At 44.2% G+C, this 55,747-nt stretch overlaps 2 protein-coding genes across 2 annotated transcripts; both read right to left on the bottom strand.

Annotated features, from left to right (window-relative positions):
• Positions 1-6,682: 6,682 nt before the first annotated feature.
• Positions 6,683-15,129, bottom strand: LOC103055029 (retinol dehydrogenase 12-like). The gene is made up of 7 exons (XM_088145616.1): positions 14,971-15,129; positions 14,403-14,521; positions 13,070-13,225; positions 12,526-12,630; positions 10,617-10,826; positions 9,194-9,383; positions 6,683-7,731 (listed from the first exon to the last, which is right to left on the bottom strand). Exons 1-7 carry the CDS (start codon positions 15,048-15,050, stop codon positions 7,629-7,631), a joined length of 963 nt encoding a protein of 320 aa, XP_088001742.1. The 5' UTR covers positions 15,051-15,129; the 3' UTR covers positions 6,683-7,628.
• A 15,116-nt stretch (positions 15,130-30,245) lies between these two features.
• Positions 30,246-54,724, bottom strand: LOC103052660 (retinol dehydrogenase 12-like). Its single transcript, XM_088145618.1, has 6 exons — positions 54,402-54,724; positions 45,905-46,060; positions 45,372-45,476; positions 33,718-33,927; positions 32,328-32,517; positions 30,246-30,863 (listed from the first exon to the last, which is right to left on the bottom strand). The coding sequence occupies exons 2-6, from the start codon at positions 46,029-46,031 to the stop codon at positions 30,761-30,763; spliced, it is 735 nt and encodes a 244-aa protein (XP_088001744.1). The 5' UTR covers positions 46,032-46,060; positions 54,402-54,724; the 3' UTR covers positions 30,246-30,760.
• Between the last annotated feature and the right edge of the window lie 1,023 nt (positions 54,725-55,747).

The raw sequence follows: 55,747 nt of genomic DNA, 5'->3' as shown, positions 1-55,747 counted from the left end.
GTATCTGAGCTTAAGCTTCATTATCAATCCTTCCAATGAGCAATCAGGGTTGATTTCCTTTAAGATTGATTGGTTTGACCTCCTAGCAGTCCAGGGGACTCTTAAGAATCTTCTCCAGCACCACAGTTCAAAGGCATCAGTTCTTCGGCGCTCAGCCTTCTTTATGGTCCAGCTCTCACAGCCATATATTACTACTGGAAAAAACATAGCTTTGACTATGCGGATCTTTGTCGGCAAGGTGACGTCTCTGCTTTTTAATATGCTATCTAGGTTTGTCATAGCTTTCCTCCCAAGGAGCAAGCGTCTCTTAATTTCATGGCTGCAGTCTCCGTCTGCGGTGATCTTGGAGCCCAAATAAATGAAGTCTGTTACTGCTTCCATTTCTACCCCTTCTATTTGCCAGGAATTGATGGGTCCAGATGCCATGATCTTAGTTTTTTTAATGTTGAGTTTCAAGCCAGCTTTCGCACTCTCCTCTTTCACCCTCATCAAGAGGCTCTTTAGTTCTTCTTCACTTTCTGCCATTAGGGTGGTATCATCTGCATATCTGAGGTTATTGATGTTTCTCCCTGCAATCTTAATTCCAGTTTCTGATTCTTCCAGCCTGGCATTTCTCATGATGTACTCTGCATATAGGTTAAATAAGCAGGGTGACAGTATACAGCCTTGTCGTACTCCTTTCCCTATTTTGAACCAATCGGTTGTTCCGTGACCAGTTCTAACGGTTGCTTCTTGGCCCACATACAGATTACTCAGGAGACAGGTAAGATGGTCTGGTACCCCCAACTCTTTAAGAATTTGCCAGTTTGTTGTGATCCACACAATCAAAGGCTTTTGCATAGTCAATAAAGCAGAAGTAGATGTTTTTCTGGAACTCTCATGCTTTCTCCATGATCCAGCGAATGTTGGCAATTTGATCTCTAGTTCCTCTCCCTCTTCGAAACCCAGCTTGTACATCCGGTAGTTCTCGGTTCACATACTTCTGAAGCCTAGCTTGTAGGATTTTGAGCATAATCTTGCTAGCATGTGAAATGAGTGCAATTGTGCGATAGTTTGAGCATTCTTTGGCATTGCCCTTCTTTGGAATTGGAGCGTAAACTGACCTTTTCCAATCCCGTGGCCACTGTTGCATTTTCCAAACTTGCTGGCATATTGAATGCAGCACTTTAACAGCATCGTCTTTTAGTATTTTAAATAACTCAGCTGGAATACTGTCATCTCCGCTAGCTTTGTTGTTAGTAATGCTTCCTAAGGCCCACTTGACTTCACTCTCTAGAATGTCTGGCTCAAGGTCAGTGACCACACCAGCATGGACATCAGGGACATTAAGATCTTTCTTGTATAGTTCTTCTGTGTATTCTTGCCACCTCTTCTTAATCTCTTCTGCTTCTGTTAGGTCCCTGCCTTTTTTGTCCTTTATCATGCCCATCTTTGCACTAAATGTTCCTTTGATATCTCCAATTTTTTTGAAGAGATCTCTAGTCTTCCCCATTCTATTGTTTTCCTCAATTTCTTTGCATTGTTCATTTAAGAAGGCCTTCTTATCTCTCCTTGCTGTTCTCTGGAAATCTGCATTCAGTTGCTTATATCTTTCCCTTTCACCCTTGCTTTTCGCATTCCTTCTTTCCACAGCTATTTGTAAAGCCTCATCAGACAGCCATTTTGCTTTCTTGCATTTCTTTTTCTTTGGGATGGTTTTAGTTGCTGCCTCCTGTACAATGTTACAGACCTCCATCCATAGTTCTTCAGGCACTCTGTCTACCAAATTTAATCCTCTAAATCTATTCATCACCTTCACTGTGTACTCACAAGGAATATGATCTAAGTCATACCTGAGTGGTCTAGTGCTTTTCCCTACGTTCTTCAATTTAAGCCTAAATTTTGCAGTAAGAAGCTCATGAACTGAGCCACAGTCAGCTCCTGGTATTGTTTTTGCTGTCTGTATAGAGCTTCTCCATCTTTGGCTGCAAAGTATATAATCAATCTGGTTCTGGTATTGACCATCTGGTGATGTCCATGCGTAGAGTCGTCTCTTGTGTTGTTGGAAAAGAGTGTTTGCTATGACTAGCTTGTTCTCTTGACAGAACTCTATTAGCCTTTGCCCTGCTTCATTTTGTACTCCAAGGCCAAACTTGCCTGTTATTCCGATTACTCCTTGACTTCCTACTTTAGCATTCCAATCCCCTATGATGAAAAGGACATCTTTTTTTGGTGCTAGTTCTAGAAGGTGTTGTAGGGCTTCATAGAACCGGTCAGCTTCAGCTTCTTCGGCATCAGTGGTTGGGGCATAGACTTGGATTACTGTGATGTTGAATGGTTTGCCTTGGATACGCACTGAGATCATTCTGTCGTTTTTGAGGTTGTACCCCATTACTGCCTTTCCCACTCTCTTATTGACTATGAGTGCAACTCCATTTCTTCTAAGGGTTTCTTGGCCACAGTAGTAGATATAATGATCACCCGAATTAAATTCACCCATTCCCATCCATTTCAGTTCGCTGATTCCCAAGATGTTGATGTTCAATCTTGTCATCTCATGTTTGACCACATCCAGCTTGCCTTGGTTCATAGATCTTACATTCAGGTACCTATACAATATTGTTCTTTACAGCATCGAACCTTCTTTTCGCTTCCAGATACATCCACAGCTGAACGTCCTTTCGGCTTTGGCCCAGCCGCTTCACTCTTTCTGGAGCTACTTGGAATTGCCCTCCGCTCTTCCCCAGTAGCATATTGGACACCTTCCGACCTGAGGGGCTCATCTTCCGGCGTCATATCTTTTAGCCTTTTAACATTGTCCATGGGGTTTTCTTGGCAAGGATACTGGAGTGGGTTGCCATTTCCTTCTCCAGTGGACCACATTTTGTCAGAACTCTTTGTCATGACCTGTCCATGTTGGGTGGCCCTGCACGGTATAGCTCATGGCTTCACTGAGTTACGCAAGCCCCTTCGCCACGACAAGGCAGTGATCCATGAAGGGGTCCTATACTTACTTACTTACTTACTTACTTACTTACTTACTTACAGATTCATATTCTCCCCATATTGGTAAAAACACAATTTTTGCTATAGTAAAGCATCATGGATCTCACAGTATTTATTTTGTCCACCTTAGGACTTCCAGCTGGATGCTGCTGCTGTATACAACAAAGTGGCTAGGCAACTGGTGAAGCAGCAGAGCTACAGTGAGATCAGGCAGCTCATTAAATGTATCAAGGAGTCTGGTGCGGCAGATAAAAATGACGGGGACAATGTCATCCTCAGTTGTTTGGACGAGTTTGATTCTATCCCTGCTGAGGTAACTTTGGTGTCTTGTAGTATTAGGGAAGAGACACAGTCACTTTTTTTATCTCTCCTACATCATTATTGTGTATTTAGAAAGCCAAGAATATGTCTCATTTTGCTAGTGATTCTTTCATAGCCAATGGATGAGTGAGCTATCACCCTCCTTGTTTCTTAAATCTGTAATTTGCTAATGGGATACTCATCTCTGAGTGCTTAAATGAGGAATGTTAGGATGGCTTCATTTGGGAAAGAGTTTGGGGTTTTTTTGTAAACTGACTATACAGGTAAGTGCTTGCCATCCTGCAGAGTTTGAAAGAGGATGCGGGTTGTACCATTTCAGCTAGTTCTGAGCAGCTGAATGTCAGATTTTAGTGCTTGGTGGGCTTTGATTTAATAGGCTTCCTCATTTCCTCCAGTTCTTGAGCTATGAATCACAACAAAGAACAATTCAAATGTTGAAAATGCAGTATGTTTCTGAATGCCACTTGCTGAGAAACCAAATGTTATGTTCATACCATGGCTGTGGGCATCCTTTAGGTCTTATCATTAATCCACCTGGTCCAGTAAAAGCTTCTGATGAAGTAGCTGCCTAATGTGCCTTCTTTCAGTGGGTAGGGCTTTGTTTATAATTGCCCCCTTGTTTCTCTAGTTGCTTCTTAGAAGCCTACAAGGGCAAGCGTGAGTAACTATGTGTTTGTCAGTTCATCTCATGATCTTTCTACCATTTTTATTTTGTTCCTGGGATCTAAGAGTTGGATAATCTGATTCAGGATATGAACAGTGATGAAATCAAAGTGAGTAAACTAAAAGAATTTTTTTCCAGTATATGAAGTAATTTCTGGAAAATCTTGTTTGTGTGTATGGTGTATGTATGTATTTGTTCATTTATTCATTCATTCATTCTTCAGTCTTGTCTCTACTTCTGTTATTCTGGGATTATCATATTCAACAACTATGTGAATATAGTTACTGAAAACTCTTTACTCTATCTAACATGAAGTTCATAATGATGTGTTCTTCTTAAATATTAATAGAAAACTACTTTGAAAGGAGCTCTTCTCATATATTTCCAGAATATATAAAGGTTAAAGGAAAGGAAATATGTTACTCTGCCCTACTCTGAGTTTCAGATCTTGATTCATTAAGTGGCAGGAACTAAAATATCGTACTTACTTACAATTGAATGCCAATAAGTGAACATGGATACTAATAAATCAAGATCTGCAATCACATGAAGACTTTTGCCATTCAGATTCATATGATCTGAAATGGTAGGACAGGAGAAACCAGGAGATGAAAGGCCTACATCATTCTGAACTGTTCAGTCAGTTTTTGATGATGCCATTTGCCCCCTGGTCTTTACCAGCAGCAACAAGAATCTCAAAAAGTTAAGCCTAGAAGGCTTGTGTAGAATTTGGGGTATAAATATTTTGACTAGTAGGCCATGACTGGTAGTATAATGACAGATGAACATTTTGTGTACTCTGGACCATTTATTATTCCACAATCTGATCCTTCCTCTTCTGTTCATGAACAAACCACTGTGTTTTCTAATTCAGTCAATTCCCATTGTAATGGACTGTTACTCTCAGAGAAACCTGCAACTGAAATATTTGCTTTTTATAGAAGACGTTCTATGGAAAGGATATATTTTTGAAATTATCTAATGTTTGTTTTTTGGGGGGGAAACATGATTACATATGAAACAAGAAATTATGAGTTTTTTAAAGTTCTAGGCACAAACTGATTTGTTCAGCATCGACCTATTTTAATAAGCCCAACATACAAGCCTTTGTAATGCATTCAAATGCCTGACCCACAGACCAGCTCTGTCATCTTTCTAAATGTGTGGGTTGTTTCAGCCTTTACACACAATCCCTGCTGCCTTCCAGAAGACAAGCAAGTATCTTTTGGCAGTGATCCCAAAAGAATGCTCTTCCAATAAAGGAAAGAAAGATGCGTGTCTATAGGGGCTTGCTGATCCCCACTTCCCAGTGCAATCCCCTTTTACACACCTCTTGGTCTTCTACAGACTCACCAAACTCAAGAACAGATTTTGAGCTGAAGTTCATATCAGAAGCTTTATTGGGAAGGAAGTGAAAGAGAACTGGCCCATCCCATGAGCAAAACTCTTCTTAGAGAAGTTCAAATCACATGTTTTTCCTTTCTGTTTCAGATTCAAGCATACTTGAAATGCCATAAACTACGCTCTGCCTATCTTGTCTCAGTAAAACAAGACAATGCAAGAGCTGTGCAGCTGGTCCAACATGTACGGCAACTGGCAGAGGATGGTGGGGATGATGTAGTGCAGGCCATCTGCATCCAGTGGCTTTCGGTGCATCATACTAAGCCAAGAAGCTGGCTTAGCCAAAATCCCATGAAATGACTCCCAGAAAGTTGTTGGGATGTTGTTCCTATAAAGGGAAAACTTTACTTGGGCTTGATTCAAGCTCGGTTGCAAGCTGGAAAGAGGCTGCTGGACTGCCTGTATTGAAAGGGAAAGGATCAACTTCCTAAAACCACCAGTCGTGATGCAGTGACAACCAACTACCTCTACTTCAGGGTGTTTCTTCTTTACATATTTTCATATTTCAGTCCTGGTTCAGCTGTGTATTGCTTGATGATCATTAAGACATTCATTCTTTGGACACTGTTTTATTAATGCAAATCCCACATCAACAAAAGTTGATAACTGCTTGTGATTTCCGACACCACAAAGCTACAGCTAAATCAATAAAGAAACATGTAGCAATTTGAGACTGGGTACAACGTTATGTTGCTTTTCATAATAAAAATCTGCAATTGAATTTTGTGCAGAAGAAATAACAGGTCTTTAAGTCTACACCTCTTACTATCTGAGGCAAGAAAATAACCAGTTAACACAGATGAAGGTTGAATAGCAAAAGATTCCCCTCCGAACCTGTACCCATATTTTCCACCTTCCCTCTGAAACAGGTTGAAGTTCTCACTGTCCTTTCAGTGACATCATACAGAATACAGTGGGACCATAGCATGCTCTAAATAAGAGAATACTAATTGATGACAAGTTTTTCACTTGCAAAATTGGAACGGTTATGAAAATTGTATTATTTGTAAGGAAGAAATTATTCAGTGTGGTTTAATCTTTATGAGTTTTTAAAAAATTCTTATTAGATGAACATCATCCTTTTCCACTGATTTTAGCAGATTAAAATGGTCTGAGCTACCCTCTTCCAGTGAAACGCTTGGCACATCTCACAGTCACAAGCGTTGTAATGCTTAATTCATTGGATTTGGCAGTCAGAAATAACTGTGAGGTTACGTAACTAGGGAGGGCCATATTTAGCTTCCACCTTTTCATACCTTTCAGATTTTGGAGCTTACCCTATTAGGAATGTAAGAGTTATAAAATCTTTTGCTGTCTATCAAGCTAAACTGCCATGAACCCCCAAAAGATAGTCTAACTGGGCTTGTTGTGACTCTGATTACTTCTTCCACCATCAGAAAAGATGAGCATTAATTCTGTGTGTGTGAAGGTCTGTTGGCTATTGAGTAGGTATCCACCATAGCTTTGTACCTCCATCTTCACGCTCTTCTCAACAGTACCTCCCAGAGGAAGAAAGGAACCACTTGTGTTGAATAGAAAATAGAGACGTTTTTGGGTCCAGCCTTTGCACTGCATTTTACGCACTTTATATTGTTTCCTACTCAGATTCTATAGGATTTTCTAAGGATCCCTTTCTCACCAGCAAAACCTGTCCTGTGAACTATCCTGTATTAAACTGTAAAGGAGGAGTTCTAAACTTCTGATGAAGAACAGTGTTCAACTCTCATTGAGAAAATAAAAGCTTAAACTTGGTCAATTTACTGTTTTAATCTGTGACATCATTTCTTGTTAATTATGTAGCCACAAATCATGCAACAAATGAAAGAAGCCAAGACACCAAAACCATAGTGTAAACATCTGAAATTAAAAAAAAAAAGATACCCGCTGTAATCTTGTAGCCTGGCATGTTCACATGGCCTACTGAATCAGAAACAAGCCAGCAACCTTTGAGCTAGAATGCTGAGCAAAACCAGACCAAGCAGTTCATAATTCAGTCTGCCATGCAAACCCAGAAAAACTAAGTAGCTTTTGCAGGGGTATTGTGAAGTCCCAAGCAAGGCAGTATTCGTGTACTGTGGATCGTCCCGTACACTGAACAACTGCTTGAGCTTCTGTATTAGTGCAGAAACTGAGATGAACACTGTTACTGGAAATGAACATGTCCTAACAACTGCATCTAGGAAGCGTGCATGAAAGCAGCCCTTTCCCATAGTCTTACGCACAAAATGCGGAAATCAGGTGTAGCGGCTCCTGCAGGTCAATCCCACTGGATACCGAGGAGCTCACAACTAACATTCCACAGCTTCTTTGCCGTTTCATCATTACGCCCTTGAGACGCCACTCTTGCTGGTTTACAATCACTGTTACATAGAGGAAGAAAGCATGTTAGCGGTGTTCCACTGCATGAAGAAGCAGGTTTAGCAAAAAACCCCCCCCAAAAGCTCACTAATTCTAAGAGAGGCACATGAAGCAAAACATGCCTGAACTCTCGACTCCTCAACTACTAATATGAGTTAACAGCATTCTGTCCTTTCTCCAACAGAGGATCTACACTGTGTATATCAGCAGTGTGCTCAACTAGAAAAAGTGTTGTTGTGACCCCTTTATAAAGGACTGTATTCCAGAAGTTCTGCTCAACCATTTCAGAACAGCTGCACTTCAGCCAAAATAAAACCCAGAGGGATCTTGATCTTTTTTTAGAATTTTTTTATAAATCACTCAATGAGAGAACATACTTAATAGTCCTTCCTCCTCCTCCTCTTCCCACAACAAGCACCCTGTGAGGTGGGCCGGGCTGAGAGAGAGTGCTTGGCCTAAAGGCACCCAGCTGGCTTTATGCCTAAAGTGGGACTAGAACTCACAATCTCCTGGTTTCTAGCCTTTTGCCTTGATCACTAGACCAAACATTTTAAAAGGCCAATTCAGCAAGGCTGAGAGCCAATTTGGTGTAGCGATTAAAGGTACCAGGTTGGAGACTGGGAGACCATGAATTCTAGTTCTGCCTTAGGCCCGAAGCCAGCAAGGTGACTTTGGCCCAGTCGCTCCCTTTCAGCCCTACGAAGAAGGGAATGGCAAACCACTTCCGAAAATGGTGCCCAGAAACCACAGGGACTACTCCAGGCAGTCACCAGGAATCAAGACTGACTTTATGGCACGCCCCACACACCCAACACACACACAAAAACAGCAAGGCTAGTGCATGTGTCAGTCCTTCTCCCCACAGCACTCTCACTGTAGTATAGTCCAACAGTTCCTCTAATCTTCACTATTTTCCCTGCCTCCTCTCAGCCACTCCCACTGTCTTGGCTTGTCCCTACATTTCCACTCTCCCAGAACAACCATGTGTCGTTCTGTGGATCTTTCACAGCACCCAAACGTGCCGTGGTACAGTGGTTGAAAACTGCTGCTTTAAAGAGACAAGTAGTGATCTCAACTGATGGTGCTAGGCAAGAGTCAGCAGATGAGATCCTCTCTTTCTGAATGGCTTCTGCACTTATTAGAGCTACAAGAACTCTAAACTCATCCACGCCTCAGTTCTAAGCACTTGCTAAGTCCCATATCCTAATGTTTGCTCGTAGCCCATGGCAGAGCCTCACTGATGCTTCAAAATAATACCAAGAGCAATCATAACTCCTGCTTGTGTCCTGGCTCATTATGAGGTGGTTATACTGTGCGGGAGTGAAGTTGAACATATACAAAGCTTCTTTCCTCCACCTCAAGGCTAATGTGAGAGCTAGGTGGTTACAGCAAAACCAGAGGGTTTTCCCCAAAGTTTGTTCTCTGTCACCGCATCCCAATGCCAGTCACCCCAGTTCAACCCACCTGAAATACTTTCCACTGACTGTCTCCAGCTCCTCTGCCACCGCACAGTATATGCTGGTCTGGGATCCTTGCAAAGGAGTCTTCAAGAAGATGGCAAATGTATTCCACAGAACTTTTAGTGCAAACGAATGACGGATCAGTTCAGAGAAAACTACACCTGGATGCACAGCATTTACAGTGACACCAGTATCTATAGGAGAGGAACCATAAATGCATTCAAAGATATACTGACAGTGGGATCAACCAATACAAAAGCAAAGGGGATGTTGTTTGAATTACAGTGGAGGATATGATGCCAGTGTGTACTTAGAAATTAGAGTTTCAGTAGAAGAGAATATATGTAGCTCAGGGGTGAAACTGTGGTATCCTTGGTGCTCTCTGAGCTTGGTTGTTTGCTTCCAGAGATTGCATTACCCAACCAGGTAACATCGTCAGTACGAGTGAGGCTGGGGTTTGCTCCGTTTATATGCAGTACCTTGCCCTGCCAGTGGTTGTCGTGGTGTGATTTTCTCCTTGGTAGTTCCTTGAGTAGGGTATTGTTTTCTGCCTGTTCGCCTGCTCTTAATCCCTGCGTATCTGGGTGTTGGCTGCTGGAGAGGATGCGTTCTCGTCTTTTGGTTTCCTTCATAGCTTTTTTACTGTCTCTTTTGAATGGTTTGTAGGTATGGTTTATTTTTAGGTGTCTATTGTTGCCTGATTTGTCTGAATGCCAAGCTTTCAGGAATTCTCTAGCATTTTTGGATTTAGCTTGGTCTAGGATGCTCACAGCTTCCCAACAGAAACTATGGTTGAGACAGTCCATGTATTGTGAGATAAGCAATTATCATCTGGTCTTCACACTGTTAGTTGGTGTTCATGGATGCACTCTGCAAGGCTGTCCTACATAGTCTCTGTCCTACATAGTGGCTGTTACACTCCTTACACTTTATGTTGTAGATGACCCCTGTTTTTCCTTCTTGAGCTACTGGATCTTTCGGTTTATTTAAGATGTTTTGGAGGGCAATTCAATGGGAATTGGACTAAAATTGACCATGGCTCCCTCGTGTGCAAACAATCCTTATGCCTGTAGTAGAAGCCCAAGTATCTCTCTCTTGAATTATTACTCTATTTTACATTACTTGGAAGGAAGTCCCACCACATTCCGTATGTGTGCATAAGACACAAACGTCAGGGCTCTTGCAGGTTGTTCAACACGCTACTATCTTTGCTTGTCAGCATGAAGTCTATACTCTGCCCAGCTCAACCTTGGCCAATTTTTGCATTTCTATTTTAAATACTAGGGAGCAACAACCTTTGGAGTTAAAAAAAAATGTTGGACTTCAAAAATATTAGAACTTCTCCCATCCCGGGATGCCAATTTTTCCAGTAGTTTTTACTCCTAAATGGCCTTGTCAACTAAAAACCCTGCAAACTTCCAGCTCACCTTGCAGATGTTTAGCCAACTCCCGTGTAAAGAGAACATTGGCCAGCTTGCTCTGACAGTATGACAGGAACCCATTGTAGAACCTTTCCCCCTGAAGATCATGCAGGTGAATCTTCCAAAAACGATGAACCAGTGAAGATACATTTATAATACGAGCCGGTGCACTCTGTTTCAGGCGCTCTATTAGCAGGAAGGTCAAAAGAAAGTGTCCTAACGGGAAAGATTATGAACAATAATTTGAATTTTATGGTTACTTGCAAGTCTTCTTTTTTATTTAACATATATGTTACAATGATTCAGCATCCCTATCTTATTCTACCCAACATATCATACTACTAAATATCTGCAAGTGTATCAGAAAAAGATTACTGCTTAAAGAAAATGCTAATGTGAGATTTAAGGGAAAGGTATTGCATAATTTTTTTAAAAGTCACAGTGATTCATGACAGTGTTTCTGCCGATACTTGTCAGTGTTCGATAACACATAAGCTATTATGTGTTTGTGGGAATTAAATACAGATATTCACCTACTACAACATTACAATTGTCATATTTGACAAAAATAAAGCAAAAATGTAGGGGAAAGAAAGTGTATTTTCAAGAGATGGCTAAGAATCAAGAAGCTAAGTAGTTGTTCTTAAGGAATTCATACATTTTTTTGAAAAAATATTCATCCCTTTCTGATTTTCTGAATATTTATATCTCTTTCCCACTCAGTGGTTCATATAGGTCCTAAAGTCATCCAATATGCAACGTGCTAGATGTGAAAAAGTAATTGCCCCTTAGATTCTGGTTGCTGAGCTCAGTAAGATTTAAGAGCTTTCTAGCATGAACTTGTAGTTTCAGGTCCTGCCGTAACATTTCTATACAGCTTTAGGTCTAGACTTTGACTTGGCCATTCCAAAGCAGTGAATTTGTTCTTCATTCATTCCCTTGGAGACCTGCTCATATGTTTGGGATTGCTGCCTTGCTGCATGACCCACTTGCACTTCAGCTGATGGACAGATGGTCTGATATTCAGCCACAGAATTCTCTGATATAAAGCAGATTCCATGCTTTCTTCAATAATGGCAAGTCATGCAGAATGGAGATAGCAAAGCATCTCCTCCATGCTTGACAGGTGGTATGAGGTCTTGGTATGCACTCGTTCTGCCAGGCATACCAATGTCCAAGTAGCCTGAAAAGAACATTTTTGACATATGTTCGTAGAACAATCCTTCAGAAATCTGGAGGGCTATCCAGGGGATTGTTGAGACAACCATTAACGTTCTTCCCGGGGACCCATGACTTTTGCCTTTCTACTGTCTCATGAATCCCATTTCTTCTCAGTGATTTTCTGATGAAGGAATCATGAGCACTGACTTTAACCAAAGCAAGAGATGCCTAGAGGTTCTTCTAGCATTCTTTGTAACATCCTGGATGACTTCATCCTATGCTCTTGAAATAACTTTTACACAACAGTATCTTCCACCTGAATAGCTTTTACTCTTGTGAAGATTCATGGTTACCTCCTGGTTATGGAAGTCATCTAAGGAGTATGGGCATTCAAATAGCTCCTTAACTCCATGAAAAATCTGATGCGTAAAAAAATGCTCAGCATGCAATTCATAGTGTGATCAAGAACCAGAACAGCAGATATGTAATCTCTTTGAGAAAAATGACATATGTGCGTGCAACATTACAATTCATGTACAAGAGAGGCACACCTAGCGTTGTAACATTGAAACACTCATTTCCTCACTTGTCCTCCCTGCTTGCCCCCACTGTGAAAGCGCATAAATCTTTCCAATTTTTACATGCACCCCAGATTCTAACCTCTCATAGTATTTCAAGACAAAAGGAGGAAAACATCTTAAAGAGAACTTTCTAAGAGAAAAACTGATCAAGTAGAAAAGTATAGCAATCTTACCAAGATGATTGACTCCAAAGTGCATCTCAAAGCCATCAGCTGTCTTTGAATAGGAGCACTGGATAACCCCTGCATTGTTGATGAGTATGTGGAGTTCTTTCTCCTCTACAAGAAACAAGCACGTAGGTCATACGATTAAAGAAGCCCAAGATAAAAAAATACCGGAACTGGTGTAATAAAAACAGAGGCACAGTTCAATTTCCTTCAGATTTTCCCAGGAACATTTTGACAAGGCAAAATTTGGTCCTCTCAGTCTCCCACAAAATCCCTCCAGACAGCATGACAGGAAATAGCAGATCCTCTGCTATTTTATTCACTACAGTTCTTCCCTTAGGAGTGCGTTGACAATCCCACTAGCTGAAGTATACTTATGGTGGCAGATGTCTAATTTTAAAATCTTCACACATTTAAAAGTGGTTTAAAAAACAATAGAAAGCATACCCGAATTGCATCATGCCTACTGGGTTTTTAGACAAACAAATAGCCAGATATCATTTTGCCCACGTAAAAGCACCCTGAGAAAAACAATGTGTCTCAGACGTACCTTTTAAGAAATTACTGGCAAATTCTCTGATAGATTTGGTGTCTGCCAAGTCTAATTGTTTGGCCATAACCTCTTGGTTTCCCGTCTTGGTCCGGATTTCATGGACTGCCTTTTCTGCTTTTGCCATATCTCTGCAAGCAAGGATGACTTTGGCACCTGCGGCCAATAAAAAACAAAAAGTAGAAGAAGGGCGTTACTCTCCAAATGACAACTTTGGCCCATTCTCCAGAAATAAAAATAATGAAAAGAAAACAAAGACATTAACAGTATACAGAACCTCTGAAGAAGAACACTTTTTGAATAAAAAGGGACTGATTGTGAAATAACAACAACAACAAAACCACTGAAATATTTGGGACTTTATCTGACAGGATGCAACCAAGACCTATTTCAAAGCACTTGTAACAAATTGTGGGAATACATAGATCTTGACAGGTGGAAAAATCTAAAATTTTCTTGGTTAGGATGCATTGCAACAATAGAAATGAATACATATTTTCCCAAGATGAACTTCCTGTTCTAATGCACCAATTCCAAACTCTGGCAAATGCCTGCAGGACTGGCAAAGAACAATCAATAGATTTACATGAAGCAGCAAAAGAAAAAAAGAAAAAAACAGTAAGGTTCAAGATTTTGCAAGACTCAAAAGAAAGAGGAGGACTGCATTTCCTAACCTTAAATTATATTATTGAGAAAGCTGTCTTATCATGGATTACAGCATGGAAAAAATCCTCAAACAGCAGAATATTAATGACAGAAGGAGCTGGCTTAGCCAATGGGCTTCACAGGTATTTATGATGCAAAGAAACAAAAGAAAATAATTTGAAGGGATATATTATAAGCAAAGTTTATATGTTAACAGGTAAAAATATGGAACCTTCTGAAGACAACAATAAATCCAGCAATCTCACCATTAGCGTCACCCTCAAATGCCTTTTGCTTCAAGGACAGCTACCGTAAGATAAATTCAATCACATATGCCAATATGGTATATCCAGATTCAGAAATCAGGCTAAAGACACAGCAAGAACCGTTGAATGAGGTTGCTGGAGACAGGAACGCAGCCTTGACTGCAAGCATGAAGGTTGACCTGTGGTGCTGGGGAATTTGCAGCTTACGCAGGATTACTGCCAAGCTGGACTTTATATTACAACGTGCTTAAAAAGTGGAGAGCGGCTTTAAAGGAAATTCTACTCAAAACCTCCTAGAAAAGGAGATATCACACTCTAGGAACAAACTGAAGTGCAACCTTCCCTTTCCATCCTGAATTCCTTTTCTTACAATCCCTACAATTCTGGGGGCTACAAGGGATAAGCAGATATAAATGACTTGCCTCTTCTTGCAAGGTCTTGCGCCATTTCCTTCCCTATGCCGGTGTTGGCCCCTGTGATCACCACAACTTTCCCATTCAGTTGTGCTGTAGACTTACACACGCCTCCCGCAAAATACTTCCTACAAAAATAGACATTAATTGAGTGGCTGACGTTTGAAAATGCAGTCCCTCGTTGCAATATTCACAAAGTATGCCAGGCAATTTGTGACAGAAATCCAAGCTAGCTTCTCACGCGCGCACACACGCACACAGGCACACACTCTCTCTCTCAATATACGTTCTTTGCAAAAGGGAAACTCCAATGCGCCAGAAACCGAAGGAGCGCTAACAGAGCAGCAGATAAAGGATTTAAAGGCAAGACTGAGGGAAAACAAGCAGCATTTCTGTTTCTGAAACCAGTCCTGCAAGACGCCTGACGGTCTCGGGGTCTCCTAGCAAGCACAGCGACCGATTGCAACGGGATGCAGCCGCCAAAGGCTTATCTCAGAAGCGTTTCTCTTCCTCCAAAGTTGCACCGGCGGGAGTTTCGCAGGCCGCAGGAGGTACGCACGGCAATCCCGCCACAAACCTGACATATGGCATTGCCACAAACGCCCAAAGAGGGGCCAAGAGCAGGAGCGCCAGTGCGGAGTCCAGAAGTCCCAGCATCGCGCCTTGTCTGCTCCGCTCGCTTCGCTTCTTGCGCGGGAGCCGCTCGGGTCGGAGGGAAGCCGCGGCCTCCGAATACAGTTGGCTGGGAAGTTCTGGAAGCCGAAGTCCACCCATCTTAAAGTCGGCAAGGTTGGGAAACGCGGCAGGAGAGGCCAAATAAAGGCGGGACTTCTGCGGTTACCCGGAGTGGGTACCGCGCAGTCCGAGGAGGCGAAGAAGCGGCCTGAATTTCGGCCTCAGCCCCTGCAGGTGGGGTGGGGTGGGGTGGGGTGGGGTGGGAGCGGTGAGGGCTGAAGGGGATGGCGCCGTTCTTCTAATCCAGGCCGTTTTCACTGGAAAAATCGCATTAGCCCAAACGTTGGTTTCCGCAGGAAGGGGGTACCCTACCCTCTGGCGCTGCGTTAGACGGTGTAAGTGGAGCTGAAGAGCCGGTGGGGTCGAGGAGCCGGTCCGAGATATGAAAGTGAAGGTGGGATGCCGCTGTCCAGAGAGACCCGATTCTTCGGCTTTCGAGGATAACCCCCTCCTCTCTAGCAGCGGCGAAGTATGCTATTCGCTTCGTGCAATGGGAAATTCAGCATTTAGGGGCGTGTCTTTCATGCCTTAACGAGGATCGTCCGTACTTTCTGTCCGGGTTCAAGAAAGTCAGCACGTCAGCCCCTGCGGGTGGGGGTAGTGGGAGGGCTGAAGGGGATGATCAAAGATAAGTCCCTGGCATAAAAGTTAGTGCTTTCGTGGTTCAGATATTTGGATGTGATCGTCCCTACCTGTAGCAGTAAGGAGGTCCATGGCTCTTGCATTGCTCAAAATAGCGGAGCCACCATTCTAAAATTCTTACAATTGAAAGGAGGCAGTTGCAGCTAACTCACAAGCGCAGCTTCTTACTGGTGCTCACTTGGGTCCATTTCCCTAAATTGGCCTCTCTGCAACTTCTCTGCTCCGAGCCTTGAAGAGCAGCATTTTAAGTGTGCAGCTGTGTTCCAAATACCAGTTTCCATCTGGAGTCACTGTGATGAGCAGAAGCCACACTATACAGGTAGTCCTCGTTCAGCGACCATTTGTTAAGACCAATTGGAACTGCCGTAATTGCTGTTGTAAGTCAGCACTGTTATGTGGCGTCGCACTTTAGGGCTGCGTTGCTTAGCAGTGGAATTGCTGGTCCCAATTACCGCAGTTAAGTGAGGACTACCTGTAGCTGCTTATATTCCGTATTTAGCTAAGGTGTACCGGCATCATGCATGATTGGCAAGGAGATGCAGCGTAGATCCCTTTTCCACTTTGCACTTATAAGTTATACCGGTGTAGAAAACATCACTTAGCTGAGGCAATTAATGTGTAATTTAGCAAACTTTTTATTGTACGTTCCGCTACATGCCCGCACTTAGAAAGAGTTACTTAAGAAACTTTGTGGACTGCATCACTGAACTGTAGGATCTTGCCTTTGACCCTTTTATCTATATTGCTACTTCTGACAATAAAGGGAATAACGTGAATTTTCTCATCTAACTCTTGCTGGGGTTGTGGGAGAGTGGCTGCATACTAGAAATAATGTTTCCCATGGAAATAGTCTCAGCAAAGCATTAACTGTCCCCAAGTTATTGAGTTCCCAAGTTATTAACAAAATATGTCCTTAGTCCATCCCCAGGTGTTGTCTGCCAGAGACGATGGCTACTTTGAGGCTCCTGGTTGGCCCCTACACAAGATGATCTTTTTCCCCAGTGGGCCCAGCTCCTTTAATGCTGGAAGATGGATTCCATTCCTTTTGAACACAATCACACTTAGCCAAACTGGCATTATTGGTGGTTTCTCCTTCCTATTTACTTTCCCTGAACTGTGACCTCACTTCTCAACCAATGAACAATGGGTGCAGAGCAGCAGACTGACTGAAGTCGGGCTCTTACATGTAAAGTTTTCTTCTGTCAAGACGTTAACTAAAATCTCATCTTTGATGGAGTTGCAGGATGTGTGATGGGCTGTACACAGCGTGGTTAGACCTCTTGACCTTGGCCTGCCCCACAAAAACCATGGAGGAGGTTGGTGGAACTTAATATGCTGCAGAAGAGGAAGACGTCGACAAGGGTGGCACGTCAACATCCATGTTTTTTGTTCCATCTCCAATGGACTGGCGTACGGTTCAGGTTTTTCCCTTGCAGTGCTTGTGGATCTGAGGCTCTGTATAGCATTAGGGCTATACATCTATGCTGAGTTTACATCACAATTTGGCATAAGGCATGAGGATTTATTTACCATGCTTTTATTAAGAAATCATAATTGGCTGGGTTGTTACAACATGCTATGCTAAAACATAAAACAGGCAAAGAAATGTGGCTTAGCCTGATGCGTGACCCAGCTCTCGGTTCTTTCCCTAACAACTCTACACCCCTTGGCTTGTGAGCTAATAGGCCACTCTTCCCATATCTGCTCACTTCATTTTGAACAACAGAGCTCCTTCCATCCTTAATTATACAAGCTTTTACTTCAGTCCTGTTGTTTGTCATTGTTTCTACATCATCTCCTTACTTCAGGTGCTCTGAGTTTCACTAATGCAACGTCTTGCAGACTTCATGTTGCAATATGAATTCAGCTCTAAATGTACTCAACTCTGCTCTGTCATAATGAGAAGATTTCACTTGGGCTTTGATTCTGCAGTTTGGAAAGCTGCCTGAACTGACTTAGACTGAACGAAATGCTTCCTGATTTGACCTGATCCAAATCAGAACACAGATTCAAAGCTTCATACCTCCTATTGACTAGCATGGAAATCCACAAATATCTCTACACTTCTCACTTTTGAACAGAATGGGATGAAATCTGCAGGCAAATTTCATTAGGAATGCCACATGCTGCAAAAACCCTTCATGGTGGCCAAAATCCTTTCCTGAAAGGGAGTGAGTTGCCTCCTACATGGACCAGGAGGGAGAGGATGCTCTGGGCAACCCCTTCAAAAGAGATTGGCAAGCTGTGACCTGAAGGATGATACTCTCAGTTACAGCCCCTCTTGCTGGAGCAACACGCCCAAAGTTCTCATTTCTCTCCCTGCTAAAGGTCCATTCTGACTCCAAAATCTCCCATAAAAGAGTGGGAGAATTTCTGGAGTGAGTTCCTCCAATTCTAGTGAGCCTAATGTTATTTTTATTATTTTGAAGTGAATAGGAGATGTAGGGTGCATTAATTTTACAAATCAGAAAAAGGTAGCAAAATCCACAGTTTGGCTCAGGTGGTTTCACTATGGTGACCAAAGACAGCCACATACATACTAGGGTGGGGGATGGGGCCAGTTTTAGAAGGAGAGACCTCTGAAGAGTCACAACAGCACAGCACAGTAATTGCCAATGGAACATGCTTAATAACTCTCATCTTTTCAACACTGCTTTTATTAACCATTGAACACCAAAAGGCATCCGGAACACAGTAGGACAAAAACAGGCAAGATTAAAAGGTTGAGATAATAGCATGTAATTGAGTTTCCGAGCAAATCTGACTTTTTGCAGGTTTTGATACTGGGTGTAGACCAGGTGGGGGTCAACAAATCGTTGACTGAGCTTCAGGATAGCTTGATGCAATAGTGGTCTCCACCCCTTCAACAATTTGTGGCCGGACAGGAGGTGGACGTGCTGCTTTGGGAGGCTTTACCTGTGAAAACCCAGTGCCGATATCCCAAGAGGTCTCCAAAAGATTAACTTTGCCTCACGGTGCACAGAGTGGCCGAGTCCCAGATCCAGTTGATCACCTTCGTAGGGATCCTTGAGCCTTGTTAGGATGAATTACCTGATCACGCAGCGTAAGATGAAGCTGCTAGGCTGATTCTTACTACCATAGGGAAGACAAATCATGAGAGGTTAGCGTAATTGTAGAAATGCATTCCCAGATAGCAGGCCCTCATGCTGTGAAAGGGTATGGGTGAATGCAAGCAGCCCTGAGAGAAAACTTGGACTGTTCATCACATTTCTGCTTAGATGAAGACAGTATTGTATACTTCAACTGCTAAGGCCTTTACTACCTTCTCATTCCTAACAATTTCCTAGAATGAGAACTTGAAAAGCTGGAAAGAAGGGATCTACATTGACGTAGGACAGTATAGAGCGTCTGGCTTGCTTGCAGAGCCAAAAGTTGCTAAAAATTATTTTTCTTTTGTTTTCAGATAGACCATAACGGTCCACGGAGGCTCTATCAAATATTGTCCTAAGCACTGTTTCCCTTTTGTTCATACTATCCATATTGAGGGACAAAGATGAAACCTAGTAAACTTTTCCTCATAACCCATTTCCTTTAAAAGTAAAACACATGAAGACCCCTTTTAGGGCCAATGCTGGATTCTTGTTGCAAAGCAGAGAATGAGATTGCTGATAAAAGTTGAAATGCAAAGCACTCTTGGGGGCAGCACAGCAGATAAGCAATTGGGCAAAAAACGGGCCTCCCTCCCCCCTTCTCTGAGCTATTGCTTCTCTGAGGTTGTGTAGGTCTTCTTGAGAGAAGTTACCACTTTTTCCTAACAGTAGCAGCTGGAAGAAAATAAATTTGCAAAAGAAACCATTTGAAAGGCAGATCTTTATTCTAGAAAAGAAACACTTAAAGTCCAGCCCATGTACTGCAATCACCTTTTTTACGTTAGAGGGAGAAGCAAGCTCCCCCCCGCCCCCCGCTTTGAATCTGATAGACTGGAAAGAAAAGATTGCTTCAGGGCTTCTGTTTTCATGGAACTAATGCTCCAAAACCATAAGAAGGGTAGGAAACTTTTCATAACATTTTCCTGAAAAAGATTGGGCTGGAGTTTCTCCCCTGATGTTTCTCAAATAAAACATATGCAGGGAGCCAGAGTTTTTTTGTATTAGCATGTTTAAACTACAAAATATGGAGTGTGTTGCAAAGATGTTTGACATTGTATGGCGCCTTTTATTTCCCAAGTTTCAATAAAGCCAAATAAGAAGACTTGAGATGAGGCTTTTAATTAACAGAGGTTTTATTGGCCAAGGAAACCTGGATGGCTCAAGGAGTGTTGCCCAGAACCACACCTTGCAAAGTGAGCAACAAAGATTTTATAGGCATATTCAGAGTACATCCCCTCATATCCATACAAGGGAATTTGGGGATGACCCAGGGAAAAGTAAAGGTGAGCCTAAAGAGGTGAATCTAAGTTTAACTTTTTCTTCTGGTTGTCAAGGAAATACCTAACTTCTTTGGAATTTGGTGTCTCTGCCTGCCCGGTAGGAATCTAATTTATAGCTTACTTGTTCAGTCAGGCATCTGGCTAATTGCTTCTAAAGGAAATGGGGTGGGGGAATGCTGTGCTCTCTTAGAAGGCAATCAGGCATTCAACAAAGGGATAAGGTGGGGGAAAGAAATGCTGTGCTCTTTACAAAGCAAGTTAATCCTTTGTAAATAAGATAGAGTGCACTATTGCATGCCCACACATGAGAGTGTAAAATTGTGTAACAAAACAATGCCCTTCAACATTAAAATAGCTTTTGAGCTGACGTGCTGACATCTATCTGTATAGATGCCTATGAGCAGCATGACTTGCTCACTTGCTGACCTGTTTACTTGGGACACGTTGGAAACAAGTTGCATTATGCAACATTGAATTACAGCCTCGGACTCTGTGGAAACGGTGCGTGCGTGGGAGAGGGAGGGGGAGACACGGTCGTTGATGCTCAGTAGAGAGAAATTTCTAGAGCATACAAGGTATACTCTTGTAGCCTTACATTGCATGAGTTTGTCAAGAACCTTCTGAATTTTGATACTTGGCTCCAAGGTGTTTGCTGTCCTGAGATAACTTGGTGTCATCTGCAAATCTGAGAACCACATTTTCTAACCTGTCATCAAAGTCATTGATAAATGTGTTGAACAGCACAGAGCACAGAATGGAATCCTGTGACACTTTACTCAGTACCTTCCTCCAGTTTTCCCTGGAGCCATTGACATACACATGTTGGGTACAATTGTTTAACCAGCTCTTTATCCATCCCATAGTAGCATAGTCCCACTGACGTTTTACCTTTCTGTCTCCTAGAATCTCTTGGGAAATGTTATCAGATGCTTTTTATTTTAAGTCACAGGATACTGATACTCAGAAACATGCTAGTATGTTTGATGCTTATGTAAAAAATGCCATACTTTCATCTGTTATGAAAATAATTCAAAACAACGCTTTAAAAATAATTTATTCAGTCTTGATTAGAGTACATGATAAGTCTGGCTTAAGTGACCTTTGGCCAGTATTTTTTTTTCTTTCCTGTGCCTTTATTTAACACACAATTTACACGAATGCTGTGTAAAATATTGAAAGTAAAGCTGACAATAAAAGGACATGAATGGTGTGAATGAACTAAATCTCTGGGTTGCTTAGAAAGTTATATGAACAGATGTAGGTCCATACAACAGGGATTATCCTGCATATTATGGTCCCTAGAAGAGATTTGGGTATGTGTGGAAGGGAAAAAAATTGCTTTGGACAGTATTGTTCCCTCAGTAGAAAAATATCTTTGAATACAGTCTGTTGTCTAATGAGGTATAGGTCCAAAATAGCCCTTTTGCATGGGAAATGCTACCCACAGATCTAGAGATGATCGTCTGTTAGTTCCTGGGGACACCTGAATGTGTTTGAGTAAAAGTGATAGGAGAAAGAAGGCAATGATGTAAAGTGAGTGGCCCATAGTTTTCTATGTTTTTTCCTGGACTGGTGGAAAGTTTTGTTTATAACTTTGTTTTGCCTGCTTGAGGGCTTATATCAAGAGACATTGATCTAGACATCACCATAAGAAATCTTAGTTCTGCGGGTCAGTTGAGGAGGAGGAGCTTCCCGGGGGCCCTCCTGAGTGTCACGAGGGGAGGTCAAATGGCGCAAACCTATTTTGTATGTGGGAAGAGGGAGGGAGGGAAGGAAGAGGGAGAGAGGAAGGGAAGGAAGGGAAAAGGAAGAAGGGGGGGAGGGAAGGAGGAAGAAATATTTCTGACGCTCCCAGCCAACTTCCCACAAAGAAAGTCAATGGGGAAGCCAGCAGCAACAAAATTCCTCCATTTTTGTGAAAAGTCAGGGTCCTTATCTGCAGATGATTTATCTGTACCTACTCTGTTTGGAAACAATCCAATGAAGATTGAAGTTGCTTGCAAGGTATGGAGCCCCACTGAAATTCATTAGTGTAGTTTTAGATACTGAAATGGAATACTGAACAGAGCCTGGCGTATTCTACAACAAAAATATGTAGATTGTTTACTGAAGTTAACCCAAACAGTCACATTTCATTTTCATTATGAATTTTCATTTGAAAGAATCACAGTGACTCAGAAAAGCACTATTTCCCTGTAGTCTTAATGTGGCAATTCTGTGGCTGCAATCCAAAGGACAACAGAACTGGGTATCCTCACTGGGGCTCCCTCCACAGCTCTGAATGACTTCTCATTCACTTGGTGTCACTCAGCTGATCCTTTTTTCTGCTGCTGCAATTTTTCCTCAGGTCGTGTTGGAAGGCGAAAACATTGAAGAAGGATTTGGAATTGCATTTAGAATATTGAACAAAGAAGCTTTATATCTAATGGTGACCCCTTGCACATGACAGTGAAAACCCCTGCATTATTTCAGATTATTTTTATGTAATTTTAGACATTTGTTTGAAACTTTGATCTAAGTTCTAAAGGGAATCATTGTGTGTATTTGTATTTTGGGCCCTGTCTCCCATTGATCAGAATGAGGTAGAATTATTTCTAAGGGAAGAAAGCTATTCTTTCATCAGGCAGCTCATTAAATGTATCAAGGAGTCTGGTGACTTTTAGTTATTTGATAAGGCAGCTGAAATGCTCCTAATTCTTTGTTCTCAAATGTGACAACTGTCTTGAAAAACTGATCTCCTCACCTTGCAGTCAGTGGGTGGTGCTAACGGGATACCCGGATACCCGTCTCTGAGTGCTTAAATGAGGAATGTTAGGATGGCTTCATGTGGGGAAGAGGCTGGGTTTTGTTTTTTGTTTTTTAACCGACTATACAGGCGAGCACATGCCATCCTGCACAACTTGAAAGGGACAGCCTGAGGATGCGGGTTGTACCATCTGAGCTAGTTCTGAGCAGCTGAATGTCAGATTTTAGTGCTTGGATGTTTGGTGGGTATTGATGTAACAGGCTTCCTCATTTCCTCAGTTCTTGAGCTATGAATCACAACAAAAAACAATTGAAATCTTGAAAACATCAGTATCAGAAGCAGTATGTTTCTGAATGCCACTTGCCGTTGTTGTCTCTACTCCTATTATTCTACTCCTATTATTAATGTGATTACTGGTAATTCTTGAGTGCTTGGTGGGCATTGATCTAATAGGCTTCCTCATTTCCTCAGTTCTTGAGCTATGCATCACAGCAAAGAAGAATTGAAATCTTGAAAATCAGTATCAGAAGCAGTATCTTTCTGAATGCCACTTGCTGAGAAACCAAATGTCGTTATGTTCATGCCATGGCTGTGGGCATCCTTTAGGTCTTAACATTAAGCCACGTGGTCCAGTAAAAGCTTCTGATGAAGTAGCTGCCTAATGTGCCTTCTTTCAGTGGGTAGGGCTTTGTTTATAATTGCCCCCTTGTTTCTCTGGTTGCTTCTTAGCAACCTACAAGGGCAAGCGTGAGCAACCATGTGTTTGTCAGTTCATCTCATTCTCTTTCTACCATTTTTACTTTCTTCCTGGGATCTAGGAGTCGGATAAGCTGATCCAGGATATGGACAGTGATGAAAACAAGGTGAGTAAACTAAAAGAATTTTTATCCAGGATATGAAATAATTTCTGGAAAGAAAACATGGCTACAAAGTAGGGGGCTTGCAGACAGATAGAGGGTGTGAGTTTCTGAGCATTGAGTTTCAGAATTGGCTATGTAAAAAAGGCATTTTCCACAGATTAACAAATGTTGGTGTGTCTGCAGAAAACAGCGTGGCAGAGCGCAAGATTGGTGTTCTGAAAGTTCTTAAAGATAGTTTGCTGCTGGATGCTCAAGTACCAGCCCACTTTTGGGGGGAGGCAATGTTAACAGCAGTATTTCTCACTAATAGACTCTGGAATTCAGCTGTGAATGAAGTTCCTTATTTTTTGCTGTATAACAAGTATCCTTCCTTAGAGCATTTGCGTACGTTTGGAACTTTTGCTTATATACAAATTCCTAAGTCTCAAAGAAGGAAGAACCAACCAAAAGCACAGCGTTTAAGATTTTTTGGCTATTCAGCTGAATCTAAAGCATATCGGTTTTCTTTGGGTCACAGTCAGGTTGTAATCTCTGGAAATGCTAATTTTGAAGAGCCTTCTGACTGAAAAAGGCTGCATGCAAATTCAGAAGTTGTTTTGCATTCACACACAGAATTAGCTAGAGAACAAACACCACCTGTTGCACCCCCCTCTCCGCAGATAAAACAAGAAGCGGAAGAGTCACCGGCCGTAGCTGGCTTAGAGGAGAAAAAAGAGGAAACACAGGAAAGTTTTGAGATTCCTCCTAGGTCGGAACGTACAGCAAAAGGGGTTCCACCTGAGAGAGTTGTTATTCAACAAGTAAGGGTGTGTCAAATTACTTGTGAACCTCAGAGTTTTAAAGAAATGTTAAGCATGCCTATAGATGAACAAGAAAAATTGAATGTTGCTATGGATACTGAATTTGAAGCATTACTAAAACAAAACGTTTTTGAAATTGTTGATTTGCCTTCATCACAAAAAGCCATACGTTCCAGATGGGTGTTTAGAAAGAAGCTTTTACCTGATGATACCGTTCAGTATAAAGCTAGATTAGTGGCACAAGGTTATTCACAAGAGCAATTTGTGAATTACAACCTCACATATGCACCTACAGTTAGGCCTGAGTCATTGCGTGTAATGTTGGCCTTAGCTGCACAAAGAGACATGGTTGTTCATCATTTTGATGTGGATACAGCTTATTTAAATGCTGAGCTTCCTGAAACTGTGTACATGAAACAAGCACCAGGTTACACATGTGGTGATTCCCAGAAAGTCTACAGGTTGCATAAAGCACTGTATGGGTTGAAACAAGCTGGGAGATGTTGGCATCAATGTTTAGAACATTGGTTTCTTTGTTGGAAATTGTTTCAAGAAATCATGAGCTGATCCATGTGTGTTTACTAGAGGAACTGGGGAAGATTATACAGTACTTCTCACTTATGTTGATGATTTTTGTCTTGCTACTGGTTCTTTAAACTTGATTTAAAGAATTTGCCAAGGAAATGGAGCAATATTTTAAACTGAAGGATCTAGGTATGTTAAGATGCTACCTTGGTATTGAAGTACACAGAGCTGAAAATGGAGAAATCTATCTAAGTCAAAAGAAAAAGATAGAACAGTTGTTAACACAAATGGGAATGTCAGAAGCTAAACCTGTTAAAACCCCAATGATTTGTGATTTTTTGAAAAATGAAACATGTGAAAAGTTATGTGAAAAACCTGAAGTGTACCATTCTGTGATAGGTTCTGTCCTTCACCTAGCACAGTGGACACGTCCTGATTTATCCTATGCTGTTGGAGTCTTGAGTCGTAAAGTTGCTAAACCAATAGAGCATGATTGGCAAGGATTAAAAAGATTAATGAGATATTTAAAAGGTACAATAGACCTTTGTCTTAATATGTCAACTATTGGGCCTGAAAAGCCTGTAATTTTTGTTGACAGCTCATTTGCAGAAGAAGGTGATAGAAAGTCCATAACTGGGTTTATTTGTAAATTTGGTGAATCTACAATTGCCTGGAAAGCAAAGAAACAATCCTCAATTGCTTTGTCAACTGCAGAAGCTGAATTCGCAGCTTTGTCAGAAACAGTCTGTGAGTTAAGATGGTTTCATCAGTTGTTCACTGACTTAGATATACAGGTGTCATTGCCTTATACAATGTATGAAGATTCTCAAGCCTGTATAGGGTTAGCTAAAACAGAAAACCTAAGAGCTCGTACAAAGTATGTAGATGTAAAGTACAAAAATGTAAGACAATGTAACCTATGTTAGAAAATTTCATTGATCTTGTGTATTGTGTATCTGAATCAAATCTTGCAGATGTATTTACCAAACCATTGCCTATTGTACAACATGAAGCAATGTTAACTAGACTTGGATTTGAACAAATGTAATTATTCCTGTATTGTTGTAACCATTTGCCTGTATTACCCTGTAATGTATATTGTTGTTGATTTGAAAACGAGCTGAGAGGGGTGTTAGGAGTTTCTCATGGGAAGAAGTTCATCTCGTTATCTTCACAACAATGTTTAGTCTAGAGAAACCGTGTGATTTGTGTGTTTGCACGTATACTGCTATTTACTGCCACCTATTGGCGTGTGTATGCTAGTTACTCAAGGAGTGGCAATATAACGGGAGGACTATACAGTGGTACCTTGGGATACGAACTTAATCTGTTCCGTGACTCTGGGCGTATCCCGAGTTGGTCGTAACCCGACGCAAATTTCCCCATAGGGTTCAATGTAAATCCAGTTAATCCGTTCCGCCCTCCGAATTTGGCCGCACGCGAAGCAAATTTTCCCATAAGGTTCAATGTAATTACCGTTAATCCGTTCTGGCGTCCGCAGACCACGCGTCAGGGGCGGGAAAACGGCTGGGCGCCGCGCAGCGGGAAAACGGCCGGGTGCCGCGCGGCGGGGCGGGAAAACGGCCGGGCGCCACGCAGCGGGGCAGGAAAATGGCCATGGACCATGTGTCAGGGGCGGAAAAATGGCCGCGGACCACGTGTCAGGGGCGGAAAAATGGCCGCGGACCACATGTCAGGGGCAGAAAAATGGCCGCGGACGTGTCAGGGCGGAAAAATGACCGTACCCCGAGGCGGAGTTCGCACATCAAGGTAAATTTTTGCGGCCGGAGCTGGTCGTAACCTGAAAAGTTAGTAGAGGTGTTCGTATCCCGAGGTACCACTGTATGCCCAGCCTCTCAGTAGAGTTTTAGCCACCATGTAGTCATTTTTATGGGTTATGTAGCTGTAACTAATAACCAAGTAGCGTACCTCTTTTCTGAGAGTTTTTGGCTAGAGACTTTGTTAAGCTTGTGTAGTAGATAAGTCTTGGATGCTAAAATACATGAGAAGAACTGTTTTTTCCTATATTTTGTATGAAACTTGTATTTTATGAAGTTTTGCATTTTTTATCAATAAACACCAGATAGTATATATTTTCTGGCTGGATTTCTTTAGAGAACAAGATATGGACATTGCATTCTGTAAATCTAAACTAAAAGAATTTTTTTCCAGGATATGAAATAATTTCTGGAGATTCTTGTTTATGTCTGTGGTGGATTCAGACATTCATTCTTCTGTCTTGTCTCTATTCCTATTATTCTACTCCTCTTATTATTGTGATGACTGGTAATTCTTTACTAGTGTTCAACACAAAGTTCATACTGATGTGTTCTTCTTAAATATTAATAGAAAACTACTTTGGAAGGAGCTCTTCTCATATATTTCCAGAATGTATAAAGATTAAAGGGAAGGAAAGATGTTACTCTGCCCTACTCTGAGTTTCAGATCTTGATTCATTAAGTGGAAGGAACTGAAATATCGTTCTTACTTACAACTGAATGCCAATCAGTGAACATGGATACTAATAAATCAAGGTCTGCAATCACATGAAGACTTTCACCATTCAGATTCGTACGATCTGAAATGGTAGGACAGGAGAAACCAGGAGATGAAAGGCCTATGTCATTCTGAACTGTTCAGTCAGTTTTTGATGATGCCATTTGCCCTCTGGTCTTTACCAGCAGCAACAAGAATCTCAAAAAGTTAAGCCTAGAAGGCTCATCTAGAATTTGCAGAATTAATATTTTGACTGGTAGGCATCTATAATGACAAATGAACATTTTGTGTACTCTGGACCATTTGTTATTCCACAGTGTGATCCTTCCTCTTCTGTTGGTGAACAAACCACTGTGTTTTCTAATTCAGTCAATTCCCATTGTAATGGACTGTTACTCTCAGAGAAACCTGCAACTGAAATATTTGCTTTTTATAGAAGACGTTCTATGGAAAGGATATATTTTTGAAATTATCTAATGTTTGTTTTTCGGGGGGGGGGAAACATGATTACATATGAAACAAGAAAATATGAGTTTTTTAAAGTTCTAGGCACAAACTGATTTGTTCAGCATCGAGCTATTTTAATAAGCCCAACATACAAGCCTTTGTAATGCATTCAAATGCCTGACCCACAGACCAGCTCTGTCATCTTTCTAAATGTGTGGGTTGTTTCAGCCTTTACACACAATCCCTGCTGCCTTCCAGAAGACAAGCAAGTATCTTTTGGCAGTGATCCCAAAAGAATGCTCTTCCAATAAAGGAAAGAGAGATGCGTGTCTATAGGGGCTTGCTGATCCCCACTTCCCAGTGCAATCCCCTTTTAGCACACCTCTTGGTCTTCTACAGACTCACCAAACGCAATAAGAGATTTTGAGTTGAAGTTCATATCAGAAGCTATATTGGGAAGGAAGTGAAAGAGAACTGGCCCATCCCACGAGCAATACTCTTCTTACAGAAGTTCAAATCACATGATTTTCCTTTGTTTCAGATTCAGGCATACTTGAAATGCCATAAACTACGCTCTGCCTATCTTGTCTCAGTAAAACAAGACAATGCAAGAGCTGTGCAGCTGGTCCAACACATAGGGCAACTGGCAGAGGATGGTGGGGATGATGTAGTGCAGGCCATCTGTACCCAGTGGCTTTCGGTGCACCACACTAAGCCAAGAAGCTGGCTTAGCCAAAATCCCAAGAAATGACTCCCAGAAAGTTGTTGGGATGTTGTTCCTATAAAGGGAAAACTTTACTTGGGCTTGATTCAAGCTCGGTTGCAAGCTGGAAAGAGGCTGCTGGACTGCCTGTATTGAAAGGGAAAGGATCAACTTCCTAAAAGTGCCAGTCGTGATGCAGTGACAACCAACTACCTCTACTTCAGGGTGTTTCTTCTTTACATATTTTCATATTTCAGTCCTGGTTCAGCTGTGTATTGCTTGATGATCATTAAGACATTCGTCCTTTGGGCACTGTTTTATTAACACAAATCCCACATCAACAAAAATTGATAACTGCTTGTGATTTCCGACACCACAAAGCTACAGCTAAATCAATAAAGAAACAAGTAGCATTTTGAGATTGGGTACAACGTTCTGTTGCTATTCATAATAAAAAGCTGCAATTGAATTCTGTGCAGAAGAAATAACAGGTCTTTAAGCCTATACCTGTTACTATCTGAGGCAAGAAAATAACCAGTTAACACAGAAAATGGAGCAAGTGATGAAGGTTGAATAGCAAGAGTTTCCCCTCCGAACCTGTACCCATATTTTCCACCTTCCCTCTGAAACAGGTTGAAGTTCTCACTGTCCTTTCAGTGACATCATACAGAATACAGTGGGACCATAGCATGCTCTAAATAAGAGAATACTAATTGATGACAAGTTTTTCACTTGCAAAATTGGAATGGTTATGAAAATTGTATTATTTGTAAGGAAGAAATTATTCAGTGTGGTTTAATCTTTATGAGTTTTTAAAAAATTCTTATTAGATGAACATCATCCTTTTCCACTGATTTTAGCAGATTAAAATGGTCTGAGCTATCCTCTTCCAGTGAAACGCTTGCCACATCTCACAGCCACAAGCGTTGTAATGCTTAATTCATTGGATTTGGCAGTCAGAAACAACTGTGAGGTTAAGTAACTGGGGAGGGCTATATTTAGCTTCCACCTTTTCATACCTTTCAGATTTTGGAGCTTAGCCTACTAGGAATGTAAGAGTTATAAAATCTGCTTTTGCTGTCTATCAAGCTAAACTGCCATGAACCCCCAAAAGATAGTCTAACTGGGCTTGTTGTGACCCTGATTACTTCTTCCACCATCAGAAAAGATCAACATTAATTCTGTGTGTGTGAAGGTCTGTTGGCTATTCAGTAGGTATGCAACATGGCTTGTACCTCCATCTTCAAGCTCTTCCCAACAGTGCCTTCCAGAGGGAAGAAAGGAACCACTTGTGTTGAATAGAAAATAGAGACATTTTTGGGTCCAGCCTTTGCACTGCATTTTACGCACTTTATATTGTTTCCTACTCAGATTCTGTAGGATTTTCTAAGGATCCCTTTCTCACCAGCAAAACCTGTCCTGTGAACTATCCTGCATTCAACTGTAAAGGAGGAGTTCTCAACTTCCGATGAACAACAGTGTTCAACTCTCATTGAGACAATAAAAGCTTAAACTTGGTCAATTTACTGTTTTAATCTGTCACATCATTTCTTGTTAATTATGTAGCCACAAATCATGCAACAAATGAAAGAAGCCAAGACACCAAAACCATAGTGTAAACATCTGAAATTAAAAAAAAAAAGATACCCGCTGTAATCTTGTAGCCTGGCATGTTCACATGGCCTACTGAATCAGAAACAAGCCAGCAACCTTTGAGCTAGAATGCTGAGCAAAACCAGACCAAGCAGTTCATAATTCAGTCTGCCATGCAAACCCAGAAAAACTAAGTAGCTTTTGCAGGGGTATTGTGAAGTCCCAAGCAAGGCAGTATTCGTGTACTGTGGATCGTCCCGTACACTGAACAACTGCTTGAGCTTCTGTATTAGTGCAGAAACTGAGATGAACACTGTAACTGGAAATGAACATGTCCTAACAACTGCATCTAGGAAGCGTGCATGAAAGCAGCCCTTTCCCATAGTCTTACGCACAAAATGCGGAAGTCAGGTGTAGCGGCTCCTGCAGGTCAATCCCACTGGATACCGAGGAGCTCACAACTAACATTCCAAAGCTTCTTTGCCGTTTCATCATTACGCCCTTGAGACGCCACTCTTGCTGGTTTACAATCACTGTTACATAGAGGAAGAAAGCATGTTAGCGGTGTTCCACTGCATGAAGAAGCAGGTTTAGCAAAAACCCCCCCCCAAAAGCTCACTAATTCTAAGAGAGGCACATGAAGCAAAACATGCCTGAACTCTCGACTCCTCAACTACTAATATGAGTTAACAGCATTCTGTCCTTTCTCCAACAGAGGATCTACACTGTGTATATCAGCAGTGTGCTCAACTAGAAAAAGTGTTGTTGTGACCCCTTTATAAAGGACTGTATTCCAGAAGTTCTGCTCAACCATTTCAGAACAGCTGCACTTCAGCCAAAATAAAACCCAGAGGGATCTTGATCTTTTTTTAGAATTTTTTTATAAATCACTCAATGAGAGAACATACTTAATAGTCCTTCCTCCTCCTCCTCTTCCCACAACAAGCACCCTGTGAGGTGGGCCGGGCTGAGAGAGAGTGCTTGGCCTAAAGGCACCCAGCTGGCTTTATGCCTAAAGTGGGACTAGAACTCACAGTCTCCTGGTTTCTAGCCTTTTGCCTTGATCACTAGACCAAACATTTTAAAAGGCCAATTCAGCAAGGCTGAGAGCCAATTTGGTGTAGCGATTAAAGGTACCAGGTTGGAGACTGGGAGACCATGAATTCTAGTTCTGTCTTAGGCCCCAAGCCAGCAGGGTGACTTTGGCCCAGTCGCTCTCTTTCAGCGCTACGAAGAAGGGAATGGCAAACCACTTCCGAAAATGGTGCCCAGAAACCACAGGGACTACTCCAGGCAGTCACCAGGAATCAAGACTGACTTTATGGCACGCCCCACACCCCCTCAACACACACACAAAAACAGCAAGGCTAGTGCATGTGTCAGTCCCTCTCCCCACAGCACTCTCACTGTAGTATAGTCCAACAGTTCCTCTAATCTTCACTACTTTCCCTGCCTCCTCTCAGCCACTCCCACTGTCTTGGCTTGTCCCTACACTTCCACTCACCCAGAACAACCATGTGTCGTTCTGTGGATCTTTCACAGCACCCAAACGTGCCATGGCACAGTGGTTGAAAACTGCTGCTTTAAAGAGACAAGTAGTGATCTCAACTGATGGTGCTAGGCAAGAATCAGCAGATGAGATCCTCTCTTTCTGAATGGCTTCTGCACTTATTAGAGCTACAAGAACTCTAAACTCATCCACGCCTCAGTTCTAAGCACTTGCTAAGTCCCATATCCTAATGTTTGCTCGTAGCCCATGGCAGAGCCTCACTGATGCTTCAAAATGATACCAAGAGCAATCATAACTCCTGCTTGTGTCCTGGCTCATTTTGAGGTGGTTATACTGTGCGGGAGTGAAGTTGAACATATACAAAGCTTCTTTCCTCCACCCCAAGGCTAATGTGAGAGCTAGGTGGTTACAACAAAACCAGAAGGTTTTCCCCAAAGTTTGTTCTCTGTCACCGCATCCCAATGCCAGTCACCCCAGTTCAACCCACCTGAAATACTTTCCACTGACTGTCTCCAGCTCCTCTGCCACTGCACAGTATATGCTGGTCTGGGATCCTTGCAAAGGAGTCTTCAAGAAGATGGCAAATGTATTCCACAGAACTTTTAGTGCAAACGAATGACGGATCAGTTCAGATAAAACTGAACCTGGATGCAGAGTATTTACAGTAACACCAGTATCTATAGGAGAGGAACCTTAAATGAATTCAAAGATATACTGACAATGGAATCAGCGTATACAAAAGCAAAGGGGATGTTGTTTGAATTACAGCGGAGCATATGATGCCAGTGTGTACTTAGAAATTAGAGTTTCAAAAGGAGAGAATATATGTAGCTCAGGGGTGAAACTGTGGTATCCTTGGTGCTCTCCGAGCTTGGTTGTTTGCTTCCAGAGATTTCATTACCCAACCAGGTGACATCATCAGTGCGAGTGAGGGTGGGGTTTGGTCCCTGTTTATATGCAGTACCTTGCCCTGCCACTGGTTGTGGTGGTGTGATTTTCTCCTTGGTAGTTCCTTGAGTAGGGTATTGTTTTCTGCCTGTTCGCCTGCTCTTAATCCCTGCTTATCTGGGTGTTGGCTGCTGGAGAGGATGCGTTCTCGTCTTTTGGTTTCGTTCGTAGCTTTTTTACTGTCTATTTTGAATGGTGTGTAAATATGGTTTATTTTTAGGTGTCTATTGTTGCCTGATTTGTCTGAATGCCAAGCTTTCAGGAATTCTTTAGCGTTTTTGGATTTAGCTTGGTCTAGGATGCTCACAGATTCCCAACAGAAACTATGGTTGAGACAGTCCATGTATTGTGAGATTATCATTTATTAATTTATCAATTATCATCTGGTCTTCTCACTGTTAGTTGGTGTTCATGGATGCACTCTGCAAGTCTATCCTACATAGTCTCTGTCCTACATAGTGGCTGTTACACTCCTTACACTGTATGTTGTAGATGACCCCTGTTTTTCCTTCTTGAGCTACTGGGTCTTTTGGTTTACTTAAGATGTTTTGGAGGACAATTCAATGGCAATTGGACTAAAGTTGACCATGGCTCCCTCATGTGCAAACAATACTTATGCCTGTGGTAGGAGCCCTAATATCTCTCTCTGGAATTATTACTCTATTTAACATTACTTGGAATGATGTCTCACCACATTCCGTATGTGTGGATAAGACACAAATGTCAGGGCTCTTGCAGTTTGTTCAACACACTGCTATCTTTGCTTGTCACAGTTCTATTTTAAATACTGGGAAGCAACAACATCTGGAGTTAAAAAAATGTACTTCAAAAATATTTGAACTTCTCCCATCCCAGGATGCCAATTTTTCCAGTGGTTTTTGCTTTTAAATGGCCTTGTCAACTAAAGGCACTGCAAACTTCCAGCTCACCTTGCAGACGTTTAGCCAACTCCTGTGTAAAGAGAATATTGGCCAGCTTGCTATGACAGTATGCCAGGCCCCGAATGTAGAACCTTTCCCCCTGAAGATCATCGAAGCAAATCTTCCCAAAACGATGAGCCCGTGAAGATACATTGATAATACGAGCTGGTGCACTCTGTTTCAGGCGCTCTATTAGCAGGAAGGTCAAAAGAAAGTGTCCTAACAGGAAAGATTATGAACAATAATTTGAATTTTGTGGTTACTTTGTTAGATCGGTAAGCATTCTTTTTTCTTAAACATATGTGTTACAAGGATATAGTATCTTTATCTTCTACTATCCAACATATCACACTACCAAATATTTTGTCAGTGTCCAATAATACATAAGCTATTATGTGTTTGTGGGAATTAAATACAGATATGCATCTACTACAACATTATAATTGTAATATTTGACAAAAATAAAGCAAAAATGTAGGGGGAAAAAGATGTATCTTCAAGAGATGGCTAAGAATCAAGAAGTTAAGTAGTTGTCCTTAAGGAACTTATACATTTTTTGGGAAAAATGTTCACCCCTTTCCAATTTTCTGAATATTTGTGTATCTTTCCCACTCAGTGGTTCATATAGGTCCTAAAGTCATCCAATATGCAACATGCCAGATGTGAAAAAGTAATTGCCCCTTAGATTCTGGTTGCTGAGCTCAGTAAGATTTAAGAGCTTTCTAGCATGAACTTGTAGTTTCAGGTCCTGCCGTAACATTTCTATACAGTTTTAGGTCTAGACTTTGACTTGCCCATTCCAAAGCAGTGAATTTGTTCTTCATTCATTCCCTTGGAGACCTGCTCATATGTTTGGGATTGCTGCCTTGCTGCATGACCCACTTGCACTTCAGCTGATGGACAGATGTTCTGATATTCACCCATAGAATTCTCTGATATAAAGCAGATTCCATGCTTTCTTCAATAATGGCAAGTCATCCAGAATGGAGATAGCACAGCCTCTCCTCCGTGCCTGACAGTTGGTAGGAGGTCTTGGTATGCACTCGTTCTGCCAGGCATACCAACGTCCAAGTAGCCTGAAAAGAACATTTTTGACATATGTTCGTAGAACAATCCTTCAGAAATCTGGAGGGCTATCCAGGGGATTTTTGAGACAACCATTAACGTTCTTCTCGGGGACTCATGACTTTTGCCTTTCTCCTCTCTCATGAATCCCATTTCTTCTCAGTGATTTTCTGATGAAGGAATTATGAGCGCTGACTTTAGCCAAAGCAAGAGATGCCTAGGTAGTGTTCTAGCATTCTTTGTGACTTCCTGGATCACTTCATCCTATGTTCTTGAAATAACTTTTACATGACAATATCTTCCACACGAATAGCTTTTACTTGGGAAGATTCGTGGTTATCCCAAATCTTCTCCGTTTCAAGACTCCTGGTAGACCGGTGGAGCCCCACAAATTTAGAAAAGAATTTGTAAGTTTTCCCACACTGATGGGCGTCATGTCTTTTTCTTTTTCTTTTTCTTTTAACAGATGTCTTTTGAACAGGATATGTCATGCCTTTAGAATCTCTGTGGTGAGAACTTCCCTGTGATTGATTTCCATTTATATGGCCACTCATCTCACCATGGTGACTCTGAGCAGGTAACAACAGTTCAAAACACGCCCAAGAATGAAAATAAAATACAAAACTGGCAGCCAAGGTAAAAAATCCAATCAAACCATGATTAACGTAACCATCTCGTGAGCTGATGAGGAGAGCCAAAATTTGTGAGTTTTATGAACAGAGCATTGATAGAACTGGTCCTGGTTATCTTTTTAATTGAACTGAGGTTGAGGTTGATTACTTTTACAGACTACCAAACTGCAGGTTGGATAATTTTGTTTATGAAATAAATAAAACAAACAAGAAAAGTTGACATTTTTTGTTCAGTTTTTCTTTATGAAACACACACACATGAAAACTCTGATAACATTCAATTGCAAAGATATGCAAAAATTCAGAAAATCCGAAAGAGGCGATTTTCTTTCACAGAACTGTTTAAATTATGTAGACAGCTATCAGTGTTACACACGCTGCTCCCAGGTTCGGCTTATGGTCACTCACTCACACACTCACAGCCTGTTGAGGCACACGGATCTTGTCAGCCCCCCTTGCTTTCTACCTGGGTTTTCCAGATAGGTGCGGCTGGAGCAGACAGACACACAGCCCTGGTCAACAGCCGGGAAATAATTGGGGATACACACAAATCACTTCCAACCGAACACTGAGGCACAAGAGGTTCTTTGTAATACACGGAGACCCAGTGAATTTAAAGTAACAGCAAAACTTTCCTGGTTGCAAGGTACATCTGCTCTTTCTCCTACACACACACATGCACTCATCCACACTTACCCTCGTCCTTCCCAACTAGGCTGCCAGGCACTAGCTAGAGGGACGGAAGCCGCCAAGTCTGGATCCAAAGGTGACTCAGATGACTCAGCTCAGACAACTCAGACGACTCAGAGTGGGCGGGCTTTGGGACCCCTTTTATCCCCCAAAGTCCTTGCTTTGTTGATTCACAAGTCTAGCAGTTGTTGATGGGATTGGGGTTTCCATATGCTCAGGCCCAACTTTTTTTCTGGTTTAGGTCCTTTGTTTTTTTCCTTAACAACTTGCTTCCTTCTTATCTACCTCCCCGAAGGGATCCCATAGATAAGTTTCCCGGCTTTTGTCCTCTCTGCTTACGTGCCTGCTTCATCTTTAGGTTATGGAAGCTTCAGCCTAGTCTCACATATTCCTCCCCTTGGCATCGAGTTAAACAGGAGATGCCACAAAATGGGGCTCACTCATAACCTACTCAGAGCATTACAGGTTTTTTTAGGTATTCTTGCCAATAGGTTTGCTGTCCAGTTGACATGGAGGTACAATATTTCCAGAAAACAATGTTAACACATTGAAAGATTGAGGAAATTAATATAAAGACAAATAATACAAACAGCAAGGTCTGAACAATTTTCCTTCCCCAGGATCCAAAGTCTGGTAACCAAGTTGTGAGCCATGACCAGCTCCATCCCTCTGGATCTTGGGAGATGTGAAAGGCTAGAATTTTCAGCTTGGCTAGTTTTGCCTCAATGTAGTTCTCGTTGTTGGTTAGGTTAAAACAACAAAGACCTTGAAAGGATTCACAGCCCTGTCCTGCTCTTAATAGTAGATAGTCAATAGCTACACGGTTTTGGAGGACTGCAGCCCTGATATCAGTCACTTCTTCAGTTAGAGCTGCAATAAGGGAGGATGTGAGGTTGACACTTTTAGCTAGGATACAGGCCACTTTTCTGAGGTCCATATAGGTTCTTTTGCCCAGTGCAGGGACCCCCACTAAGGAGAGGGCCAGAGCCATGACTTCTGTTTTGGATAAGAGTGTCACGTCACTCTCACAATCAGATGATAGTTCCCATTTAAGTCGGGTTGATGGGTTTACTTGCATGGGAGGCAGGGCATATAGAGAGGTCAAGTGCCCAATGGCACAAGGCCCCCCTGAACTGTAGGCTGGGACATGAGTATAGGCCTCATGCCCATATAACAAAAAGAAACCTTTAGGTAAAAATAAAGGGGTGGAGGCATAGGAGATATTATAGACCTTTTCACAAGTAAAAACAGGAGAATTGGAGGGCAGTGGGTGCTTATGATTCCCAAAGTTAGTGAAATATACACATTGAGTTGCATTGGTTACACCTAAAAGATTCAGGGTCATTCTCCTCTAGTTTTGTCAGGATTTTCTTTCTCATGGGAAAGGATTCATCCCGTTATCTTTACAACAATAACAAATAATATTTTGACTACAGAGATCATGTGAAAAACACCTGTTATTGTGTGTTGTGTATTGTGCTATTTACTGCCACCTATTGGCGTGCGTATGCTAGGTACCCAGTGGGGGTGGCATAGAGCTATAATACAAGGGGAGGAAAATGTTCAGTTTCTCTGAGTAGTTGGTAGTTGTTTTAGTGTTAGCCACTATGTAGGTTTTATGGGCTACGTAGTTGTAACAAAGTACCAAGTAGCGTACCTCTTCTCTAAGAGTTTGTAGCTAGAGATTTTGTTAAGCTTGTGTTGCTAATAAGTCTTGGATGCTACATTAAATGAGAAGATGTGTTGTTCTTTATATTTTGTATGATATTTGCATTTTATGGAATTTTGCATTTTTATCAATAAACAGCAGTTACTATATATTTTCTGACTGGATTTCTTTGGGAAACAAGAAATGGACATTGCATTATGTTTGCTGTCATGGCTAATATTTTTCTGGAGTTTTTGCTGCGCTCTGCACAAACAGGAGTGTTTGTGATTATCACTCTGCCCGACAGGTTTGTCCATGGTTCAAGTTCTGGAGAAGATCCAAAGTGAAAGAACATTCCCTCCCACAAGTCAGTAGTGAAATTCTTTAAAGCAGTAACATCTCTTAATGTCTCTAGGCTGGAGGGTATTCCAAAGAAACAGGTGGATGTGACTCCTCCCACTGTCAAAAGTCACCCTACGCAAAAAGCTGAGCTGTTCATAGCTGTTTATGCCAGTTCTAGAAAAAAATTGTTCTTAGAACTGTGCTGCAGAGCTTCTAGGCATTGTCCCAGCAGGAGAATTTGGATGTAGATCTTCATGCTTGGATCCTGTGGATAAAATCAAAAGAAGGGGGGGGAGGACAAAAGAGGGAGTGGAAGACAAAAGCAACCTAGCCTATTTACACAGGTTACACAGGCTTGACTTGGGAGCAGTGGCACCATCTGTTTGTGTCCAGGTACACTAGATGGGGTGAAATTACATCAAGGACTGTATGTGGTCCCTTCCATCATGGTCCCAGGGCTCCTCCTGGTTTTCCTTTTTTCACCATAACTTGATCCCCTGGTTTAATGTCACTTGGGATAATTTTGGATTCTTTGGAAGCAGCATTAGCTTGTTCCAAGGCTTTAGCCATGTCTGTTCTTACTTCTGCTAGGTTTTTAAGCCATTCAGGATTCCAATCCACATATCCTCCCCTGGTTTCCCAGTGCACCCCAAGGTGCATAGGGAAACCAAACAGGATTTCATAGGGGCTGTATCCCGTTGAGCTGGAGATAGAGCTTCTGATGGCCGCTAGAACCGTTGGCAGAAAGTCTGCCCATGCTTGTGGTGTTGGAGACAGAGTTTCCTTAATGCAGTCTTAATGGTACCATTCATGCATTCACATTTCCCACTGCTCTGAGGCCAGTAAGCCACATGTAGTTTGCACTGGATTCCTAACTGTGAGGTGAAGGCTTCAAAGAGTTGACTAACAAAAGAAGCGCCCCTATCTGTCGAAATCTGGAATGGCAGGCCCCAGCGACAAAAGACCTGTTGGTACAACAACTTTGCAGTGGTGTCTGCAGTATTATTGCATGTCGGGAAGGCTTCCACCCAGGCAGAAAATCCATCTACTACTACTACTAAGAGATGTGTATAACCATCTCTAGTTCTTAGTAATCCCTCAATGTAGTCCAGGAAAATTGTATGCCATGGACCAATCTGTCTCTGGCCATAAAGGGGGGGTTGCAACTTAGAGTAGTCCCATTTCTGGACTTGGCATTCCAGGCAATTAGCAACAATGTGCTTAACCATTTGTTGCTGATTGGGTCACGTTGCAACTTGACGTACCTTTGCCAAGGTTTTTTCTACACCCTCATGGGCCATGTTGTGCAAGTCCAAAATAATCTGTTCCTTTTCCCCCAACTTACTTATCACTGCTAAGGCATGCACTTGTTGGGCAACCTCTTTCGTATAGGCATCTGCTTCTGCATTTTTGGAGAAGAACCAAGTGTCTAAACCAGTGTGAGCCTTAATCCAATATATGGAGCCATTCAGGCGTTGCCAGTTATTATATATATCTTGCCATATCTCTGAATGTTTTAGCAATTTGCCAGAAGCTGACACCCACTGATCCCTTGCCCAGTATTGCATGTAGTGGGTAATCCCTTTCATAACATACTCACTATCTGTGACTATGCAGACACTTTCCCTCTCTTTATCTATCACATATTGCAGTACCTGTTGAACAGCCACTAGTTTTGCCTCTTGTGCACTGTAAGAATTTGGTAAAACAGCCCCTAATTTTAAGCCTGTGGTAGAAATAGCTGCCCAAGAGGTATATCTGGTCCCTTCGTCCTACCATGAAGCCCCATCAGTAAACCAGATTTCCTGGTCTGGAGTGAGAGAAGATAAAGGGGGCATAGGGTTTTGGTCAGCCCAATCTCTGAGCAAGCAGTCATGCTGCGTGCTTTGTTCCAGAATGGAGGCAGAAAGCAAATCGGGCTTGGATACATTCTCTAGAGAGACCCCTCTCTGAGTTAAATAAACTATCCATTGAGCAAATTTTTGGTTAGATGCTGTGGGCATACGGTTTGCTTGTAAGATGTATTTAAGAGGAGAATGGGGTCCCTGCAAAATTATAGGTGATGTGCCTGTAAAAAGCTCAAAGGTTTGCAATGCCCACACAGCAGCTGCACAGGCCTTTTCACATGGTGTGTATTTTTGTTCTGGGCCAGTAAGAGTGCGTGAATCATAGGCAACAGGTAGTAACTGACCATCCTCCCCCTTTTGAAGTAGCACAGCTCCAAAAGCACGATCAGAGAAATTGGGCCTGATCCAAAAGGGAGAATTAGTCTCTGGGTTGCGAAGGGCAGGATTCCTTCCTGCCCAAAGTTTCAGTGTTTTAAAAGCATTTTCTTGCTCTTCTCCCCACTCCCATGGTTGTGCCTTCTTTAGCAATTTGTACAAGGGTCGGGCCAAGTCTGCAAAATTAGGGATGTGCTGGCGAACAAAGTTAAAAGCTCCCAAGACTGTTCTGAGGGATTTCAAATTCTTAGGAGCTGCCATGGAGGTCAGGGCTTTGACTTTGTCTACATCAATCCTCCGCCCTTCCCGTCCAATGTTTACACCTAGGTATTTTACTTCCTGTTGCACTAATTGTGCCTTCTTTAGATTAACTTTAAATCCAGTATCCCTGATCTTCTCCAGCACCCGAAGGGTGCGATGTTTCACTTCTTCCTCTGTCTCTCCTACAACTAAAATGTCATCAACATAAGAGTGAACCTGTTCCTGATCTTCTGGCAAGAGCTCATCTAACATCTGAGTGACATAATAGTGAGCAATGGCTGGGGAATTATGAAATCCTTGAGGTACTCGTGTTGGGACATACTGTTGCCCTCGGAAAGTGAAAGCAAATCGTGCTTGACTTTCTTCTGTTAAGGGCAGGACAAAGAAGCAGTTAGCTAGATCAATTACACTAAACCATTTAAATTTCGGCCCAATTCTGCTGAGGAGATCGGGCATGCTGGCAACTATGGGGGCCATCTGGGGGGTCCGATCATTAATTTTTTTGTAATCAACCACCATCCTATAAGTTTTTCCATCTGATTTCAAAACTGGCCACAGGGGGCTACTGAAGGGGCTTACTTGTTTTTTTAGAGTGCCTTCCTTCTCTAATTCACTAATAATCTCTGCGATCCCTGCTTCAGCAGCCTTTGGAAACGGGTACTGTTTCGGGGGGGGGTACAGGTGGCCCAGTGATCTCTACCTGTGCACTAACATGTTTCCCACATTGGCTGCGATGGGGTTGGTTAACCCCTGGAACTAAAGCCTCCCAGTCCAAGATCTGTGAGGCAGATAGAGCTGCAATGGATATTTGCTTAGAGATAGGAGCATGCCCCATCACTCCTGGGGCTAACTGGTATAGGCATCCAGAATAGGGGTCAAACCAAAATCTGTTTTCAGTTAGCCAATCTTGTCCTAGTATTAGGTCCTCAATACAAGAGGAGTCCCAAATGGCTTTAAGTGGGACTTCAACCCCAGCTATTTTGATCCACAATTTATAGCAAGCTAAATTCTTTCGCTCTCCATTGTAGGAGGTCACCAATAAAGATGAAATCTGCTTGCCACCTAAAGGAAAGTGTTTAATAACAGAAGTTTCAGCTCCAGTGTCTAATAGAGCCTGTTTAGGACCATTGCAGGTTAAAACAGAAAGGTAACTTCTCACACCTTTAGGGTCTTTCAAAATCTTTCCCCGATACTGCCAGTCAAGACCCATGTGTTTACCTACCACAGCAGCGGGGCAGCCCTAGAAGTTTACTAAGGAGGGGTCTGAGATCGCAGTTTCCTCTTCTCCCTTTACAGCTAGGACTGAAACTTTTCTTAAAGCTTCTGTTAATTGTTTCAGTTCCTGCTGGAGCAGCGAAAAAGGCTGCTCTTTCTCCTTAACTTTCCCTTCATCTTCCTCTTCTGATCCATGCTTTCCTCCCTGATTTCTCTGTAACTGCTCCACCCACTCCTTCAAGCTTCTAGTAGGAGCCCCATCCCATCTCTCCATGTTTTCTCCTAAGTCTTTCAGCTTTCGCCACACTTGCACACGCTCCTCTCCATTCCCTACTCTCTGCCCCTGATTACTCCACAAATTCCTATTCCTGCTGTCTCCCCCACTTCTTTCCCACCTATCTTTTATTATTCGCACCTCCCCCAGTCTTTACTTTACTTTCCTCTCCAACATTTCCAACAGCTTTCCTTGCTTCTCGCAGATCTGTTTCCAAGGTGGCCAAGTCTAATGGGTAAGCTGCACCCACTCGCCCAATCCAAGCTCGCTCGGGGCGCTGCAGCCCACCCAGCACGCCTTTTAAAGACTGATTGCTCCAAGTGCGCTGCATGATGTCACCCATCGTTCACCCTTCATCCATGTTATTAGGTGGCTCTGTTCTGGCTATGAATTGATACCATAAATAGCGATGGCAAAATTCTAAAGGGTCCTCTTTCCCCTGCCGATCCCCAATGGCTTTAAGCCATAATTGGGTACCAATCATTAAATCCTGCACCATGTTTTGGAGACCCTGTAAGACACTAAGGCGGTCACCGGGATTTGGGGGATTAGGATGTCGCCGGTATGTGTGCCACTTGGTGCGAACTTCAGGGTATGTTAATATGACCCGCTCAATCTCTTGGTCAGACAAATTGTACTGGAGGCTGAGTTGATGCAGCCTCCAGGTCCATTTGAGGGGGTCAGGGCTCAAGACCCCCAGATCTGTAACAATCTGTTTCAGCTCTCCTCCCGATAAAGGGGTATGAGTGACTACTTGTTCCCACTCTTCCCATTGCTGGTTTTGGGCATTTCTGCGCCTTGTTTGTGCTCGGGTTTCCACTACTGCTATTGAAGCCTCAGGGAGGTTGTGGCTTAATTCCTCAAAAGGCTCCTTCCCATCAAAGGGAAAGTCTGGGGTTTCATCTAGGTCTGAGCCTGTTAAGCAGGCAATTTGGTAAGATTGCTGCCTTATTTGTCTGTGTAGTTCCTCTACCTTACCACATTCTCCACATGCTCTGCCCTTATTCTTAGCAGAGGTCTGCACAAGGTCCTTTAAAGCTTCAATTTTTAGTTCTTGTGCAGCCTGCTTTAGTTGCCATTCCTCTTCCCTTTCTACACTATCCTTCAGTTGAGCCAAGGTCTCTCTTAGTTCCACCATTTGGCTCTTTTGCAGCTGGTAATCAGCCTGCAAAACATGGTGGGTATTTTTGAGTTGTTCCAAGTCTCCTTTTAAAGAGAAGTTCTCTGACCGCAACTGTATGAGGAGTTGATCCATCTGGGACAAGCCAACTCCCAATATTACTGCCAACACTCCAGGTAAATCTTTCTGTTTCTTCCCTCCTCTTAATTTGTACAGCTTTCCAAATTCTATCCTAACATCCCTCCCTGAATACACTGACTTCATTTTCTCCTGTAAGTCACCAAGAGGCAATCCCAACTTCTTAACAAGTTTCTCCATCACTTCACAATATACCAAACCCAATTCCTCCTCCTCAGGATTCTCCAATGGAACTGTCGCCTGGGAGGCATGCGGTGACAAAGCACCCTTTTGTTGGGCATCTCCAAATTTCCACAAAGGCATAACTAATCCCTCAAATAATAAATTCAAAGGGTCCAAACCATGTATCCCACTTCTAACACCAATAAGAATGTTACACATGCTGCTCCCAGGTTCGGCTTATGGTCACTCACTCACACACTCACAGCCTGTTGAGGCACGCGGATCTTGTCAGCCCCCCTTGCTTTCTACCTGGGTTTTCCAGATAGGTGCGGCTGGAGCAGACAGACACACAGCCCTGGTCAACAGCCGGGAAATAATTGGGGATACACACAAATCACTTCCAACCGAACACTGAGGCACAAGAGGTTCTTTGTAATACACGGAGACCCAGTGAATTTAAAGTAACAGCAAAACTTTCCTGGTTGCAAGGTACATCTGCTCTTTCTCCTACACACACACATGCACTCATCCACACTTACCCTCGTCCTTCCCAACTAGGCTGCCAGGCACTAGCTAGAGGGACGGAAGCCGCCAAGTCTGGATCCAAAGGTGACTCAGATGACTCAGCTCAGACAACTCAGACGACTCAGAGTGGGCGGGCTTTGGGACCCCTTTTATCCCCCAAAGTCCTTGCTTTGTTGATTCACAAGTCTAGCAGTTGTTGATGGGATTGGGGTTTCCATATGCTCAGGTCCAACTTTTTTTCTGGTTTAGGTCCTTTGTTTTTTTCCTTAACGACTTGCTTCCTTCTTATCTACCTCCCCAAAGGGATCCCATAGATACGTTTCCCGGCTTTTGTCCTCTCTGCTTACGTGCCTGCTTCATCTTTAGGTTATGGTAGCTTCAGCCTAGTCTCACATCAGCAATTTTGTATTCTAAACCTTGGTTGAATTCAAAAATTTAAGCAGGTTCAGGACTGGATAATACGTAGATGGTAAATACCAGATAATACAAGAAACATAGGGTATCCTGAGAAGATTTTTTTAAAAATCCAAGAGAAGGCAATGGCAAATCATTTCCATATTGTTGTCAAGAACACTGTGAATATTTCCATGAGGTCACCAGGTATCAAAAGGAACTTGATTTCCAAATGTGATGAGAAAGTATCACTGATGTTTGGATTTTTAGGAAGTAAGACTGCATGGTGTAATTGGGTTCTCATAGTTTTTCTACAATTACAAGGATAATAACCTCCTGATTACGGAAATGACTTAAGGACTATGCGCATTCAAATAGCTCCTTAACCTGATGAAGAACCTGATGCATAGAAAAATGCCCAGCACACAGTTCATAGTGTGATCAAGAACCAGAACAGCACATATGTAATCCCTGTGAGAAAAATGACACTTTTGTTTCACCCCAACCAACCCATGTTTCCATTAACTTAAAGAACTGAGCAGCGCTACCTCTTATGAAATGATCAGGGCTCACAGAGCCTTAAGAGGAACCTCTTAGCCTAACAAATGTATGTTCATCTACATAATAGTTACAGTCTTTTGAAAGCCCTCTGTAGAATTCAACCACTTCATACAGATGAAACAAATATTGCAATGTAAGCTCTTCTCCTTACACATGTGCGTGCAACATTACAATTCATGTACAAGAGAGGCACACCTAGCATTGCAGCATTGCAGCATTGCAGCATTGCAACATTCCTTTCCTCACTTGTCCTCCCTGCATGCCCCCACTGTGAAAGCACATAAATCTTTCCAATTTTTACATGCAGCCCAGACTCTAACCTCTCATAGTATTTCAACACAAAAGGAGGAAAACATCTTAAACAGAACTTTACTAAGAGAAAAACTGATCACGTAGAAAAGTATAGCAATCTTACCAAGATGGTTGACTCCAAAGTGCATCTCAAAGCCATCAGCTGTCTTTGAATAGGGGCACATCATAACCCCTGCATTGTTGATGAGTATGTGGAGTTCTTTCTCCTCTACAAGAAACAAGCACGTAGGTCATATGATTAAAGAGGCCTAAGATAAAAAATACTGGAACTGGTGAAATAAAAACAGAGGCACAGTTCAGTTTCTTTCAGATTTTCCCAGGAACATTTTGACAAGGCAAAATTTGGTCCTCTCAGTCTCCCACAAAATCCCTCCAGACAACATGACAGGGAATAGCAGATCCTCTGTTACTTCAGTCACTACAGTTCTTCCCTTAGGAGTGCTTTGACAATCCTACTAGTTGAGGTATACTTATGCTGGCAGATGTCTAATTTTAAAATCTGCACACATTTTGAAGTGGTTTTAAAAAACGAATAGAAAGCATAACCGAATAGCATCATGCCTACTGGATCTTTAGACAAATATCATTTTGCCCAAGTAAACACACTCTGAGAAGAACAATGTGTCTCAGACGTACCTTTCAAGAAATTATTGGCAAATTCTCTGATAGATTTGGTGTCTGCCAAGTCTAAATGTTTTGTCATAACCTCTTGGTTTCCCGTCTTGGTCCAGATTTCATGGACTGCCTTTTCTGCTTTTGCCATATCTCTGCAAGCAAGGATGACTTTGGCACCTGCAGCCAATAAAATATGAAAAGTGGAACAAAGGCATTACTGTCCAAATTACAATTTTGGATATTAATAATATACAGAACCTTTGAAGAAGATGGCTTTATGAAAAAAAGGAGACTGATTATGAAATAACAAACAAACAAAAAACCACTGAAATATTTGAGACTCTATCTGCAACCAAGACCTATTTCAAAGCACTTGTAACAAATTGTGGAACTACATAGATCTTGATAGGTGGAAAAATCTAAAATTTTCTTGCTTAGGACGTATTGCAACAATACAAATGAATATATATTTTCCTAAGATGAACTTCCTATCCCAGATGGCACCAATTTCAATCTCAATTTGCAGGACTGGCAAAGAATAATAAATAGACTTATATGAAGCAGGGGAAAAAAAAAAGAGTAAGTTCCAAATTTTGCAAGACTCAAAAGAAAGGAGGACTGCATTTCCTAACCTTAAATTATATTATTGAGCAAGCTGTCTTATCATGGATAACAGGATAGATAAAACTCCCAAACAGCAGAATATTAATTACAGAAGGAGCTGGCTTAGCCAATGGACTTCATAAGTATTTATGATACAAAAAAATAAAAGAAGAAACTAAGTTGAAGGGATATATTATAAATTAAAGTTTGTTAAAAGTTAAAAATACGGAGCCTTCTAAAAACAACAATAAATCCAGCAATCTCACCATTAGCATCATCATCAAATGCCTTTTACTTCAAGGACAGCTACAGTAAGATAAATTCAATCATATATGCCAATATGGTATATCCAGATTCAGAAATCAGGCTAAAGACACAGCAAGTTCAATGAAGTTAGGAATTTACCATGTATTGACAAATTGCTAGAGGAATAAAAGGCACAGGTAGTCCTTGTCAGGTTCGGTCAGCACGGGGCTTCGGGGAAGCTCGCAGCCAGACCACGCGAACTCCACCGGCGGTAGCTAGCGAGGAAAAGAGGAACTGAAAGCGCCGCTAATTAATGGGCCACCTGCGGCCAGCCAAACAGGAAAACCGCAGCGGAAGCTTTAACTATACACTGATAACGGCGCGAGCCAACAATGAACGGGGCCGCAGGCAGCGAAACAAGATCGCCGCGCAGCACAGAACCCTCGGGCTTGCACGTAACGGGGAGGGACCAACCCAAGCCGGAGGGGACTGCCAATCAAGGACAATGGACCCTGACCGAACCTGCCATCATGGACAATCAAGAGGGATTACTGGGGGGCCGATAATCCGCAGCGGTAACGCGATCGCGGGGCGGAAAAAAGCGCGGGAAGGGGGGAATATAACGAGTGATGCAATTGTACCAAGCCAGTCCTGGCTTTGCTTGTGACTGCTACGTTACGCATGAGTAAACCTCTTTTGTGAACCACACGTGTCACGGCAGTTTCTCTGTCGAACGGGGCAAATCTTACATAAAGCCAGGACTCACCGTTAGCGCTACCCAGTACCACCGAGGAGCGTTTCCCTTTCTAATACAGGCATGACCAGCGATGAGGAATCCATGGGTCGGCTGGAGCACGAGGAACCCGGACTCGAGGAGGGACGGTCAGAGCCACCCGGGAGTGACGGGACAGCGGCCAGGACCGGGTACCCTCCAACCGAGCGGTGGTCGATGTGCGTGAACCAAGGGCCAGACAGCTCAGGTGTCACGATGACCCGGGGTTCGGGGCCCCGGAACCGCGAGTGGGACGAGAAGCTCGCCCGACTAGAGGAGAGGGTCGAGCGGTGCCTAGACGCCGTGGAGGCGATGCTCCAGACCTTGCTACAGAGAGTGGGACCATCGGCAGTGAGCGATGGCACGAGCAACAGGGGTGGCAGTCCGGCACCCCAGCCGGCACCGCCCACGATGCCCCGGTCGGTGGACCGACGGGCGGCGGATGCCCTGAGACTTCGAGGCATCACCGGGAAGTTCTCAGGAGACCCTGAACAGCTGCCGCACTTTTTGACGCACGTCATGGGTTTTATGCAGAGGGGTGGTCACCTATTCACTAGGGACGAGGATAGAGTATCCTACGTGGCCGAGCTGTTAGATGGCCAAGCGGCTAGCTGGGTGATCGGACTATACGACGCCAACGCGGCGGAATTGCGGAGTTTCCCGGACTTCATGCAGGCACTCTGGGACAGATTCGAGGACACATTGAGCGCCAAGCGGGCTGAGGACGACATCCTGCAGTCCAGACAGTGGGACAAGTCGGTATCAGAGTACGCCCTGGAGTTCCGGAGGTTGGTAGAGAAGCTCACGGACTGGCCGGAGTCCCTGAGGGTGAAGTATTTTAAGAGGGGGCTCAATCCAGAGATCCTGGAGCGGGCACTGGGACAGGATGACCCGTCCACAGTGAAAGATTGGATCTGGCTGGCTGGAACGGCGGAATCGGCATGGCGGCAGATTCAACAAAGCGTGAGGCGACGGGACCAGACGAGGGACCGGCCGAGGGAGAGACCCCCAGAGGAAAGGCGGAGCAGTCGGCGGCAGTCCACCGGGGGGCGAGAGGCGACCAGAACCCCGAACCTGTGCTTCCGGTGCGGAGGCAGAGGCCACCGATTGGCGCAGTGCCCGACGGAGCGGGAAGGAGCCTCACCACGGCCCGAAGTCAAGCCCCCCCGTCCTACCGGGAAAAGGGCCGGTGACCGACCGTGGAAGAGTGCAGTGGCGGCGGTGACCGAAAGAGGACGGAGGGGGTGGTCGACCCCGGAGACGGCGTCCTCCGGAGAGGACTCGGAGCCGGCAGGAAACGAGGCGCGCTCGCACTGAACAGCATCCCAGTGCGAGCAGGGGAACCGAGGCGCGCGGACCCAATCGGGGATGAGGACTGCCCTCCGTTCCGGGTGAGGATACACATCCGGGGGGTGAGATCCGGAGGGGTGGCACAGCTGCGGGCGCTGCTGGATTCAGGCTGCACCCACTGCTTGATGCACCCAGCTGTGGTCTCAGGACTCGGACTACAGCTGAGGCGCCTCGGGGAGCCCATTGCATTCAGCCAGCTAGACGGCACGCTGGCGGGGGGGGGCAGCTCAGTATTACACCGAGCCGGTCCAGATGACGATCGGGAGCCACCGGGAAGAACTAAGATTTGTGGTGGTCCCGGTGGCCGACTACGCGGTGGTGCTCGGCTTGGCGTAGCTGCGGCGACGGAACCCACGGGTCGACTGGACGGCGGAGGCAGTGCGATTTGGGGTCGACAGGCCGGCGGAGTGCGAGAGCAGAGGGGACCGGGCCGTGGCAACGGGCGCGACCACAACCACAGACGGGCAAGTAGAGGATCCGAGGCACAGGGAGGCGGGGCGAGAGCAGACGGAGCCCGAGACCCGGGCGGCAACAGCAGCAGCAGCAGCGCCGGAACCCCGGAGACTCGCAACGATCCCGAGGCGTGGGGAGGCAGCGGCGACTGGCGGAACAACTGCAAAACGAGAGACAGAGTCCGGGGAACCCACGACGAGCGGCGGAATCCCGAGGCAATATCGAGACCTGGCGGTGGCGTTCGGGGAGAAGGAGTCTGACCAGCTCCCTCCACACCGACCCAGTGATTGCGCCATCGAGTTCGAGCCAGGGGCAATGCTGCCCAAACCGAAAATGTACTCCCTGTCAATGAGGGAGATGGGGGCTCTGCGGGAGTTCATAGACAAGAACCTAGCACGGGGATTCATCCAACCCGCGAAGTCACCATTAGTGGCCCCGGTACTATTCCGGGAGAAGAAGGATGGCTCGCTGTGGATGTGCGTGGACTACCGGGGGCTGAACGCAATCAGCACCGAATACAAATACCCCCTCCCCCTGATGAAGGACTTAATGTCGCACCTATCTAAGGGGAGGGTGTTCACAAAACTGGACTTGCGCGAAGCTTACTTTAGGGTCAGGATCCGCGCTAAAGATGAGTGGAAAACGGCATTCAACACGCCGCTCGGAAGCTACCAGTTTTCCGTGATGCCGTTCGGATTAAAAGGGGCCCCGGGGGTGTTTATGCAGCTAATAAATGAGGTGCTGCACGACCTACTCTACCGGGGCGTCCTGGTCTACCTGGATGACATCCTCATCTACACCGAAACCCTGGCGGAGCACGTGAGCCTGGTGCGCACGGTGCTCCAGAGACTGCTGAAGGCGCAGCTGTACGCGAAGCTATCAAAATGCGAGTTTCATCGGGAGCAGCTGGACTACCTCGGCTACCAGATATCCAGTCGGGGAACTGAGATGGACCCGGCGAAAGTAAAGGATGTTCTGGGCTGGGAAGCGCCGCGAACCCGGAGGCAACTTCAAAGCTTCTTGGGGTTTGCGAACTTCTACAGACAGTTTATCCCGAACTTCGCCCAAATCGCCCTTCCCCTAACAGACTTGCTAAAAACCAAGGGCACTGGAAAACCCCCCAAGCCCAGCATGACACTTGCGTGGACTGCAGAATGCCAGGGGGCATTTGAGGAGCTAAAACGGCGGTTCACAGCGGAGCCGATCCTGCGCCATCCCGACCCAGATCGGCGGTTTATCATCCAAGTAGATGCGTCAGACGTGGCAACGGGGACGGTCCTGCTCCAGCCCAGTCCAGAGGGGGCCATCCACCCATGCACCTACGCCTCCCGCAAATTCACAGAGACAGAGAGAAGGTGGATGGTGTGGGAGAAAGAGGCGTACGCCGTCAAGTGGGCGCTAGCCACGTGGAGGCATCTATTGGAGGGGGCAGCTGAACCATTCGAGGTGTGGACGGACCACAAGAACCTCGAGGCCCTGAAGGCCCCGCGTAAGCTATCCCCCAAACAGGTGCGGTGGTCCCAATACTTCGTGAGGTTCAGGTTCACCCTAAAACACATCCCCGGGAAGCGCAACTTCCTAGCAGACGGGTTGTCTCGCATGCCCCAGCACGCCAGCCTACGAGAGGAAATCGTGGACTCCATCATCCCTGCCAGCAGGCTGGCTGCAAAGGCGGTGACCCGGAGCCAGACCAAGGGGGAGCGACGGGACGCGGCGCCTGAGGTAAAGCAAGGGTTCGCAGAGGCGGCGGAGCAGGACGCTTGGCTCAAGCAAAACCGAGAAGCGCTAACCAGCCAAGAGGGTTTGTGGTGGCGCGAAGGGAAGTTGTACGTGCCCGAGGGGTGCCGACGGGAGGTCATGGAAAGAGCCCACAACAGCCGGAACGCGGGGCATTACGGCTTCGTGAAGACGCTCCACTTAATTCGGCGGCAGTTCTGGTGGCCAACGCTCCGGAAGGACGTGGAGGCATACTCGGGGGGTTGCCCGGTGTGCGCGACGGCGAAAGGGGCCAAAGGCAAGCCTAGGGGGTTACTCCAGTCGGTAGCGGAGCCCGACGGCCCATGGCAAGAGATCGCCATGGACTTCATAGTAGAGCTCCCAGAGAGTAAGGGGAAGACCGCCATTTGGGTGGTTACGGACTTATTCTCCAAACAAGCGCACTTTGTAGCGTGCCGGCAAGTCCCCATGGCAGAGAGGTTGGCGAGGCTGTTCGTGCAACATATTTACCGGCTGCACGGCACGCCCCGACGGGTCGTTAGCGATCGGGGTGGCAACTTCATCGCGCGGTTCTGGAGGGAGTTCCTGAAGCGGGTGGGGACGAAGCAAGCCCTTTCCTCCGCGGCGCATCCGCAGACGGACGGAGCCACGGAACGCCTGAACGGGGGGCTCAAACAGTACCTGCGCTGCTACGTGGGGCACCAACAGGACGATTGGGCGGAGCTACTGCCATTCGCGGAAGTAGCATACAATAACGCCGTCCACAAGAATACCGGCTTTTCTCCATTCAAAGTAGCCACCGGGAGAGACTTCGTCCCCATGCCGGAGTTGCCTCAGCCGGAATCCCAAATCAACTCCCTGGACGCCTGGTTCGCCCAAATCGACGCCACCCGGCGAGCGGCGCACGCGGCATTGCAAAGAGCCAAAGCCGATTACAAAAAACACGCGGACTGCAAGAGACTCCCCGAGGGGCAGTGGAAAGTGGGGGACCAGGTGTATTTGTCAACCAAAAACCTAAAGACGCACCAGACATCGAAAAAACTCAGCCCGAGGTTTGTGGGGCCGTTCCCCATTGCAGAGGTCATCAATCCAGTAACCATCAGGCTGACGCTCCCGAAAAGCCTCGGGAAGATCCACCCGGTGTTCCATTGCAGCCTGCTAAAGCTGCACCAGCCGGGGAACGCCTGGCACAAGGCAGAGGGGGTGCCACCACCCATCATGGTTGGTGGGGAGCAGCATTTCAAGATCAACCAGATACTGGACGCCAGGAGGCACAAGGGGCAGGTCCAGCTCCTAGTGCAATGGAAACATTTTCCCAAGTCCCACAGTGAATGGGTAAGCAAAACCCACAAAAGAGCGCCGGACCTAGTGCGGGACTTTTACAATAAATACCCCGGGAAACCGAAATAAAGTCGGGGGGGGAGTTGTCTTCAGGGGGGCGGTATGTCAGGTTCGGTCAGCACGGGGCTTCGGGGAAGCTCGCAGCCAGACCACGCGAACTCCACCGGCGGTAGCTAGCGAGGAAAAGAGGAACTGAAAGCGCCGCTAATTAATGGGCCACCTGCGGCCAGCCAAACAGGAAAACCGCAGCGGAAGCTTTAACTATACACTGATAACGGCGTGAGCCAACAATGAACGGGGCCGCAGGCAGCGAAACAAGATCGCTGCGCAGCACAGAACCCTCGGGCTTGCACGTAACGGGGAGGGGCCAACCCAGGCCGGAGGGGACTGCCAATCAAGGACAATGGACCCTGACCGAACCTGCCATCATGGACAATCAAGAGGGATTATTGGGGGGCCGATAATCCGCAGCGGTAACGCGATCGCGGGGCGGAAAAAAGCGCGGGAAGGGGGGAATATAACGAGTGATGCAATTGTACCAAGCCAGTCCTGGCTTTGCTTGTGACTGCTACGTTACGCATGAGTAAACCTCTTTTGTGAACCACACGTGTCACGGCAGTTTCTCTGTCGAATGGGGCAAATCTTACAGTCCTCAGCTTACATCCATTCTTTCAGCAACCGTTCAAAGTTATGGCAGCACTGAAAAAATGAACATACAGCCGAAGTTCATCATGTGAGCGCCATTTGTGACCTTCCCTTGCCTTCCTCCAAGCAAATTCAATGGGGAAGCAGGCAGGGAAGGCTGCAACTCATTCCGGTAAGTCACTCCTGCCCGCAGGACTACCCACCCACCTGCACACAGGCTCCTCCGGCCTCTCTCGATTGACACGTGGTTTGTGCTCAGCCTCCCAAGCCTTCCCTCGACATCGCATGCCCCGCGCTTGGCCTCTGAAGTACTCCCAGGCTTCCCTCGATTTGTATGCAACCTCTGCCCGTCCTCTCAGGATACGCACACATCCCTGTGGCAACCGCCATGCTCCTTATCTGGGACTCCCACTGCTTCACACTTAACAACCTGCATGCCTTGCGATTATGAAAGCAACCAGGGCTACCAGGACTTTATGCTTTACAACTGTATTGCTTAGTGACAGCAACCCCAGTCTCAATTGCTGTCGTAACCCAAAGACTGTCGGGCAGAGTGATAATCACAAACACTCCTGTTTGTGCAGAGCACAGCAAAAACTCCAGGAAAATATTAGCCATGAAACCAAACACATTGCAATGTCCATTTCTTGTTTCCCAAAGAAATCCAGTCAGAAAATATATACTAACTGGTGTTTATTGATAAAAATGCAAAATTCCATAAAATGCAAATATCATACAAAATATAAAGAAAAACACATCTTCTCATGTAATTGTAGCATCCAAGACTTATTAGCAACACAAGCTTAACAAAATCTCTAGCTACAAACTCTTAGAGAAGAGGTACACTACTTGGTACTTTGTTACAACTACGTAGCCCACAAACCTTACATAGTGGCTAACACTAAAACAACTAACAACTACTCAGAGAGACTGAACATTTTCCTCTCCTTGTATTATAGCTCTATGCCACCCCCATTGGGTAACTAGCATACACACGCCAATAGGTGGCAGTAAATAGCACAGTACACAACACACAATAACAGGTGTTTTTCACATGATCTCTGTAGTCAAAATATTATTTGTTATTGTTGTAAAGATAACGGGATGAATCCTTTCCCATGAGAAAGAAAATCCTGACAAAGACAAGCTGGAATCTCAAGAAAAAAGGAGGAACTTTGAGAAACATGACAGAATTTGAAACACTTATACAAAATCAAGATTAGGATGTATATATAAAGTGAGCTCCCATTTACTCAAAACTTCCTAGAAAAGGAGATATCACACTCTAGGAACAAACTGAAGTGCAACCTTCCCTTTCCATCCTGAATTCCTTTTCTTACAATCCCTACAATTCTGGGGGCTACAAGGGATAAGCAGATATGAATCACTTGCCTCTTCTTGCAAGGTCTTGCGCCGTTTCCTTCCCTATGCCGGTGTTGGCTCCTGTGATCACCACAACTTTCCCATTCAGTTGTGCTGTAGACTTACACACACCTCCCGCAAAATACTTCCTACAAAAATAGACATTAATTGAGTGGCTGACGTTTGAAAATGCAGTCCCTCGTTGCAATATTCACAAAGTATGCCAGGCAATTTGTGACAGAAATCCAAGCTAGCTTCTCACGCGCACACACACGCACACAGGCACACAGTCAATCTCTCAATATACGTTCTTTGCAAAAGGGAAACTCCAATGCGCCAGAAACCGAAGGAGCGCTAACACAGGGCATCAGTATTATACAGACAGACGATTTAAAGGCAAGACTGAGGAAAAACAAGCAGCATTTCTATTTCTGAAACCAGTCCTGCAAGACGCCTGACGGTCTCGGGGTCTCCTAGCAAACACAGCGACCGCTTCCAACGGGATGCAGCCGCCAAAGGCTTATCTCAGAAGCGTCCCTACCCTCTGGCGCTGCGTTAGACGGTGTAAGTGGAGCTGAAGAGCCGGTGGGGTCGAGGAGCCGGTCCGAGATATGAAAGTGAAGGTGGGATGCCGCTGTCCAGAGAGACCCGATTCTTCGGCTTTCGAGGATGACCCCCTCCTCTCTAGCAGCGGCGAAGTATGCTATTCGCTTCGTGCAATGGGAAATTCAGCATAACGAGGATCGTCCGTACTTTCTGTCCCGGGTTGAAAGTGCAAAGCGTCTGTGTGCGCTTTGGTTTTCCGTGACACGACACAGGTGGTGATAAGACAACAAAATATTGGTTTGCTAGGGAATCTGGAGTATCCATGGGAAAGGGGAGCAAGGGATGCATTCGGGGAATGCAACATGTGGCATGAGCATGACAGGCTGGTAACCTAGTCTGCACCATATTTGATTTATTAAAAGGTGTTATGCAAAAGCATAAGTGGCCTATGCCATGATGGGTAGCAGAAGTCAGTATCTATGGGTCTGATCTGGTGGCAAGCAAATGGAAAATTGGGACTTGAAGTACTATGTCCTTAGTCCATCCCCAGGTGTTGTCTGCCAGAGACGATGGCTACTTTGAGGCTCCTGGTTGGCCCCTACAGAAGATGATCTTTTTCCCCAGTGGGCCCAGCTCCTTTAATGCCGGAAGATGGATTCCATTCCTTTTGAACACAATCACACTTAGCCAAACTGGCATTGTTGGTGGTTTCTCCTTCCTATTTACTTTCCCTGAACTGTGACCTCACTTCTCAACCAATGAACAATGGGTGCAGAGCAGCAGACTGACTGAAGTTGGGCTCCTAATCTTTCTATCACCTGCGGCATACT

This window comes from Python bivittatus, unplaced genomic scaffold (assembly GCF_059951505.1).
Source record: "Python bivittatus isolate LINGU-HERP-01145 unplaced genomic scaffold, Pbiv_v1 ctg000480_np1212, whole genome shotgun sequence".
Lineage (NCBI taxonomy): Eukaryota > Metazoa > Chordata > Lepidosauria > Squamata > Pythonidae > Python > Python bivittatus.
The sequence above is the reverse complement of the archived record's forward strand: the minus strand, read 5'-3'. Positions and strand labels throughout refer to the sequence as shown.

What these genes read in the sequence shown, in the direction of transcription:
- LOC103055029 (XM_088145616.1), bottom strand. Translation starts at nt 15,050, where the DNA reads ATGCTGGGACTTCTGGACTCCGCACTGGCGCTCCTGCTCTTGGCCCCT. An exon ending in GTGGCAATGCCATATGTCAG is followed by an intron (nt 14,522 to 14,970) that starts GTTTGTGGCGGG and finishes CTATTTTTGTAG; the next exon opens with GAAGTATTTTGCGGGAGGCG. An exon ending in CTTTGGAGTCAATCATCTTG is followed by an intron (nt 10,827 to 12,525) that starts GTAAGATTGCTA and finishes CTTTCCCGTTAG; the next exon opens with GACACTTTCTTTTGACCTTC.
- LOC103052660 (XM_088145618.1), bottom strand. Translation starts at nt 46,031, where the DNA reads ATGGCAAAAGCAGAAAAGGCAGTCCATGAAATCTGGACCAAGACGGGA. An exon ending in GTTGGCTAAACGTCTGCAAG is followed by an intron (nt 32,518 to 33,717) that starts GTGAGCTGGAAG and finishes CCTCTCCTATAG; the next exon opens with ATACTGGTGTTACTGTAAAT. An exon ending in GTCAGTGGAAAGTATTTCAG is followed by an intron (nt 30,864 to 32,327) that starts GTGGGTTGAACT and finishes TCTATGTAACAG; the next exon opens with TGATTGTAAACCAGCAAGAG.